Raw genomic sequence first — 72,089 nt, 5'->3', positions numbered from 1 at the left:
CGGCCTGCACATGCGCAGACGAGCGCTGCTGGCTCGCATGCGCGCGCAAGTACTGGTGACTCGCACGCGCTGATGGCATGCTTGCGCAGGCGTGGGGCAGCGATGGAGGCGAGCTGATTGGCTGGACTGCCTTGGCGCCAGATCAGCCAGGCCCGCCTCTGGTTGCTAGGGTCCATATAACCTTAGCAACCATGCATTGATTTGAATAAGAGACTGGAATATGAATAGTAGAGGGTCTGGATAAAAAGATGAGTAATAAAAAGTAACAATACATGTGTAGCCTTAAAGAGCATTTGTTTTTTAGACAGGGTCAGTGTTCCACCATTTGAAAACTGGAAAGAGTCAGAAGAAGAAGGCAAATAATTTAAAAAAACAATAAAAAAATAAATATTGATGACCAATACCAGTTTGGTGTAGTAGCCGGCAAGGAGTGACCGGTGTATCGCGAGAGCAGCGATCAAGCAGGACGACATACTGTTTCGGGTGAGCTCCGCCATTATCGCATCGGTAATTGAAGTCTGAATGATGACCAATAGAAATGTTTCTTAAAACTGACAACTCTAAAATATACAAAAAGTTAATTTAAAGGTAAACCCTTTAATTTTTACTTCTAAAATAAATATCTGCTGTTTTCTGGTCTGGTTTGCCTTTTAATATGCTGTATACCTGCACATTTTAAAGCTGGTTAAACGTGGACACTGCAATTAAAATTCTTTATACTCAGGACATTTAGGGTAATCTCAAATATGCACCACTATTGCTGCAAAAATACCTGTAATTAAATCACACTTGGAGACAGCATTTTCTTATAAAGTGCCCGTTGATTCAGCAATGGATGTCAGTAGTAATGGCATAAAGTAAGAAAACAGCCCCCTAATCAGCTAGAACACAGTATGAAATGGCTAATATTTTTTTGTCTTCTTGACTTTCCAGATACTCGGAAAACGTCCAGTGCATATCCAGTACCAACTGTTGAAAGAAGACTGGCGTCTAACCAGAAACCTGAAACAATAGAGAAAGGCCAAACGAGCAAACAAGATTGGACGGCAAGACCTTCAGCATGGACCAGAGCACACACAGGGCGAATTCAACTGCAAAGTCATTTACACAATGAATCATATCAAGTATATCAATATACAATATAGCAGGGAGGAGCCTATACTCTTAGCTGACCGGATTAAGTCACCATAGGTGTATCAGAATAATTACAAACGTGATAATAATGTGCTCTTTAAAGGAGAATAAACCCTAGAAATGAATAGGGCTAAAAATGCCATATTTTATATACTGAACTTATTGCACCAGCCTAAATTTTCAGCTTGTCAATAGCAGCAATGATCCAGGACTTCAAACTTGTCACAGGGGGTCACCATCTTGGAAAGTGTCTGTGACACTCACATGCTCAGTGGGCTCTGATTGGCTGTTGAGAAGCTAAGCTTAGGGGTCGTTACTAATTATCCAGCAGAAAATGAGCTTCCCCTGTAATATAAGCTGATGCTACAGGGCTGATTATTAAATTCTGATGCTAATTGCACTGGTTTCTGTGCTGCCATGTAGTAATTATCTGTATTAATTACTAATCAGCCTTATATTGTGACATTTCTATTCTATGTGTACTGTATATTGTGAGTGGGTCCCTAAGTTCAGTAAGTGCCAGCAGCACAGAGCATGTGCAGTGACTCAGCAGAAAAGAAGATGGGGAGCTACTGGGGCATCTTTGGAGACACAGATCTTTACTGCTAAAGGGCTGTGGTTGCCTTGGGCTGGTACAGAAGCCCAAAACATAATGTACAACATTTCTAGCTACTTCTTTAGTTAGGTTTTAGTTATCCTTTAAAATAAATGCACATTTGCCAACATTTAAGCAACAATATAGTCAAGGAAATGCCTGGGGAGGAATAAACTGAAACTGACCTGTGGTGTATTACTGGGCCCACAGCAAATACATTTTCAGGCCCCCAAAATGTCTAGAGATTGACCTGTTTTACCAATATTTATTGAAATTGTATATGAACTAAGGCCTCATGGGACCCCTATACCTCGTGGGCCCCCAGCAGCTGCAGGGTCTGCTTCCTCTATAGTTACTCCACTGGAACAGACACAATATGAATAAAATGGAAGTACGAACTTATTGCCTATTGACATTTGTTTCATTTGTTTTATTATCAGGTAGTTGTTGTTGCCATACTGTTTGCATCTCCATTGCTCTCCAGACAACCACCCGTTAATATCTTTCAGCTCCACTGAACGTATCAGATACAATTAGTTTTTATGGCCAGATACGGCCACTCCTGGCATACCAACAGGTCGGCGATGAGATAAAATGAGCTTTTACTTAGAAAATGTGACCCTCGCACATCACTGCTGATTACAGTTATATAATGTGTACACATAACACACAGGAGGGGAACCTCATATTGTAATGCAGTAAGCACACTTTGTACAACGTAAATGCTAATTGGATTTATAAACTGGGAGCATTTGAGTCATGTTGTGTCTTGTGAGTGGCTATGATCACACAAAGCCAAAAAAAAAAGCCAATGACAGTAATTGCTCGCACAATGCTGAATTACAGACATTTTGGCTCAGATGTTGAAAGCTAAAAATGATCTTATTGCATGTGGCCCTGATGGGGTCACTTGTAGTTTAGCTTGTCTCATTTCTGGTCATCAGATTAATGCAATTCTACTAGGCAATAAGTAATAAAAAAAAAAAAAGCAGGGACAAATCTGGGGCAGATCAGTGACTTCAGCCATCTGCTGTGCTGTCAACTTAGGACCCCTTCACTCATGCCAGGCTAAATGTGAAGTGCGCCCCATGGTACCCACAGGGGAACAGGGGCTCCCCTCTCTGTTGTGCCTTAGGTTGTCGTATTTCCAGCCCTTCCCTCCACCACCCTTAATTTAGAGTTGTGCTGTATCGTCCTGTGAAATAGTTAAACAAAAATTCATAAAGTTTGATAATAGTTCCCTGCCCTAGGACAGCTGCTGTGTAGCCATGGGGGCAGCAATTCAAGCACAGGATACACAGTAGATAACAGATAAGTACTACTATAGTTTATATAAACAAACAGCTGTGTAGCCATGGGGACAGCCATTCAAGCACAGGATACACAGTAGATAACAGATAAGTACTATTATAGATTATATAAACAAGCTGCTGTGTAGCCATGGGGCAGCCATTCAAGCACAGGATACACAGTAGATAACAGATAAGTACTACTATAGTTTATATAAACAAGCTGCTGTGTAGCCATGGGGCAGCCATTCAAGCACAGGATACACAGTAGATAACAGATAAGTACTTCTATAGTTTATATAAACAAGCTGCTGTGTAGCCATGGGGGCAGCCATTCAAGCACAGGATACACAGTAGATAACAGATAAGTACTATTATAGTTTATATAAACAAGCTGCTGTGTAGCCATGGGGGCAGCCATTCAAGCACAGGATACACAGTAGATAACAGATAAGTACTACTATAGTTTATATAAACAAGTTGCTGTGTAGCCATGGAGGCAGCCATTCAAGCACAGGATACACAGTAGATAACAGATAAGTACTACTATAGTTTATATAAACAAGCTGCTGTGTAGCCATGGGGGCAGCCATTCAAGCACAGGATACACAGTAGATAACAGATAAGTACTACTATAGTTTATATAAACAAGCTGCTGTGTAGCCATGGGGGCAGCCATTCAAGGATACACAGTAGATAACAGATAAGTTCAGAAGAATCCCATTGTATACTAGAATTTATCTGTTATCTGCTCTTATCTTATCTGTGTATTTTCTCTTGTTTTAGCTTTGAATGGCTGCCCCCATGGCTACACAGCAGATTGTTTATATAAAGTATAGTAGTACTTATCTGTTATCTACTGTGTATCCTGTGCTCGAATGGCTGCCCCCATGGCTACACAGCAGATTGTTTATATAAAGTATAGTATAATAGTAGAGTTTCTGAAGCAAACACACCAGTTTTACCACTGCAGCTAAACACTATATTATGTTCATTGCTTTAAGCCAGTTTTGTTTTTGGCGTTACTGATCCTTTAACCTAGCACCTGCCTTGACCAGGTGTTAAGTATAGACATTATTAGATCATCATGAAACTGGAAATTGAGGGTCAAATCTTATAGGGTGGGGGGACACGCTGCTACTTGGAAAAATTAGTAGCCCAGAGACAAATCGACTCTTCTTTGGCAACTAATCTCCCAGAAATGCCTTTCCGCCGGCTAGAAAATCGCTGGCGGATGGCACTCGGAACAATTCGTTTTCTGAAGTCGCCGGAAGTTGCCTCATGAGAAAATGTCGGGCGACTACAGAAAGCTAAATCGATCCGAGTGCCATCCGCCGGAAATTTACATTCTAGCCATCAGGAAGGCTTTTCGGGGAGATTAGAAGCCTGAAGAAGAGGCGATTTGTCACTGGGCGACTAATCTCCCCAAGTAGAAGCATGTGCCACCACCCTTAGATGTAGCCAGTGCTATATCTATTTGGTATAATACAGTATATGGTGGAAATAAGAAACAGCTGATGGAAATTATCCTCGGCTGGGGCCCACTAGTGACCAGGATCCACTGGGGAAAGCCTCTGGTACTCTGGTGGCCAGTCCTCCCTTTAGTTCAGCACTTTCTTCCAATGCTGAAAGTTGTAGTTACTGTTGTGCAACTGTGGGCGAGTCAGCTAACACAAACAGTGAACACCTACAAGAGATACAAGACAAAAAGGTATTAGGTGCAGTATTGAAGTATCCCATTGAAATGACTTGAGGATCTCATCCAAACTCCAGTATCTCAGTCCCTTTCATATTAATATTTAATATTTTCAGTTTATGATCAAAAAGTCCCATCCCCACTTGTTCTTTATTGTGTTCTCCTGCCACCTACATTCTAGCTGACTCATCTAACTCTTTCTAATTGGACCTGTCTTCCAACAAAATGGCGCCAGGGATGCCCCCACGTTCTGAAGACACTGCGATAGTGCCAGTAGCCATAAATGAGTTGGTTTCTAAAACATGTAACACAACAGCTTCAATAAGACTGATGATATTCCCATCAGCAGACGTAAGTATGGGCGTTGGAATGGAGATGGAAGAGATGAGTTCAGTAGCCAAATCATTTGTGAATTCATAGCTTTTGTGGGTAGCATTGCAGCACAGCATGTCCAGAGCCAGCTCATTATAATAAATCACTTTTTAGTGGATTAACAAAGTAGTGCTCCACACACAAAGAAATGCTTTCACGGGCCTATAGGTCTCGGAGTAACACTTATATAATACTCCTGTTATTAGCATGGGCTGACTAAAGGCAGCATCTCATCAACGGGCCCATTCATCCAACTCTTTGTTTAACAACACTGAAACATTTAGCCTGGTCCATTCCTCTAGCTGTGGAAAATGTGTCACTTTCAATGTGTGGTCAAACCAGGGTATGGTTTTTGTATGGGTACGTGTGTGTTGAGCATTTGTTTCCCTATGCCCATGGCTAGAACCATTAATCACTGCCTTTTCCCATCTCCATCTCACTGACTGTTGCCAAGACGTCCCTCGTTGTGCTGACGTCACAACGAGGGAGTGACGCATTGTTCGGATATAGATAATACATTGTGTGTGTGTGTAGCTGATGGGGCCAGTGATATATAAAGCAAGGACATGGAAGTCGGATTCATGTGACTGCACTCTCTCTCTCTCTCTCTCTCTCTCACTGTCTCTCTCTTTCGTCATTATAGAAGGAGGGAGGAATTACATAGGCTCAGGCTGATTGCACTCCTCAAATTCCTTCCATGGTGTAATCAGTCCTCCCTGCCCGTTAGCATACATCATCTACACAGTAACTTTTTGTCATATCCCAGAATGGTCCTGGTGGGATTGAGTCAGCCCCCAGTGATTACTTAATAATGCCCACGAGTCTCTGCTTAATGTTCTTAGTCTGCGCGGGGGGGGGGGAATGTTGGTAATGTTTCATTTTTTTAAGGCCAAAATTATATTTATTATGTCTTTACTAAGAAAAAAACTGTAATTATTTGCTTAGACCCCAGAGCTGCCTTAGTCATCGTTGCTTACACTATACGAGGGTGCTGATGGCAAAATGGCTAAGAGTTCTTAATCGGCTTACACTGGGCTTCCATTAATAAGTGGGCTGGGGCTTCCATTATTAAGTGTTTGCACAGAGGTAGAACTTTCCACTAATGGTGGCCACATGCTGATATCTTCAGGGCTGTGACACAAAGTACTTTCCATCAGAATGAGCCTAACACTTGGCATATACTGTGAGATCTGCCCAACTGACTAGATCTTTACCAGATTTGGAACCAATGAGCTTGGCCAAATCAGGATCCCCTCCCAGGTCTGGAGTGGCTGAGTAGCAGCTGTTATGGGCCTGTGTATTGAGTGTTTTGCATCTTTGTGCCAGTTGCACCTATGTTAGCATATCTAAAGCCTTTTCTTTGCACTTCTTACCACCCCCAGGTTGCAGGAGAGGATGTGCTCCCAAAATGGTGTGGAAATGGAAACAGTTGTGCCCTTCAGTGATCCCCAACCAGTAGCTCCTGGGCAACATGTTGCTCTCCAACCTCTTGGATGTTGCTCCCAGTGGTCTCAAAGCAGGTGCTTATTTTTGAATTCCAGGCTTGGAGGCATGTTTTGGTTTTATTTAAAACCAGGTGTACTGCCAAACAGAGACTCAATGTAGGTTGACAATCCACATAGGGGCTACCAAAATGCCAATCACAGCCCTTATTTGGCACCCCAAGAACATTTTTCATGCTATTGTTGCTCCCCCAACTCCTTTTACTTCTGAATGTTGCTCACAGGTTCAAAAAGTTGGTGATCCCTGGAGTAGAGTATAGCACTGCTTGCATTTATTTGGGCACAGAAGGTGTAGGCAACAGCGTTGGGCACAGGTCACAAGCACTCAAGAACTCTACTTTCTGCACCTCATGCCAAAGGGTTGTACCAGGGCCAGATTTTAACCCTAAGCACCCTTAGGTTGTTATACCCCCTGCCCCCACCATTCGCCCACTACCATCTGATCAAACCGCCCCACACCCCGGCTCACACCCCTGTTGCTTGTGCCAATAGCCAGCACTGGGGCTGGTGCCGGGAGAGAGAATCAAATGCCGAGTTCCCATCTCTCATGTGGCCAGCAGGCAGCATTCAGCCCCCAAATCTTTGCCCCCCTAGGCCTGGACCTTTGTGGCCTGCTTACAAATTCAGGCCTAGGCTGAATGCAATTGCCACCAGAAATATGAAATGCTCAAGTCTTCCACACAGTATTGCACAGTCTTGTGTCTCTATGACACTAAAAAGCCCTTCAGTACAAGGTACAAAGGGCACCATTCTGGGCACAAGGGAGCCATGTCATAAAAAACGGCATTAACTCAAGGGATGAAAACATAATTATGCCTCTTTATAGGTCCCTGGTGAGGCCTCATCTGGAGTATGGGGGCAGTTTTGGACTCCAGTCCTTAAGAGGGATATAAATGAGCTGGAGAGAGTGCAGGGACTAAGTGCAACTAAATTGGTTAGAGGGACGGAAGACTTAAATTATGAGGGTAGACTGTCAAGGTTGGGGTTGTTTTCTCTGGAAAAAAGGCGCTTGCGAGGGGACATGATTACACTTTACAAGTACATTAGAGGACATTATAGACAAATGGCAGGGGACCTTTTTACCCATAAAGTGGATCACGTACCAGAGGCCTCCCCTTCAGACTAGAAGAAATGAACTTTCATTTGAAGCAACGTAGGTGGTTCTTCACAGTCAGGACAGTGAGGTTGTGGAATGCACTGCCGGGTGATGTTGTGATGCTGATTCAGTTAATGACTATAAGAATGACTTGGATGATTTTTTGGACAGACATAATATCAAAGGCTATTGTGATACTAAACTCTATAGTTAGTATAGGTATGGGTATATAGAATTTATGTAAAAGTAGGGAGGGGTGTGTGTATGGATGCTGGGTTTTCATTTGGAGGGGTTGAACTTGATGGACTTTGTCTTTTTTCAACCCAATTTAATTTAACTATGTAATTAATACTTTCCTTAGGCAGCTACTATGTACAGGGCACTCATTGTAAAACAGCCTTGAATTTGCAGGGGCACGATAATGCTCTTGCTCCCAGGTATACATAAATGATCCCAATAAGCATATTAAACCCTTGGTAATCACCGCCTGAGTGTTGGCTTTACTGGTGCACTCGCACTATGAAGATTTGACACTAGTGTATGACTACTGGGCACCAGCACCTGGCATATCCCACGGAGTTGTCCCAATATTGCCCAGGTGTTAAATACTGGCTCTTTTACTGACCCAGTTTTAATTTGGTGGTTGCTGCCATTTGTACACAAGAAGGCTGCATGGGTAAAATATATTTTTTGCAGTGCACTAAGGCACCAGAAGAATAGAAACATTTTTTTTCCTCTAAACGACTACAGAGTGACATTTCTCAGCCAATTCAACAGTGAATAAGCCTCCGGGCCTCACTATTTTTTTTAAAAGAATTTTACATTTAATTTCTAATGTCTGGCTGATGCCAACTTTTCAGAAGACAGAGCATCATATTTTTTTCTCTCTTGTCAAGCTCAATCCTTCATATTTACTGAGCTCTACGGGGTGTGCTGCTCGGAGTGTTCTGGCACTTGACGATTAAATGCATTAGTACATGGAGTTCCTTTGATGAGTGTACAGTCACCGTGTTCTGGGGATACCAGAGTCCCTTGGATGCCAAGTACACCCACCCTCCTACAAAGCTGCTCTGAAAATGCCAAGCCCGAAGTAAACAAAGTCACTGATTTATCATATTATTTTGTGCTCTGAATAAGCAGTTCCTTGCCCACATGTCTTACAGGCTTCTGGCGGTGCTGGAGAAATGGAGAAAAACATGCCGAGAATCTTCTGTTCCTACAATAGTAACAATAACAGAAACCCTTTCCTGTGTACTATTCTTATCTGTCCCCTATCATTCCATCTCTCTGGGGGTTTCTCTGGCTATAAACAGTACAGGGGGGAGTCATAGCTAACTGGTTTGTCATTGGATTTTTTTTTTTAGAAGGGATGATTCAAGGACGTTGTGGCATTTTGTTTGAAATTTGGTGGCTAGACTTTGTTTTGGTGCATATTTAAGGGGCCATTTATCATGACCTGGAAAACAAGTTCTATATCACCAAGGGAAGCTAAATCAAGAATAAGTAAATTGCATCTGAATGACATGCAAGTTGAGGGACAAGTTGGGGAAACACCTAAATGCCTTCTCCTACCAATGGAGTATTTATGTTGGGACACAGGTCCTTGATTTATAGCCAGAAGCAATAAAAGTGGGGCAGGGTGCAAAGTACAAAACACATGGTGGCTTGCAGTGGCTAAACTACCAGGGGTGCACCAAGGACCTGCACCCCCTTGACAGACTCAGGTGCGTGCAAATCCGGTGCAAACCCTGCATCAGGCAGATAATTATTTATTCCCTTTAACAGCAACTTTCAGAAATCATCAACAGCCAATGGAGTTGATCTTCAACAACAAATACAGGGCTGCAATTTGGGCAGAAAGTTAAAGGGTAAATCTTTTAATACCGAACCATAACAAAAGTGGTGTAAAGGTTTTTTTTTATTGACATACTCATTTGGGCAGAACCAATATAAAATATTTTCTTGCCATAAAGCCCTTGCAGAGAAGCCCTTGCAGCTTATTACCATCCAACTTTCACATGTAGAAGTTGCCCACACTTCTAGATTGTAAGCTCTACTATACAGGAACCTCCTTCATCCTGTGTTTCTTAAAGGGATACTGTCATGGGAAATGAATCAGTTAATAGTGCTGCTCCAGCAGAATTCTGCACTGAAATCCATTTCTCAAAAGAGCAAACAGATTTTTTTATATTCAATTTTGAAATCTGACATGGGGCTAGACATATTGTCAATTTCCCAGCTGCTCTTGGTCATGTGACTTGTGCCTGCACTTTAGGAGAGAAATGCTTTCTGGCAGGCTGCTGTTTTTCCTTCTCAATGTAACTGAATGTGTCTCAGTGGGACATGGGTTTTTACTATTGAGTGTTGTTCTTAGATCTACCAGGCAGCTGTTATCTTGTGTTAGGGAGCTGTTATCTGGTTACCTTCCCATTGTTCTTTTGTTTGGCTGCTGGGGGGAAAAGGGAGGGGGATGATATCACTCCAACTTGCAGTACAGCAGTAAAGAGTGGTTGAAGTTTATCAGAGCACAAGTCACATGACTTGGGGCAGCAGGGAAATTGACAATATGTCTATCCCCATGTCAGATTTCAAAATTGAATATAAAAAAATCTGTTGGCTCTTTTGAGAAATGGATTTGAGTGCAGAATTCTGCTGGAGCAGCACTATTAACTGATTCATTTTGAATTTTTTTTTTCCCATGACAGTATCCCTTTAAGTCTGTTTCCCTCATAAATAATTGCAAGAAAATTGCCAGAGCCACAGAATCTGTAATTGGTTCTGTACTGTGTGTTTTTAAAGGGTTATTAGGGCCAGAAATGTTGCCAAGCCATGCCATGCCAAAAATTCATGCCAATTTCTATTGTTACCCAGAGAGTGATAAAAATGCCACAACATTATGGGAAATGTGATGCCAGGTTTTAATATGAGCAGAGAACAATTAGCTAGTCTAAATGAGGAATAAATAGATTTATATCTAATACAGGTATGGGATAATTTATCTGGAAACCCATTACACTGAAAGCTCCAAATTATGTAAAGGTAGACTCCATTTTATCCAACTAATGATTTCCTTTTTCTCTCTGTAACAATAAAACAGTTCCTTGTACTTGATACCAACTAAGATATAATTAATCCTTAATGGAAGCAAAACCAGCCTATTGGGTTTATTTATGTTTCCATGATTTTCTAGAAGACAAGGTATAAAGATCCAAATGATGGAAAGATCCGTTATCCAGAAAACCCCAGGTCTTGAGTATTCTGGATAACAGGTTCCATACCTGTATTAGTGATGTAATGGCAATAAGCAATATTAAATGAAAATGACTGACATCAACCGGCTATAATTAAATTTTCTATTAACTTTATACAATTTTGTAATTATTCATCTTGTGCTGTCTATTGCAATAGCTCTAAAAAAAACACCCTGCAAAATGGATATTTAAGAATATGTTATTGACCCCAAGGGGCGCAACCCCCCCCCCCCCGAAATTAGGGCAAAGAGTAATAGTCTGTTTTAATGAACTATAATGTATATATATATATATATATATATATATATATATATATATATATATATATATATATATATATATATATATACATACATACACCTTCATCTTTATAAATGTAGAACATCTTTTTTCTTTTAATTTTTTGCATTGTTTGTTGCCCTTGACTGTACTATGCATGTATGGTATGAAGGTAGAGTGTTGCATATAAAAGTATACATATACATAGCTGTGAGTACAGGCATGGGATCCGTTATTTGGAAACCCAGTATCCAGAAAGCTCCGAATTACGGAAAGGCCCTTAAAATTCTCTTAGTTTAGCAGGTGGTGGGCTGCAGTTTGGAATTCCCTGACATAAATACAGAAATACTTACAATTATTACTTCATTGAATAAAATATGTATAAGTATGGGATTATCCGGAAACCCATTATCCAGAAAGTTCAGAATTTCGGAAAGGCTGTCTCCCATAGACTCCATTTTATCCAAATAATCCACATTTTTAAAATGATTTCCTTTTTCTCTGTAATAATAAAACAGTAGCTTGTACTTGATCCCAACTGAGATATAATTAATCCTTATTGGGGCATATTCTGTTTTTTTATTTTTACATGATCTTCTAGTAGACTTAAAGGAAAACTATACCCCCAAAATGAATACTTAAGCAACAGATAGTTTATCGCAAATTAAGTGGCATATTAAAGAATCTTACCAAACTGGAATATATATTTAAGCAAATATTGCCGTTTTACATCTCATGCCTTGAATCAACATTTCATGAAGGTCTGTGTGCTGCCTCAAAGATCACCTGACCAGAAATACTGCAGATCTAACTGTAACAGGAAGCAAAAGACACAACTCTGTCTGTTAATTGGCTCATGTGACTAAGGTTGCCACCTTTATCCCCAAAAAATTCCGGCTGGTGGGGGCGGGTACAAAAGGGGGCGTGGCGTGATGTCAAAGGGGGCAGGGTTATGCCGTAAAGGGGCGGGCCACAGCGCGAGCAGGAGAAGAACCGAAGGACAAGGAAAGTTTAAAGGGGATTGGGGGCTGGCCGATGGGGTCTTTTTAAGGGTATTACAAATTTACCGGCAGCTACATTGCCGGTAAATTTGTAATACCGGCCCCGGCCTTGGCAGGTGTTTTACCGGTGTGACCTAACATGTATGGTTTGTTTGGTTTGTGTGGGTGCACCGTGAATCCTAGGATCCCAGGGGGGCGGCACTTATTTTTTAAAATGGCAATTTTCTATTTATGATTACCCAATGGCACATGCTTCTGAAAAAGTATATTATTATGAAAATTGTTTATTTACATGAAGCAGGGTTTTAAATATGAGCTGTTTTATGCAATATCTTTTCATAGAGACCTACATTGATCGGGTGGGGTATAGTTTTCCTTTAAGGTATGAAGATCCAAATTATGCAAAGATCCATTATCCGGAAAACCGCAGGTCCCGAGCATTCTGGATAACATTCCCATACCTGTAGTACATTGTAACATGGGGGCCCTGTTTAGTAATTCCTCCCCAGTGCCTGCAGACAGGTATAATTAAGAGAATTAATTAGAAGTAGTGCTGCGCTGCCTGCATCATTTTTCTACTGAGAACTCTGGGAATTGAGACAAAGGTTGGAGTGTGTACGCTGGGAATCCACAATCCAGCGTTGCCTTCAATGTAACCTTTTGTCTGAATAATTATGTCTGTGAGTCACAATTCTTCAGGAATGAAAGACAAACACTTGAAGTGTTTGTTTGTGCAGTGAAGGGTCCAGGGGAAGAGGGGAAGGTCCTGTTTGAGTAGAGAACCTCTCACCCCCAAGCAACGCACAGACACAGTTAAGATGGCAATGTGGAAAGGCAATGGGGGGAAAGGCATTCTCTATTGACTGCTGATGGATATTACTTGCATTTACTAAAGGTGGCCATAGACATAACAATTATGATCTTTCTTGGAAAAGATCTTTCCAAGAAAGATAGTTTGCTCTAATACACACGTGGAGAACTGAATGGTCCGATATACATATAGAAACAATAGAATTCTACCTCTATCTGACGATTCAGCACTAACAATGGCCAATGTCTGGCACCCGATCAAAATATTTCAACCAGCCCGACCAACGAGCCGACCGATTTCTAAGTTTTCTGCCGATATTGCTCGACTAGTTTCCCACAATACACGCACCGAATAAAGTACGAAAATTAATTTCGTACAATATTATCTGTGCGTCTATGGCCGCCTTAACTGACCAAGTATTCGCTCATTTCTAGGCCCAGTGCATTAATCAGGGCAGGATTTACACATACCTCCCAACATTTTGGAAATAGAAAGAGGGACAAAAAGATTTGCAGGGAAATTTTTTTGACCACACCCTTTTTTTGTGTTCACAAAAAGTTTTGCGGGACAAAAAGGTCTGCTGCGCTGTACTTTGCTAAAAATTTTTTGCCATGACCACACCTCTAATTACCATGTTAATTTTACAAAATGTGGCAGGTTTTGAAAGTCTAAACTAGGTATGCACCGAATCCACTATTTTGGATTCGGCCAAACCCCCGAATCCTTCGCGAAAGATTTGGCTGAATACCGAACCGAATCGGAATCCTAATTTGCATATGCAAATTATGGGTGGGAAGGGGAAAACATTTTTTTGTTTCCTTGTTTTTTGACAAAATATCACGTGATTTCCCTCTCCACCCCTAATTTGCGTATGCAAATTAGGATTCGGATTCGTTTTGGCCAGGCAGAAGGATTCGCCAAATCCTGGCCGAATCCCAAACCGAATCCTGGATTCGGTGCATCCCTAGTCTGAACACATTTCTGGGGCTTTTAAGGCCATGTTTTATGCATTTTAACAGTTTTGCTAATGAAGATGAAATTGCCCTTTTAAGCTGTGACTTTCAGTTCCCCAAGAGACCTGCTTATACAATAGTTACAATTGTATCTTTGCTTACCTTAAATTGTTACAAATGTTTCTAATTGCAGGTGCTGTGTGTTCTGGGCTCTCTGCCAAAAATCCTCTTTTTAATTACGTTTCAGAAACATTGTATCTTTTTCTGGCGTGCAGGAGATCAAAGAGAAACTCTTTTTAATAAAAATAACCCTCAATATTCGACCCATAGTAAATGTGCCCCTAAGAGTCACTGGAGTGTCCGATCATCCCATAATAACGATGGAATTTGGAGATTACTTCCAATACCCTTAGAATTTAGCATGGGGGGACTATAAAGTTTTATATATACATACATACATTTTTATCTGCAAATCAGTGTTCCGATTGGGTTCAGTCTTTTTGACAATGAATTGATATTAAGCCATTTTTGAAAATTCTGGATGACTTGGACTTAAAGACACAGAACCAGAGGAGTATATCCATACAGGAACTCCAAGGAGGGGTCATTAATTCTTATTTCAGGGGTTCGGTAACAATTATTACTGCTGACATCACTGTCAAATAATCATATGTTTTACTTTTACCATTATATATATACAATATGACATAAACCCATAAACCAGAACATGGATAACTTAATGCTACTGTTATTTATATTCCAATAGGTGACCTTATTGGAGGTTGGTCGCCTATGAGTTAAATTTTAGTATGATTCTGAGACAATTTGCATTTGGTTTTTATTTTTTATTATTTGTGGTTTTTGAGTTATTTAGCTTTTTATTCAGCAGCTCTCTAGTTTGCAATTTCTGCAATCTGATCGCTAGGGCCCAAGTTACCCTAGCAACCATGCATTGATTTAAACAAGAGACTGGAATATAAATAGGAGAGGGCCTGAATAGAAAGGTAAGGAATAAAAAGTACCAATAACAATACATGTGTAGCCTTACAGAGCATTTGTTTTTCGATGGGTTCAGTAAACCCCATTTGAATGCTGGAATGAGTCAGAAGAAGAAGGCAAATATTTCAAAAACTATAAAAAATAAAAAAATAATGAACGCCAATTAGAAAGTTGATTAGAATGGGCCATCCTATAACATACTAAAAGTCAACGTACAGGTGAACCATCATTTAAAGTGTATTTTATGCACAATAAGCTCACATGTCTACACCTGGAAAATAAACTCCAATAGAATCATACTGTAGTTTGTATTCCTTTAAAACCTAGAGAAGTCAGAGGTGGGTTTTGGTTCTAATCAATGCTATAAGATCTTTGCTGTGAAGGGCACGCTGGAGAAGGACATCACCCTGCCTTAAGAAGTGTTCTGACTTCTAGAGAATCCCTGCTCCAACACTGAGCAAATGCTAAGAATTTTGCACGTTTCTTCAATGCATTCCACATCAGAATGATTTACAGCACCAGGCTGAGACATTGAAGCAGGGAAACCTGATTTCAGTGGTGTGGCACCTGTTTCCCCCTGGTGCCACTTCCCTTATCTCATTGTATTGACAACAATTAGAGTGCCAGCTCTGGGCACAACTGTGTAGACGTAATGACACAAGGTTAGCAGTTTAGAGGCAGGAAATCTCTGAAGGCATATATCTATAAAGAGATAATTCACTGCAGGACTACAAGGTTCTACACATCATGCATATATATATATATATATATATATATATATGGAACTGTGTACACGCATGTGATCAATAGAAGTCATTTGTGTATAATTACCATCAGCTACTTACTGATTTGTTTCAGGAGAGTGCATCTTATTATATTGCTCCCCAAACAAGCTTGGTTGCTTCAATAGATCACGAAGGGCATGTGAGCATGTATGTTTAAAGTCCAAGAGGTCAACTTCAGCTTGGGGCATCATAAAGCATGCAAATGGCCAATTTCTAAGTACAAGCCTAATCCATAGTGCTGGAGGCAGAAGATCACAAATGAAGCACAAACAAAAGGTTCCTGGGCCAGCTGTTTACAGTCTGCCCAACTAACTTATTTACCCCAGAGATGAATGAAAATTAAATCCCACCTCTTGCAGGTTCAACTCAAGCAAGTCACAAGGTCCTAAATTGCTAGATAGTTGCTGGCCATACACACTCATATTTGATCAGATAGTCAGTTGTGTCCATACTTTCCAACCATCTGGGCCCATGGGCCAGGTCGGCAGTGAGTTTCAAAAGGCCATCTGCAATCCATGTATATCACAAATAGTATGTCCAGTTTTTGGGAAATATCTCATAATGTACCAGTGTACATGACATTACTGGCTGCTTGTTTTCTAAATTTGATGACATGGTTCATTGGCCTCCCACAGAGACTGAAGACCCATGGAACATGCAAGAGAACTGTGCCTTTCTGTTTTATTTTTTGTTACAAAAAGCGGTACATTCGTAGCCCTTTAAGAGTCCCTAATGACAATATTAAAGAGATGGGCCAGCAACCCTCCTTTTATAAATGGCAGCTGTGCCACCTGTCCTCCTGCAATAAGTAGCTGCTTCTTGCTTAGAAGTCTGAACACCCCCACCAGCCTATCAACCATAAATCAGACCTTACTCTTTGTTCCATAATGAGCATGAGGAACTGAGAAATCATTACACCACGATTGTTTCTTTATGTCTAATTGCTACTAATCCTCTGGTGCAAGACCTCCATAGTCATTTATCACTTGACCACCAGGCTAACTTACCTACAGCCATAAAGTCACACAGTAGCCTGTGCTGCACACTATAAATTTTTATGACGCCTGTGGAGCTACCAGGATGAAGTCAGTTCTACAGAAAGCTATATATTTCATTTGTTTTACATGATTATTTAACTGTACATGAGGCAACTGCAAACATTGTTTTTTTCTTCCATTCCAGAACAGCAGGAACTCTCTGTGTGGTTTCTGATCCTCCCGATTCCTCTGTACTGAGGATGATTCATCCACACAGGTCGGACGCTCCTCGCTGAAATTCTTTCTCAGTGAATCTTCAGGGTCTTGAACTTGTTCTAAAATCCCCTCTAATCCTCATTTGCTTTGTTACAAGTCTGGTAATTCAGTGGCTAAGGTACTGGAATGGAGCACTGGCCCTTTTACATATAGTTTCAACCCTGTGTCACCTCTGTGAGATTTTGCAAGTCTCCCCAAAATAGACCATAAGATTTATGAGGTAGACAGTCAGTAAATGTCACACAGAAGTAAAGCCTAACTTACTCTTTGGCTGATTTTACAGTTGGCTTTAAAATAAGAAGCCGTACAATGTACATTGCTCTACAATTTAGTGCATCCAAACAGCTGACTGGTGCCCGAATTGATGGATACCTCAACAACTGGCCAAACACCAAATGCTATTGTTTCGATTATTCAGAAAGTAAAGAGGAACTGCTTCTTTACTAGTCATTGCCCTAAGCAGCCTCGTGGTAAATGGCTTCCTTACCATCATAAAGTGCAGCTTATGATGCTTAAACTTTTACAATATATAATGCAGAGAAGGCAAAAACTAACTCACAGAAAGAAATCAGTAACATTTGTGGGGTCTGTGATCTTCTCTTATTGTAATTTTGAATCCACTCTATATACTTGATCCAATCCCTTATTGTTCTCTCTCCATATAATGTGAGCTCTCTGGGACAACGACTCCATTCCATTCGAGTATTGCATTATATAGTAGTTATATAACATCCTCTGCTATTCGGGGAAGGTGTCCACTATATTTTGGAACATTGTTGCTGGGTTTTTTCTTCCATTTGGCAACAAGAGAATGAGTGAGGTCGGACAGAGATGTTGGGGAATTAAGTTTGGATTGCAGTAGGCATAACCATCCATCTCACAGGTTTTTAACTTGGTTTGAGGTTGCTTCTTGTATGGGGGCATTATTGTACTGATATAGGGAAGAGCTTTCCCCCAAGGAAAGAAGCATGGAACTGTCATGTCATTGAGGTTTGCTTTCAGTGGAACAAAGGGTCCTAGCACAAACCATGGATAACAACCCCAGAACATTATTCCTCCAACACCAATCTTTCCCGTTAACATTTCACAGGTTGTGCTCTCCTACCATCTTCAAAACCCAGACTTTTCTACCAGACTGGAGTGATACAGACATTTCACCATCTTGCACTGCTCCAGAGTCCAACTGTGGCAATCATAAACCACTCCACCCAATTCTTAGCATTAATCATGGTAAATGTAGGCAGATAAACCATAAAAACCCCATGGTGCCTACAAATATTCTTGCCCTGATGTGGCTTCCAGGGACAGTTTGGAACTCTGTGTTCCAGCCAAGGACATGTCATTTTAAACAGAGTGTCTGGCTAATTTTGGCCAACTATGTGTCTGGATACTTTGGGGATTATAGTGTTCCTTGGTTTTTCAGGGTCTTCTGTTGGTTTGTGATTAACTATGTCATTTTGTTTTTTCTTAGAAAGTGGGGATAATGAACTTAATCAAAATAAAGCTTCATGATGCAAGCTGGAAAAAAAAGTGATTTATCTGTTGTAATCAAAACTAGACTAGCAGTTTTTATGAGTACATCTGTTAGCATGATGTTTGTTGCTGTTAATAGAAGCTTTACTTGGTCCATGCCCAAACCCACACTTACTCATAGGCATCACACGCCATTTATTTGGTAATCACTAACAATTTCCCTTGTGTAAATAGGCTTCTTGTTTTGAGAAAGTCAGGGGTAGATAAAGAATACTCTGGGCCCTGAGCATATTTGGCATTGGCTCCTGACACTTGTCATCCCTTACCCCCAATTTTATATTTTACCATGTTCTCAGGAAAAACCCATGATGGGTCACTGGGAAGAGAGTTCATCTGTGATACTTGCCTGCCCTTATACAGAAATAAACACATACATACACTAAGGGGAAGATTTATCAAGGATCAAATTTCGAAGTAGAAAAAGCTTCGAAATTCGACCATCGAATAGAATCCTCCAACATTCGAAGTCAAAGGATTTTATACATCCTACGATCGTATTACGATCGTATGATCGTACTTTCGAATTGAACGATTCAAACGATTTTATTGTACGATCGTACGATTTTCCCAAAAAATCCTTAGACTTAAAAAACACACAGAATTTCCCCCATAGGCTAAACAGCAATTCGGCAAGTTTAAGTTGGCGAAGTATTGAAGTCAAAGTTTTTTTAAAAAAAACAGTACTTTGATTATCGAATGGTCGAATAGTCGAACGATTTTTACTTCGAATCGAATTCGAAGTAAATTCTAAGTCGTAGTATCCTATTCGATGGTTGAAGTATCCAAAAAATTACTTTGAATTTCGAATTTTTTTACTTCGAAAATTCCCTCGAATTTACATTGATAAATCTGCCCCTCTTTACTTTTGTAATGTGCATTGGCAAAATTGTATTGGGGTTGTGCCCCTTAAAGAAGCATTTCCCAAAATAAATAGAATTCAAGATAAGATTGGGGGCAACCTTGCTGTCCTGCCAATATTTTACATATCTTTAACCTTGACTTGTCATAAGTAAAGCAGTGGAATGAGATATGTGTGAGCTTATGAATTTTTCTGTTCCTTAAAGGGCAAAGTAACCCACATTTTACATGTAGAGCATCCTCTTTCTGTTCTCCACAGTATCAGGTCAGAGCTACCTTTGGAGCACTCTTTGTATGTTGTGCTGAACTTTAACAAGTAGGCGGACAATAGTGATGAGTTGGTTGACTCCAAACCGGTGGGTTTACCACCATTTGAGCGGGTTTGGGTTGAAATTTGGGTGACCATTGTAAGTTAGACTGGGGAAGCACACTCCTCCTCTGCTCCCAAAGGTTCCATGACTTGCCATGGAACCTTTGGGAGCAGTTGTAGGACTTCCATGTCCTACAATTGCAACATTTTGAAGGCTTGGGTCGAGTGCAGGTTAACGTTTAGGAGGATGCATTTTTCCTGACCCACAAATCATTAGAGGACAGAGCTCACAGACAGTGCCCTAAAAACACTCCTAAAATACATTTTTATTTATTTATTACTGCACCTGTATGGGCACACTATTTGATGTCATAAGTCTTAGCAGAAGATCCTCCTGGGATAACATTGACATCTGTAAATCATCTGCACCAGGTATCAAATATTCTACTATTTATATTACATTGTATTTCCCATTCCTGTTTCCTTGTTCGTTTCAAGCACATTCATCTGGATGCTTATGTTACCGCTATAAACCACCTACGGTCTGGACATAACAAATTGGTATCTATAGGTGTTCACTAAAGGAAAATGTGATGGAGATTTTCCATAAACAGCTCAGATACTGTGGAAGTGCAAGAGAATGCCGGACGACACAGGAATCCCAATAGAACCGATTTATTGTGCAGCCATGAGCCAGTGCTTTGATTTTGACACTTCTTAGTTTAGCAACTAAACAACCTACTTGCTTATAGCAAATGTCTCATACTCAAAATTTTAAAGGAGACATTTTGTGTAAAAAATAAGAATGTACCAGTGCATTATACTCATTTAAATATAAAAGAATTGTACTTAAAAAAAGTAGTGTTTCAGACTGATTTATTCAATATTTCTGCAAAATCCCTAATAGTCCCTCCCTTCACTTCCACTTGCTGAATTCCCATGCTGTGCAGGGGAGCAGTGGCTCTCAGCACACTGTACTGTAGGACAGGAACCAATCAGCAGCTAGCAGGACCTGATAGGGAACTGAAGCCTGTCAGTGCTTGCGTGACTGCAGGGCTGTGATTGGTTGTCCCCTTCCTACTGTGCTTTTGGCAGGGACCGTTAGGAAACTCCCACCCCTCATTTGAAACTCGGACAGAGACCACAGAGCTCCAATAAAGGGGCGATTTTTAAAGATAATATTAATTTGTAAAAGCAACATCATATATTACTTATAACTGCCTACAAAATTAGTTTTTTTTATCCTATATGTCTCTGTAACGACCACGTTATCAGGAACCATGTTCGGTGACTGTACCTTGCAGACACACTGGTGAACCGTGGGTTCCGGGGGTTTACCGACGCCCCGGCTTTCTGCAGCAGAATCCAATAAGGAAGTGCATAGTAAAACCATAAAAAAAGGTACTGGCAGGGTTGAAGAGAAGACTTAGTTGAAGTCGGGCAAAAGGCTCAAGGTAGGCGGCAGAAATCATAGTCAAGAGTCAGGCAAAAACCGGGAGGTAAGAAGCTGGGACAATCTCCTGGCGCGTCTTACAGTCTTCTTTAAGGAGCTCTAAACAGGGTCGGACTGGAACTTTGGGGGCTGCAAAACAAAGAGCCCTCCTTGCAGTCCCCGGGTGCCCCCTCCCGACCTCCAAAGTCTAGCCCAGATGAGCACATGTGCAAATGTCTCGTAACGTGTATGATAGATCACCGCAGCAGCACAAGAGCGGGTGTATATGGAGTATACAGTATGGAGCAGTCGGGGGAGCAGGTATGGGCCAGCGGGGGGCCAGCGGGTTTTTTCCCCAGTGTCCCGCCAACCCAATCTAACCCTGGCTCTAAAATGTTTTCGCTGTAGGGCCCAGTAACATTTTTGGTAAGACTCCATGAATAGCTGTTGTATTAGGGGCCAGGAAATACAAGCATGGATTTTTTTTAACAATTTTTGCCATTTAATTGGTTAGCCAAATAAAAATTACTTGTTTGGTCCTTGGAGCATGAAAGACATGTATCTTGGTCTTTCCCAAAAGATATGTGACCAAACCTGCTCATAAACCAGTTAGGCGTGCCATGATTTTAGCCACATACAGGGACTAGTAGGCTGCTGATATTGTTCAGGAATAGTCAATATTGGCCTATGCATGGCCAGAAGTAGTGCCTTATGGTATTGTTTTCTTGAAGTGTATATAAATAAACTACAATTCGGTAATATATTTGTCTATATATTTAATATATACACACAAATTACATTCTAATATATATATATATATATATATATATATATATATATATATATATATATATATATATATATATATATATATATATATATATATAGACACTACAGTATTTTTTCCTCCATTAGTTTGTTCACGGTGTCCGCTCTCCCTTACAGATGATTTATGGATGGAACTGCATCCAGCTGGCGGGGCATATGCTGCCTTGAAATACTATCCTACATAGACAAGCTTTTATAACAGTTCAGCTGAATTCTGGGCCGGAGTTGGGTTCTGAATTGGCACGTGCCCTAGAAAGATATTAAACCATATTTGTTATGGCACTGATTTACACAATATCCATGATTCACCTGCTAATACTGCTAGCTGGATGAACTGGGGCTTTTTAAGACTGCCCATGCCACATCTTTTTGCCCTCATCAACACCGATTTCTTTCCGTTTCAGTTCCTTAAACTGGAGCTGTCCAACGAAAAATGGCAGTTTTCATATTTTTGTTTTTGTGGAAGATTCAAGGTAGAAGTTAAAACTTTAGGGTGCTCATAAATATACACTTTATATCATTGTATTATGAATCATCTAACATGCAGACAAAAACCACATACCTGCCAAAATTTAAGATTGGTGGCCTTTCCACAAATCCGGGGCTGTTTGAGACGGGAAGATGGGACGACGACAATGGGACAGTTTTTCAGGAACAATGGTGTTATTGCTTTTGAACATGGTGATAGCATTGATTTCTTTGCTAAAAGCTAGGGCCACACTGGGGCCGTAATCAGCTAACTGAAATACCCTACTGTACACAGTAGCCTCCTCTCTTTCAAAAGGGTTTAATAAGCGTAAACACATACAGACTCTTCGGATTTTGACAAAAAAACCGAAGTCTGATCATCTGAATGCAGAAAAGAGAGGAGGCTACTGCCCACAGCAGGTGCTGAAATAAAGCCAATGTATTTTATGTAGCTGATTTTGGCCCCAATGTGGCCCTAGCCTAACAGTTTGGTATGTATATCTGGGTAAGTGCAGGTGAAAATGAATGTGTTAAGCATCAGGCTTAACTCTGCTGGCTTTGTAACACATGCTCAGATTTGGTCGGACAGTTTGGCTGATTTTACTATACGTTTCAAATATATGTACAATACATGAAAGCCAGGTCAGGGAGACACTGGAACAGATAAACAGATAATCTTGAAGTCTTGTTAAATTATTGATAAATGGATGAATGAACAAAACAATAGAAAATCGCCATACACGTGTAAGGTGGCTCTACGTGTTCCCTATTAAGCTTGGCCATGCACCCACAAGGAACTGAAGCAGATTTTGGCATATCACCTCCCAGTGATTATGCTTTCTTGTTCTTTAAATGGATCAATAATCTCTTAAAATAATGGATATCACTCAAACATCTCTTTTAAGGGCAGGGGCACACAGGAAGATTTGGGAGATTTAGTCACCTGGCGACTAATCGCCTCTTCTTCGGGGCGACAATTTCCCCGAACTGCCTTCCACCTGCTAAAATGAAAAATCGCCTGCGGCAATGCACTCGCGTTGCTTCGATTTCTGAAGTTGCCCGAAGTTTACCCATGAGGCAACTTTGGGCATCTTTGGAAATGAAGTGCCGCAAGTGCCATTGCCCTGGTGTTTTCTCATTATAGCAGGCGGAAAGGCAGTTCGGGGAGATTGTCGCCCCGAAGAAGAGGTGATTAGTCCCCCTGAATCTGCCCGTATGCCCTAAGGGTCTGGCCACACGGGCAGATTAGTGGAAATTAGTCGCTAAGTGACAAATCTCCTTTTCTTCGTGGCAACTAATCTCCCCGATCTGCCTACCCCTGCCTTCTGCTCACGGAGCGCTTTGTATTCTGAAGTCACCTGAAGTTTCCTTGTGAGGCAATTACGGGCAACTTCGGAAAACGAAGCATTCTGTGTGCCTGCCCCCAGGCGATTTACATTTTAGCAGGACGGAAGGCAGATCGGGGAGATTAGACGCCGCGACGAAGAGGAGATTTGTCGCCTAGCGACTAATCTCCCTGAATCTGCCCGTGTGGCCAGACGCTAAAGGAATGTTCCCATGTGAGCCTCCCTCGTTGCTGTAATTCTTTCCTGCATCTGATAACTCTTGCATTTGTCTGTTTATGAGTTTATAAGTCCAACCGTGCCTTTTCTTTAACCTTTGACCAAGCATCAAAAAACGAAACTTAAAGAGATCTCTTTAAAAATAAAGTATATTACAAAATTCCAATGGCAAAAAAAATCTAATGAGGCCAAACTTTATATGAAGTTTCGCAGAAATCCTTTGCAGGAGAGAATAATAAACCTGCCATAATTGCTCTCATTCCTGTCCAATAAGGTCATTCTCATGCTAATCATTCAATTTACTGGAAAATAAACGGATGGTAAAGATCCAAATTAGTTTATGATTTAACAGCAGGTTATAAAAATACCAAAAAATTCCTCTTATTGGCATTTTTATAACCATCAGCAGAAATGTGGCCAAATCTCACCTTATTTTCTCTAGTAGAGCAAATAAGCATTCACCCCAATTCACCCTACTTGTCCTTCTACCTGATATCACTCCATCCATTGCATTAGAGCCCCTCAAAGTTTGGAATCTACATTTTAAAGGATGGAGGAGTCTCTAACTAAGAGCAAACATTTGTACCTGGGCACCTGCAATTCAGACACCTGTATCCCACCCGAGAACACTCCATACCTAAAACCCAGGAAAAAAATCTAAAAAGCTATAATATTTGACTTAAATGATTAGATGGAATTCCCATCAAGTAACTCCCCTTGTTCATTGCTTTCTAATCTTTCACAACTTTACAAGCTTAATATATCTGAACTTTGACTCTGAGATGCCTTTGTTCCATTCACATGTGCTCCACGTGTCATCCAGGGAAGCAGCAGACACATGTACCCCGTTTGTTCAGATAAAGGAAAAGAGAGTTATCTTTGTTCCTTATATGATGTTATGGCTAACTGGTTTATGGAAAAAGGAGCAAGCCATCAAGATTCTAATTTTCGTCTCTTCATCTGGGTACAATATTAAGCATTGTAAACCAGAAACATTGCCTCCCTGAACCTGCAAGAGATGCAAGTCATGTAGAGGCCATTTCAGACCAAAATATAAAACTGATCCTGACCAATGTGTAAGTTTATCTGGCCAAACATGGTAAAGCAGGGGTCCCCAACCTTCTTTTACCCGTGAGCAACATTCAGATTTAAAAGCAATTGGGGAGCAAAGCAAGCATGAAAAATGTTCCTGGGGTGCTGAATAAGGGCTGTGATTGGCCATTTGGACTCTATATGGACTGTCAGTCTATAAGAGGCTCATTTTGGTAGTACAAAACTTGGCTACAAGCCAGTAATTAAAAAATAAGTACCTGCTTTTAGGCCACGGGGAGCAACATTCAAGGGGTTAAAGAGCAACATGTTACTCATGAGCTACTGGTTGGGGACCACTGTGGTAAAGGCTGCCTACTCGCCACTGCAGGGTCGGATTTAATGCTGGTGCACCCCTAGGCTACAAGTACCCATATTGCCTCCCCACCCCCCTCGCACCCTTCCCCCTGATCGAACACCCCACTCCCAGCTTACACATCAGTACCCGAATACTCTCCGCTGCTATTCCAGTGCTGTTCCCAAGGCCATATTTTTTGATAGGCATACAAGGGCCAGTGCCTAAGCCAGCAGCTTCTAGGAGGTGTTCCTCAAAAATACATTTGATTGAGAAACATTATTTAAAATCCCCCCCCTTACTGCCATGGGTGACTTTAAATCTGACAGAGGTGCTGGGGGGTGAGGGTCATAGGGCCTGCTGCTCTATGTGGCCAGATGTGACTTATTCCGGAAGTGACATTACGCAAAGCCGCATATGTGACATCACTTCCATATGTCGGGGATAGGGTTGCCACCTTTTCTAGAAAAAAATACCGGCATTCCTATATATTTAGATTTTTTCCCTATTAATAACATTGGGATCAACCATCATTTACCGGCCAGGCCGGTAAAATACTAGCCAGATGGCAAACCTAGTTGGGGAGCTGCTAGGCCCGGTGCCGCACTTTTCGCTATTTCAGATGTGCCTAGTGGGCGACATGCCACCCCCTAAACTTTGCTGACCTAGGCCCAGGCCTTTGTGACCTTCCCACCCTTTTAGACCAATTTGGCAGCTGCTTGGCCTGTATATAGGTCTTCCCGACAGTCTGCCCGACCAGTATCTGGCTGATAAAATACTGTTGCACCAATAGCATCATTGGCATGAGACGGCATCTTTCACCTACACAGCAATCAAACTGGGCAAACTGGGCTGTATTGAGAAGCTCACTGGTGGACTTTGGAAGGCAAGTGGAGGCCTATTCAGAGCTACTACTATATTTTATACTTGCCTTTCTTTCTCCTCAAAACATCCTCTGTGCACCCAGCTGAAATCTTTATTTCAATACAGTAAAGTAACTACGTAAGCAAGCATTCAGTCTGGAGCACTTGAAACAAGGAGCAAAACACCTGAAATTACCCCAAAAGTGAGGAGATGTGACGAATTTTTTCTGCACCTGTGTTTAACCACTGAAGTACCAGAGAGAATGAGCAATGCATCCTGCACGCTGAAGATTCCCCTGTAGCGCAATGAAATCCGGTGATTTATTATAGAAGAATTTACCTCATTTTGCCTTTGAATATGTTATTACTCACTCATGGGGCCAAGCCAAAAACAGAAGATCTTACGCTTCCATCCTCCTCCCCCTGCTTCCTTTCCAGCCAGCTGCCCCTGTAGGAACACAAGACTTATGATAACAAGAGATAAAAACAAATGACTAGTATCCATGAGCAAACAGTGGAATATCAGTTCCTAGGAAATCTCCCCCTCTGCAATAACAAAGATGTGTTTTGTTCCGAGCCTCTGGTATGAGGCTATTTCAGCACTTGAAGCCCATGCTGATTGCCTCTGCTTTGTGTTCCGTCTTGGGATCAAGCATAAAAAATATGTAATCATGGTGGCAGGGTTCTACACCAGCAACTCAACAAGTGTCACATAAATAAACATCATGCCACATGGCTGAGATTTTTTGCAAAAAGTGGCCATACACAGTCTCTATCAGCCTCTCCAGGCCAAGCCAACAGCTTATTGGTCCTTGAATGAAGCCAAGCCAACCAAAATCAGCCAGATACCTATTGGGCAGTTTGAAGTGCTGATGAAGTCCTTTCCTAACAGGTCTCCCTAGGCTTCAAATTATAATCATCCTGATTTGCCCAGCACATTTGTGGGCTCCTGGGATAAGTTTCTCCCTGGGGCCCAGCTACACCAGTCCTACACTAGCCACACAAGCATTCTGACTGGCCATCACTGCTGCCTGATCCAACGTGGCCATTCAATGTGCATAATTGCACTCGAACACCCTGGGATTAGTAGCAGCCTTGACCTAACGGTAATCCCATACGGATGTGCCACCATAAATCCAACTGATTTGTGCCAAATAAATCAGATTCTAACTCAATTTGATGTGCCAGACCTGTATCCATCACAACAATGAAAATGTGAAAGTTGTGGGCATGCACTATTATGCTGGAATTCTGGTGGAAAATACCACATTGTATGCAAATACATTGCACTGCTTTGGTTACTAAGCATTATAGTTTTTCATTATTATAGGTGTGGCCCCAGCCAAAAGTGGTTGGTTACGGAATACTTCATTTATAACCCATTATGCTTGCTCTTAAGCTGTAAAAATATTACTGCATGAGCACAGGTATTTCCCTGCCCTGAGTACAGATTTGGGACCTGTTATTCACAATGCTTGTGACCTGATGTTTTCTGGATAAGGGATCTTTCCATTGGATCTTTATACTTTAAGAGGGTGATTTATTAAAGTCCGAATGCCAAAAACATGGAAAAAAATTGTGTTTTTTTTAACTATAAAATCCGAATTTTAAGTGGGGGGAAAAAAACTCGTTTTTTTTCGGGATTTATTATACCCCAAGGATGAAAAAAGTCTGAATCTGAAAATCGGGCATCTCAGACCTGCCGAGGTTGCATAAGTCAATCGGTGAAGTACCGAAGATATCTAAAATCTGAAGATTTTGTGGTTTTTCGAGTGGAAAATCCAAAAAATTCACTCGATTCTTTTTTTTCACAATTTTTTTCGGGTTTTTTTTCCCCATATAGAAAATTTTCTGGAACATATATCAATAAATAAAGGGAAAAACCCTGTTCGGAGATAAATTCAGACTTGGATTAATGAGCCACCCCCTAAAAAAACATTTAAACATTAAACCCAATCGTATGCTCTGTATCCAATAAGGATTAATTATATCTTAGTTGGGATCCAGTACAAGGTACTGTTTTATTATCACAGAGAAAAAGGAAATCATTTTAAAACATTTGAATTATTTGATTAGAATGGAAGTCTATGGGGCAAATTTACTAAAGGGTGAAGTGACTAACGTTAGCGAAAATTCTTCAGCGTGATGTCATTTAGTTACTTCGCTGATTTACTATGGTCGCTGGTGTAACTTAGCTAGCGAAGGAGATAGACTCTAGCGGTAATTCGCTCCCTTGCGCCTGTCGAAGGTACGCTCTGGCGAATGGACGTAACTACGCAAATTCACTAAGATGCGTATTTCACTGAACATTACCTCTTGCGCCAGACTTGCCTTCCCCACCTCAGACCAGGCGAAGTGCAATAGAGTAGATAGGACTTCCTCAAAAAATAGTTGAAAATTTTTCTAAGTCACAAAAAACGCTAACGACTTTTAATTTTTCAGGTTGATAGGCTGCAAAAGATCGTAATTTTTTTTCTGGGGTACCCGGCTTCCCCCCTACATTTCCTAACATATGGCACTTAAACTATACACTGGCCTCATGTGTAGGGCAATATAACAACTTTATTTTCTTTTATTAAGGTTTCCCAGGCTTGTGTAGTGTAATGTATTGGCTGCAACATATACCTGTACGTACATTCAACTTTAACTTCCCGTCGTATGCAAATTAGCCAACGCTTGCCGCAGTAATGCTAGCGCTACTTCGCCAACGTTCGGCGCTATGGACGCAACTTCAGATTTTAGTGAATTAGTGTTGTCCTGGCGAATCTACGCCTGGCAAAGTGTTGCGATGTGAGCGAAGTGGATGCTAGCGCAAATTCAGCGCTTAGTGAATCTGCCCCTAAGGGAGATGTCATTCCCATAATTCACAGCTTTCTGGATAAAAAGTTTCCGGATAATGGACCCCACATCTGCCCAATTCACCTGTAGCATTTCAGCCTGCAGTGGCCCTTTTGCTGTGTACGTTGACATGTTGACTGGAAAACTTTCTATTGGATAGCAACGGGATGTAAACAATAACAGTGTAAACAATGCAAAGCTGTGTGTCACTCCGACTCCAAGTCTATTACCGGTCACAGGAGACACGACAGCTTTCAGTGGTGAGTCAGCCGTCGCTGAGCAATAAACAGCCCTCGAGCTTTCAAGGGAGACTATTTTCAAAACAAAAGGTGTTATTAAATGGAGCAGCCTCGGCAGCATGAATGGAGCGCTGATACTGGTGACAATACAGCGTGCCAGTCATCTCCAAGGGCCAATGCCCCGGAAAAGGCACATTTTGGGTTTAAACAGTTTTCAGACCTGGCACCCAGTGGGATGTATTTAATTTAATAGTATAGGAGCAATGACAGACATACAGGTGCATTTCTTCCGCTGCTGGTTGCTTGAGCACAAAATACCCCATGTGCCAAAGCCAGGGGCAAAGAGTAATGGCACACAGGGTCATTTTGAAGCTCCAAATCAATCCACTGATAATGTTGATCTAAAATTTCTTTAATTGTGCATTTTCCCCCAGCTCCAGGGGGGGGGGCTTAAAAATTAAAGGTCCATATGATAGGAACCAATAAAAACTGGCAACTATGTTCATAGGTTATTGGCTTCTGTATGGGGCCTACAGATGGGCACACACAACCAACATCAAACTGAATATTAGGCAGATATCAATCAGATAGGCTTGATTTTTCCATAGGGCAAGGACCACATTGCAGGTGGTATGGTTCTCTCATGATTGCTTCCATTCACCTTTATTATGGGCCGATTGGTGGCCCAAAGGTCTAATGATTGGATCAGCCTGATATCACTCAGCTAAAAGGTGTATGGTCAGCTTCAGTGCAAACACAACGGGGCAAATTTACTAAAGGGCAAAGTGACTAACGCTGGCATCATTTCGGTACTTCGCCGATTTACTAACGGGCGGAGGTGCAACTACACTAGCGAAAAAGACTGACGCTGGTGCTCATTGCGCTCTGGAGAAGGGACGTAACTGCGCAAATTCACTAAGATGTGGATTTTACTGAACGTTACCTCTTGCGCCAGACTTGCCACCTCAGACCAGGCGAAGTGCAATAGAGTACATAGGACTTTCTAAAAATGTAGTTGAAAATCTAAATCCCAAAAAACGCTGATGATAGGCTGAAAAAGAGCGTAAATTCTTTTGGGGTACCCGGCTTCCCACCTACATTTCCTAACATATGGCACATAAACTATACAGTGGGCTCATGTGTAGGGCAATATAACAACTCTATTTTATTTTATTAAGCTTCCCTGGGCTTGTGTAGTGTAATGTATTTGCTGCAACATATACGTCCATTGTACTTTAACTTCCTGCCGTATGCAAATTAGCCAACGCTAGCGCAACTTTGCTCTGCTTGCCAATTTAACGCTAGCGCAACCTCGCCAGCGTTCGGCGCCCTGGACGCAACTTTGCATGATAGTGAATTAGCCTTGTCTGAGCGAATTTTCGCCTGACAAAGTGTTGCGCTGCCTGCGAAGCCGTCACTGGCGAATTGTTGCTGCTTAATAAATTTGCCCGATGCATTAAAGTAGTGATCCCCAACCAGTGGCATGCGAGCAACATGTTGCTCACCTACTCTTAGTAGCTTCAAAGCAGGTGCTTCATTTTAACTCTTGGCTTGGAGGAAAGTTTTGGTTCTTTTTACATTTGAAAATGGCTCAAAGGTAGAAAAAAGTTGGAGACCCCTGCCTTTAAGAATATGCCCACTTGTACTTTGCACTCTGAGGTAGATCAAGAGGAGAAAGACAACCATACTAAAGAAACCAGGAAGGTAAGAAAGCTGTCTGGGGGACTAAAAGATCTGGCATAGGGCCCCTGACTGTGGCCTTATACCATAAAGTCAACTGATCAGCACATAAAGTATCATGGGGCTTCTTCATCTTTAAGTTATTGGTAGTATGATGTAGGAAGCAGAATTATCAGACAATTTGCAGTTGGGTTTTTTAATAATTTTTGTATTATTTTTTACTTATTATTTAGCAGCTCTCCAGTTTGCAATTTCAGCAATCTGGTGGCTAGGGCCCAAATTACCTTAGCAACCATGCACTGATTTAAACAAGAGACTGGAATTTGAATAGGAGAGGGCCTGACTAGAAATTTGAGTAACAAAAGGTAGCAATAACAGCACATTTGAAGCCCTATGCAGCATTTGTTTTTTTAGATGGGGTCAGTGACCCCCATTTGAAAGCTGGAAAGAGTCAGAAGGAAAATTTAAAAACTATTAAAAAAAGTAATGAAGAACAATTGAAAGGTTGCTGAGAATGGCCTATAACATACTAAAAGTTAGCTTAAAGGAGAAGCATACTCTTTATATTAAAATCCCCTACCCTACATAGACCCCCTCCCTGCTCCCCCCCAGCCTAGGTGTTACCCTCTGTAAATGCCCCTAACTCTTTACTTACCCCTCGTTGCAGAATCAGCGCATCAGAATTCACGAGCACCATCTTCTTCTCTTCGGTATTCTTCCTGAAGTAAGCGCCATATTGGTGCATGTGCAGTTGGAGCAGTCTGCTGGTTTTTTAATAACCGCACATGAGCCGAAAGTCAGGGAAATTGCTGAAGCGTAGGAAGAAGACTGAAGATTACCGAAGAGAAGAAGATGGCGTCCGATGGGCTGAATCTGCAATTAGGGGTAAGTAAAGAGTTAGGGGCATTTACCGAGAGTAACACCTAGGCTGGGGGGAGCAGGGAGGGGGTCTATGTAGGGTAGGAGGTTAGGGGATTTAAATATAAAAGGTTTGGTTCTCCTTTAAAGGTGAATAAATACTTGATCAGTTGATTAGGGAGAGCAGAGAATTTGGGGATAAGGTTGGTTTTGAAGGTATGTTCTGAGAGGAGGCAGAGAAATCACAAGTATTCCCCAGCATGCACTCTGTCAGTCCCAGCAGCACTGGCTCTACATTGCGGGGAGACAATGCCTGGAATGTGACAATTAGACACCACAGAATTGTCACTGTGAATTCTTTCCGACATTGCACTCAATGGAACGTCTCTCCTCTGCAGCCTCCCAATGACGTCGCATGTAAATAAACACAGCTCGGGTTTCCATGCCATCTTTCTCTCGCTCTTCAGCTGGGGGGGTTTTAGGAACCTCTTCCATTTATGGGCACGTGGGGTTCACTTGCCAGAACACGCTCTGCGTATATATGAGATTATTATAATGACAAGGCGGCGTGCACCAGCAAAGGGGTTTCACAGCAAAGTTAAATCATTAGCTTAGTGTATACAGGAGAGAAAACGTGAACACCCGACATATCCCATTCACTGACATTCATTAACCCTGGCAGGACTACTGGGTCCACCTAGAATAACAGAATAACTTGTATATGGCCAAGGCAGACAATATGTAACCTGCTGTATCCATCTAGATTGCAAGCTCTTTGGGTAGGGACCCAGGAAGGAGTAAAACTAGAGACCTCCAGCCACAACCAACACCCACAGGCTCCATACCTCTGCCTCCTCTCTGCACCAACACTATGGTGCCGGGTCAAGTCATCAGTGTGCCTAAGGCAAGACTCCCTCATTACACCAAACAAAGGGTGAAACACAAGGGAACTAGTCTATTGACTAGTGAATGCCAGGCAGAAGAGGTATGTGCCTGGCATCCCCTCACCTTTGCACCCTAGGCACCTGCCTCTTCTGTCTACCCCTAGTTCCAGCCCTGCCACCACCCCATCACCCACAGGCCCCACGCATTTAGGACATGCATTGAATGAGGGCCGGTGGTCATGGGTCTGCTCCCCATATAGTTACAGCACTGGACAAAGTAGTGCCAATTAGTAGTCGCAGCCAATAGTGATGGGCGAATTTGTCCCGTTTTGCAGAAAATTTACAACGAAATTCGCGAAACGGTGGAAAATTCGCAAGACGAATTGAAATCAAAATGATTGTAACGCCTATTTTGTCCAAATGCATTAGACTCAATGGGCGTCCGAATAATTTTGATGCGCAACAATCTTGACTATTCTGACACGAGCCAAAACCCGGCAAATTTTTGCTGCAGCTTTGCAAATTTATTTGCTGGCGGCGAAACGTGGAAATTTGCTGCAACTTCTCGCCCGCCAAATTTATTCACCCCTCACTAGCAATATTACTTAACCTACCTACTACCAATCTCACACCCCTGTGCACTCAACTACCCTCCCCCCACTCCATCGGAATTGCACCCCACCCACAGTTGTGCCCTGGGCATATGCCTCTCCTGCATAATGCCAGTGAAGGCTTGTGAAGGGCACAAAATTGCCACAATTTGCACATTTTACCCACAATGCAAGGTTTTTTTACCCCCCAGAATTTCAGTGTCTTTGCAACACACTAATCTGCTTGCATTTCTTCCACCTGTTTGTAAATCTCTTGTGTTCACTGGCATGCCCTTCATTTGCACTGTTCAGTGTGAACAAAAAAGGAGTGTACAAGTGCATTGTACAAAAGGCTGAACAAGTGTTATTTGCTAAACTGCAAGATATGTACTGTATATAACTGCAACTTTCTCTCCATCGGCTAACTCACACTCAAATTAGTATCCAGTCTGGTAAGCTGAACAGAAGTCACGATAGTTCTAGTTGTTATTATTTCGTATGCAGATTGAATCGTACTAATAACATTATAAGTATACAAATTCACTAGATGTGTAGACACAACATGCTAAGGAACCCCTGGATGTAACACCTTCTCAATGCAAGGATGTGCTGCACTTTGCACAATACATTACAGCATTCCTAACCCGTTGAAATTTTAAGTACGCAAGTGCATGATTTTGTTCTCTGAACTTGCACTTGTGTTGGTAAACGACCCACAGCATCTGCACCTAGCATAAGCACCCTGATTCTTTAGTACTTGATTCTGAGGGCGAACAGCCTTTACACAGATACTACATGTGCCTGAGATGAGATGGGATGCATTCCAAATGCTTACAAATGCCATTTATACACAGGCAGAGAGCAATGTGTTGGGGCAGTGCCTTAAACTGGCCATAGGATTTCACCCTTGTATTGGATGAACGATCAGACGTCCCAATCTTCCGACCTGCCGCTAACCATTCAGATGAAATAAAGTAGTAAAAGAACAAATCAGATGATGTTCTGGCAATCGACAAATAGCAGTGACAGTCACCCATTGATATCGTCAGATAGGCAATACATGCAGAGAAATTATCATTAGCCAACAGAAATCTTGTCCGATCCACAAAAAATGTCAGTACAATCCACACACTGTTCGAAAATCCCATGAAACTTCAATTCGTATGACTAAATCTTTGGGTCTATGGCCTGATTTAGTAGCATTCAGCTTAGGAGGCAGCGTGCTACTCCGAAACTAGGGCATTGTTTTGTAACAGTATTAAGGAATTAAGTGAGTGAGACACAATACTATCTGCTGTCACACTGAAACTCAGCTTTATTGTTCTGCATGAATTAGAGCCAAAGGGGAAGTGCTGGGGATTTTACATTATCCCAACCAGGTATCCAATTTGTTTGGCAGAGAAAACTCACTTGTTCTTGGGAAAACATGTCTATTCTCACTTATACACTTCCGCTTCATAAGCTTCGTGTAACGGCTAACATCACAGAGAAGTTTCTCACCATACATAGCTCATGGGCTTGTTTCTGTGTGCCCTAATTCTCTTTCTCCCACCCCAAATTCTTCTACATTTTAAAGGAGAAGGAAAGGCTTTGTGCACTTGGGGGTGCCAAATGTTAGGCACCCCCAAGTGATTGTATTGACTTACCTGAAATCACAGGCCGGTGCTCCTATCAGCAGAAAACTGCACCAGCCTGGGGTTATACCAGTGAGCACCACGGAGTGATCCTCTTCTGGCTTCTGCTTTCTTCAAATTTCCCGGGGCAGATGCATGTGCTGTTGAATGAAATAGCTGAATTTTTAGTGAAATTTCGGCCTTTCGTTCTACTGCGCATGCGCAGCCTTGTGAAGAAAGAGTAAGACGGAAGAGGATAGCTTTGTGGTGCTCACCGGCAGGCCCGGATTTGTGGCAAGGCCACATAGGCCCGGGCCTAGGGCAGCAAAAAATAGGGGCGGCAAGCTGCCCAGCCGCATTATGGGGACGTGTGCGTCCCCATTCAATTACACCAGCTGCGCCGGCGTTTTTTCGCCGGCGCGCTGGGAAGGGGAAGTGTAGGCGGGCGCTAGGACCTCGCGGCCTAGGGGTGGCCGGCAAAGAAATCCGGCGCTGCTCACCGGTATAACCCCATTTTCTGCTGATAGGAGCACCGGCCCGGGATTTCAGGTAAGTCAATACAATCACTTGGGGGTGCCTAACATTTGGCACCCCCGAGTGCTTGAAGCCTTTCCTTTTCCTCTAATGTGATAAATCACAATAATAACATGGGTGAAAGGCGTTTTATACTGAGGTGTGTGGTTCAGGCAGAAAATAAGGCTAATGGCACACAGGGAGATTGTGTTTACTGAGTTACACTGGGCGACAAATTTCCCCAAAATGTTTCCCTACAGCAATAAACTGTAGATGACTTCAGAAGCTCCACAAATGTTTCCACATCAGCGATTTATGCTGTGCGCGGTAGGATAATAGGGGCCCCACCAGTTGGCTGTTTGCCCAGGGTCCACCAAGGCTTTAAAATGGCTCAGTCCATCTGCCATGGCCATTTTTTATATATATATATATATATATATATTTATTTATTTAAGGAAGCTTAGCCTCACCAAAAAAGAGCTCAACTAGTACAAGGAAAGCCTTCAATTAATAGCCTCCCTAATGGTGGCCATACACGGGCAGATAAAGCTGCCGATATCGGTCTTATCTGCCTGTGTACGGGGGCTTCCGACGGGTCTTCCCGATCGATATCTGGCCACGATATCGATCGGGAAGGTTTGATTTTTAACCGAGCCCCTTGGCGCATCGTAATTCGATCGTTCGGCCATAAGGCCGAACGTTAGAATTACCCCCGATATAGCCATGCTGTTAGTGGCATATCGGGGAAAGATCGGCTCGTTTGGCGATGTCGCCAAACGAGCGGATCTTTGAGTCTATGGCCACCTTAAATAAAAATGTCAATCTCCTCCCCGGTGCATTTGAGCAGTTCAGTAAATAACAATATGAATATCTACCCCGGCACCAGGAGCATTTTTACTAGGATGTCAGGTTTTGAACACGGACTTAGGTGGCCCTCCTTCAGGGGTAGCACAAAGTGTATAAACACCCGTTGTTCCCCCTAGGACAAATCCTCAGAGCACTTGTGCCAAGGCATTTTGCACCTTGCAGAGAACTATGGACGTATGGCAGCCTATCGTCCTTTATCTCTTCTACTGTATAAATTTACTGTATCTTCATAATGAAAATAACATCAGCTTCTAAAGTAAAAAGGAATGATGAATAATTATAGTAAAAAGCAGGTATGTGTGAATTTTTTTGGGCCGCCAGCTCTTTTTGGCAGCTGGGGAGTTAATATGCAGATTGAGTCCTGAGAAGCACTGGCTGTTCTCAATTTAGCCGGGATACAGGTCTCCTCATTACCATAATCACACATTAGGAGCCCGCTGTACGAACAGTTTGAGAAGGTGAGATTTCACAAATAGAACACTGGCATCTCTCAGGGAATAACCAGAACGATATTCCACCCTTGCTAGATTGTTTGGTCCCCTGAAGCAGAATACAGCTTTTCAGTGCTTTGTACAAGGGGGTGATATGTACGATTCAATGACAAGCGGTTTTCTAGGCTCAAGTCCACTCTCGGGCTGGTCAGCACCCCTTTAGCTTATATAAATATTAGTGTACCAGGAGTATCTATAATGGCTCATAAGCATTCACCCCAGTTGTCGCAATAAGCAGCCTTTAGATTAAACCCCTAATCTTTTGCCTCCCGCCCTTAGAGGACAAGACATGATCCAAAATTTGGGTACCTCTGCATGTAGCTGGCCATAAAAAGAACATTTTGGTGACTTGACCCAGTGCGCACTGCAATCCCTGTCCACCCTCCCACTCCACACCCCATGTCCACCCTCCCACTCCACGCCCCATGTCCACCCTCCCACTCCACCCCCCATGTCCACCCAATACCTGCCCCCTCCCTGCGCTAGAGTCTCCCAATCGGCTGCATCCCCCTCCCCAGGCCTAAAGGGGAGAGGGGTTCCATGTAACTTTAGAGCAAGTAGACCATGGGGTCCAGGCCCTCCTATTCATCTAGTTATGTTACCGACCTGACTAATAATACACACTTAATGTTTACCGAGTTAAGCCACAATAGCAAAGAACAGTATCTGGTTGATCTACTTTTGAGGTCCTTTATTAGAGGGAATCATAGTAACACAACCCAACCGTCATGGTAGTGCATTTGTAGGAAGCAGTCTGTGACCCCTATGTTATGAACACATAAGGCTTTCCTCTACTGTCGAACTTTTGGAGGTTTGGTCAAAGGGGTGCCCTATCCAGTCTTGTACTTTTTTCTCAGACTTCCAAAATCTGACCTCAATAAAGAGGTGCATATATGTCTTTTCTACTTAAATAATAATTAGGATTGCGGAATCGTGGTCTTGCAGTGCTGGGGGTCCTAGGTTCAATTCAAGGAGTTTCTATGCATGTTCTGTTTCTGTGAGTTTCCTCCCACCCTCCTGATATGTGTGTGTGAATGTGATGGGGACCTTAGATTGTAAACTCCACTGGGGCTGGGATTGATGTGAATGATGTACAGACTGTGCTGGAATATGTCTACAGTAAATAAATAGGCTAATTATGTAGCTCAAGTTTAGAACATATTCATTTTCCTGATCCCCCTTGCACATAATCTGCAGCTCGGAACCAGCTGTAAAATGACTTTAAAAAGCCAAAAGGGGAATAAATAGCTTATTTGCCGGCGCTGAGCATTATATAAACAGTCCTATCCTCACTATCCTTGCTGACCTCTCGTGGCTGCTTCATTCATGTTGTGAGGTCAATGTGGTCACTAGGAGAAACTGTTTATATTGCAGCTTTGCCCTAGCAGTACTTTCAGTCCATTAGAAGTAAATGTTACTATGTCTGACTTGTAAACCAAAGAGAGAAACAGTTCCCTGAACCTCATATTTAAACCTTTAAACAAACAGGAACATTTTTTTTATATGTTAACTCTTATTCTGCCAAGGCATATCAAACTGATAAACAAACAAACAAAAAAAATAAAAATCAGCAACTTTTTTCGGGAGTTGTCCCCATTCTGTATCCCTTTTTTTCTAGATCCCCATTTTTAATACATACTTTGCAACTTACATTGTGGGGGAAATAATAAATGGATGCCTCTGCATTCTGAAATATATGAATAATATAAAGGGCAAGGATTGGTTGGCCCATGGTTAAAGGAACAGTATCTTCAAAAAATGAAAGTGTTTTTAAGTAATACAAATATAATGTGGTATTGCCCTGCATTGGTAAAACTGCTGCGTTTGCTTCAGAAACACTACTATTATGTATATAAATAAGCTGCTGTGTAGCCATGGGGGCAGCCAATCAAAAGAGAAAAGGCTCAAGTTACACAGCTGATAGCAGATAAGCTCTGTAGAACATAATGTTATCTGTAAGCCACTATTTATCCTGTGCCATATAGCCTTTTTTCAATTTCCACCATTGCTACTCAGCTGCTTGTTTATATGAAATACAGTAGAGTTTCTGAAGCAAAGAAATCAGTTTTACTAGTGCAGGGCAACAGTACATTATATTTTATTTACTTTGGAAATAATTTCATTTTTTGGTGTTACTGCTCCTTTGAGAAGCACAGAACTGCTCTACTGCCTTCTGAGAGGTTTGTGGGACTCAAGAAAGCCATGGGTTAAAGGAGAACTAAAGGTTAACTAAAGAAGTAAGGTAGATATATTGTACATTATGTTTTGGGCTTCTGTACCAGCCCAAGGCAACCACAGCCCTTTAGCAGTAAAGATCTGTGTCTCCAAAGATGCCCCAGTAGCTCCCCATCTTCTTTTCTGCCGATTCACTGCACATGCTCTGTGCTGCTGTCACTTACTGAGCTAAGGGACCCACTCACAATATACAGTACACATAGAATAGAAATGTCACAATATAAGGCTGATTAGTAATTAATACAGATAATTACTACATGGCAGCACAGAAACCAGTGCAATTAGCATCAGAATTTAATAATCAGCCCTGTAGCATCAGTTTATATTACAGACCAACCTCATTTTCTGCTTGATAATTAGAGACGACCCCTAAGCTTAGCTTCTCAACAGCTGCTCAGAGCCCACTGAGCATGTGAGTGTCCCAGACACTTTCCAAGATGGCGACCCCCTGTGACAAGTTTGAATTCCTGAATCGTTGCTGCTATTGAGAAGCTGGAACTTTAGCCTCGTGCAATAAGTTCAGTATATAAAATATGGCATTTTAGCCACATACATTTATAGGGTTTAGTTCTCCTCTAAGCACACCGATCCAGCTGAATGGTGGAAAACTGATTGTGTACCTCAGGGGCAGCGTCGAGGGTGGGGCAAGAAAAGCACTGATTCTAGTTTATACTGGGGTATATGTTGTATGTACTGCAGCAAAAAAATCTTCAGAGGGGCCCGGCACACTCCGATCCCCATCCTCCCAACCCTCCTGCCCACTTTCCTCCTCTGCCCACTTGTGCCCCCTTCCGCACCGCAGGTAAAAAAGCAGCCGAGGAGGGTTTTTTTCTTGTTAGCTATAGAGGAGGCAGACCCCACAGTCCGGGACCCCCCTTTTTCTAGGGTCCCCCTATGACTGCAAGGTCTGCTTCCTCTATACTTACACCACTGATGTACTGTGACCAAATGTTGGTGGGTGTAATGTTTAATCATGCAGATTTACAGGAAGGAACTGCCCAGTGTCGGACTGGGGTGTCCAGGCCCTTCCGGGGATGCCAATTTAGGGGCACCTCACCCCAGTCGTGGGCCCCCCACCTCAGTCACTCCCTTCTCCACCTAGTTGCAACCCCTGTTTCAGTCGTGATCTTGTACATCTGCCCCCTGTGTACCCTTTGCGGCTGCAACAAGTGGAGCAAGGGGATCACTCAAAGTTCCCATTCGGGATCAGGCCTGGGTCGCCGGGCCAATGGGGTTTTTTCTTAGTGTCCAGCTGGCCCAGTCCAACACTAGAACTGCAACAACCAGCGGTTTTAGAAGGAACTGACCAATTACCCACTTTCAATGGATTAAAAAAAAACCTATTTTTTCGGCACCACAACTCTATACCGTTTTAATCATTATATACACTGGAAGGCGTATGAACTAAAAATATATTATAATGTGATTTCCTTTCCTTGAATATGACACTAGTAACATTACACTGCACAGATAGTATAAGATAGTATAAGATCTAGCACAAACCACTTAGTATGTGGCATTCTCTGCACCTATCTGGACACTGCTGATCTCTGTATAAGCACAACGATAAGCTTTCTGGCACACTCCGCTACCTGGATTGAGGTGGAGTCAAACTGTGACATCACACGGGTTGCACGAGGTCACAGTTTGGGATAGGCAGGTCTTCAACCTGTTTGTAGACATTGGAGGCCTTCCCAGCCTACACTGCACAAATGGTATAAGATAGTATAAGATCTGGCACAAACCTCTTAGTATGTTGCATTCTCTGCACCTATCTGGACACTGCTGATCTCTATCTGTCCTTGGAGTATAAGCAAAAGCGATAAGCTTTCTGGCACACTCCGCTACCTGGATTGAGGTGGAGTCAAACTGTGACATCACACGGGTTTGCACGAGGTCACAGTTTTGGGATAGGCAGGTCTTCAACCCATTTGTAGACATTGGAGGCCTTCCCAGCCTTAGAGCCTAGAATGCACCTGTCCTGCTGCCAATACACATGCTCTCTTCAGTAATAGCATAGGTACTCCTTGCTAGGGTTCCAGTGAAATATACATGGATTCTGACCTTGCAGCCTGGTGCAAATCCTAGATCTTTCTTTAGAATCCAATTTAGCCAGGCTCTTGTGTGGCCCTGGGTTAAAATCGAAGGTGATCCTTTAACTGATGAATCATTCTTCAATCCCCCTTCGTAAAGCATGTTTTTTAGATATGGAGAATCTCTACAAAGGTACCCCCACCCTATATCTCCTTGAATAGTAGTCATTTTTGGTACCTGTGTCTCAGGCAGATGGCTGCACGAGGAGCTGAATCAGATTCCAGTAACTTACACACATGGCCACTCCTTCCCTGTGCCTGAAAACAGATATGGGTCAAGTGCTATGTAATAGTGCCAGCACTTTATGAGAATAAATATAGCCCACACGCTATTAAAGCAGGACCATCATTAGCTCCTGTGTCTGCCAGGCACAGGCATTGTTATTTGTTATTTATATCATCAGGTTTTTAGCATGGCGTGCCGTTCTTACTGCATACTCCTGTACTACAGGGACAAACCCAAACTGCTGGTGCCAGGCTGAAGGGAAGCCCAATGAAAGAGAGCTGGGACATTGGGTTTGGATTGATAAATATGCATTGTTTGACCTACAGGGGGCACTGTTTTAGGAGTGCAAGTGAGCGAGGTCGCCTCATCAGAGCAATCATGGCTGCTTGTGCTGATTTCATTGAACATAAATATACAGATAAAATAATAGGCTTCTACCGAATCACCTATTGCGATATACTTTATGGATGATTTATAGGAAAATAATACATTAAGAATGAATTTTACTATAACTTTGATTGCTAAAGAATAGTTTTATTTGTAACCCCTTGCACACCTCTCTTGGTGCTGTGAATCCTTTGTGTTATAAGGCTGCATATATATATATATATATATATATATATATATATATATATATATATATATATATTTATTTATTTTTTGTGTGTGTTATGATGACATCACTAAGCACATTTCCCAGTTTCGGCATGGTTTTTGTGTATATTTAATTAATATACCGCTTGCCTGCCAGCCATGGTGTATTCTTTGCAAACTGTGCATTGCAAAGCAACTCAAACTCACACGAGCATCACATAACCCAGAAGGGAACCGTAAAATGTACTACGACCGACTGCAGCAGTCGTCGATTTCATCATCGATAGCAGGTAAAGGGTTAAACTTGAAGTTCTTGGGTAACATCATCAGATCAGTCTCTGGCTGTTGCTGAACAACACGTTTCATGGTGGGAAAAGTAGTTCAGCTGTTGCTGGAAAGCAAGTGGTTGAAGAGTACCGTTTAGATTGTAAGCTCTAGCGAACAGAGCATAATGTTTACATTGCATTGTATTTTATCCTATTATACAATAACAAAGGCTTGGCTCTTATAATAAGCAAATGACAGTAAACGCCCTGTATGCAGCCTACAATCTAATCGCGCCCCCAGGGCAAAATAAGGAGGGTTGTAATTTCCCGGTGCATAGTAAGTCATTGCCCTTAAATCAGCCCCCAGCTCCCTGAACAGCCTGAGGTTTGTTGTAGAATTAGGCAGTTCCATACTTAGTCATTGATGGGTGGGTAGGTGTGTTCTCACAGGGGGGAGGGTAAAGTAGGAGGGAACCAGCGCCCCTCCTCTGCCTCCCTAGGCAGTGTCATGTTGCAGAGTCCTTGAGCTCCACTCAATGTGAACGTTGCTATCTTAGAGGACTGATCTCTGCTTGGACTTCAGCAGCTCCGGACTGTACCAGTGCTTGGAGGTAGGGGGGAATCTCCTGCAGCCACTGCACCGAAACTGCTCTGAAATCCTCTTTCGCCTACCGCTTCTCGTCCATCTCCCATCAAAAATGTCAACGGTACAAGTTATTTACCACCAGAAGATCCACAATTATCATCTGAATTCCGTCTTCCCCAAGGATGACCTGCCAGCTGGTAAGTGACAGTTTTTTTGCATGGCCTGTCAGTCTTATTACTTTCTATCATTTATTGATACAGTTTTGAGAATGTTGCATGTATAATAACCTGGGAAATAGATAGATAGATAGATACAAACCGAAGAAGCTGCTGTGATGAGTGGGGAAATGTTTCCAAGATTACTCAGCATGTCCAGTTGCTTTAGACTTATCACTGCCAGATACATGTAGGCTTTTGAGCCTTGGGCTTAAGGTTGCCACCTGGCCGGTGAAAATGATTGTTGATCCCGATGTTATTAATAGGGAAAAAAGATAAATATATTGGAAGCCTGGGTGGGGGATCTACATAATAAAGCAAATAAATACAGCAAACCCGCTACGGTGAAGCGGCAACACTCCGCTGAGCCCAGAACCGCAAACATGCATTTGGGCAATATAAATATTTGTTGGCCAATGACTCATAATAAACTCGGATTCCGGCATCATATGCACAAGGAATGATTCGAGTGGCAGAGTTGGCTCACGGGACTGATATGATCAGCCCCCCCCCACTGGATGACTCGAATTCTGGAATATCATCATCATGTGATATCCATAACAGCGGCTTTCCAGCAGCTGAGGGGTGTGTGTTGGATTCTCCCATCAATAAGGCACTGAGTAGGTGGGGGCGTTTGGTAACCAGCAAGGGGGAATCCACGCACTTATATATTTAGCCTGCTGAGGGGAGGGGGTTGTAAAATAACAACAAACAGCGACTTCAACCCATTGGAAAGTCCAATGGTTTCAATTTCAAACAGGAACCTTGCTTATTATGTTTATTGGGGGAAATTGTGAAGGCAGTAAAGGGGAAATTATTATTTTAATGCCTTACTTGAAGGCATTAAAGGGGAAATCTGCCAATGTGTGATTTTGTGAGCCTGGCATGCAGGGGTGTTGTTTAATTTAATTTTGTTGATAAAAAAAAAAAAATCACCAGGAGATGTTTGTAGCATTTCAAGGGGCAATGTAACAAGGCCAGGACCCCGTGTGAATTGGGGAATAGTTGTTGTTGTTGTTGTTGTTGTAGTACAAATCCCAGTGGCCCCTGTTATTTTAGGGCTACCCTGAAACTGACCCTGGCCTTTGATTAACTTGTATAACTGTAAATATAAAAAAATACCTATACAGTGTTGGTGACAATGCAAATGTGCGTGTTGTTTCTGTTGGCTGGGTGGGAGTGTGAGGAACACCCTAGATATGAGGGCGCGTAAAACACTCCTTGCGATTAAAATATACGCCGTAACAATTAAAGACTTTGCCCGCTGGCAGCCTGCCCTCAGCCCAAAGCAAATACATCTAGGTGGTTTGTTTTGTAAAATGGATCATGTCAAACCTTGGGACCTCTGATATATAAATAACACAGGACAGACCACTGAGGCCAGTTTAGGTGTATTTTAAGTTCTGGTCTGTCCTGTCCAAATACCTCCCTTTGGCAGGGGAAATGCTGCAAGCAGTCAATTACATAGGAGACTGTAAGCTCATAGGGACTGGATTTTTTATAAGCTCAATTCGGAGCAAATGCTGAATAAATACGGTTGCTGTTGTTTTGGTGTGCATCTGGGCAGAGAGGCGTGCAATCGGATAGCGTCTCACATCGGAGCTGCATTATTAAATGATGTTTATAAGATTAAATCAGTAGTGCAGCTTCCACTGGGAATCACTGCGTACGCTTGGTGATGCCTAGTTACATAACAGTGGCTCTTCCAGAGTTGCAGACAGTTCTTATTTGTACCTGCAGAGTCCAGTTCTGGCGCTGGGGTGGAAAAGGCATTTTTACCTATAGTAATGGAAATTGTTTGACTTTTCTTACTGTATTTTATGAGCTAAATGTGTCGATTTCTCCGTTGAGGGTGGGTAGTGCCATTGCTGGGCAAAGAAGGCTGGTTTTGTCTTTTCTGACAACATTCAAACTGTCGTATGTATAAAAAAAAATAGTGCACCATAAACGGTTAAAAACAAGAGGTTAAACCGATTCCTGTGAAATGTAGTGCTGGCAAGAAAAATGTCAACATTGGGCTCATGCCTGACGCCTAGTGGCCGCTCCTGGAACTGCCCAAAAGAGCCTTTATCACAAGTGTAAACACATGGGCAGGGCACCCCTCATTAGCACCTGAAATAGATGTTGGGGCAGTTCCCTTCTAAGATGAACTTGTTTATTTTGTGTAATACAATGCAAGTGCAAAGGCCTTTGTGTACACTCATATATTTATGGACATAGGTGGATTTTTAAAAGAAGGCTTGGGGGGATGCTAAGAGCATTGGAACTACAATTAATCTGCCATGGTATTTCTCTTAACGAGGCGTTGTATTAATTCTATTGTGATTTGTGTTTATAATATAATGCATTTACCTGCATTCTGGTAGCAATTTCTTTATACTGTCATGCATTCTGGAAGTATTATACCTGAAACAACTGACTTACCTTGTGTCCTGGGGCATTACATCAAGTTGCCATTGTATTCTGCCCTGTTCTATGAAGGGCAATGCAGGCTGCAGATTTAATTTCATAGGGCAGATTCTTCTTTTTTTGTATTCTGCTGCTAATGAAAAAAATAATAATAATAATTAGGGTTTGCTGAAATATATTGTATGCTATAGGAGCGTTGGGCAGCAAGGAGTTAATGCAGTCTCTGGGACTGTGTAAGCAGAGGATCAGAGAGTGAAGCACCTGTCGGCAAATTTAAACTGAGTGTCAGTAACAAATGCGAGCGTGCCAACAGTTTATTTTGTATCTAACACACTAAATCAGTAACCCCTAGGCCCCCTTTATCATAGGCACACCATTCATCTCTGCAGAGGGACATTGATCTAATACACCCAGGAGAGTTTGATTTATCTGGTTTCCTTGCAAACCTTAGGCTCCCATAATGGAAATCAAAGTACATATGAAGACTCTCGCAACCTGGGGGGGGTCAGACATAGCTGAATTGTAATTCCCAGCCTCCTCCTTGTAATATAAAGTACATCTGAATCAATGACAATTAAAGGGGATCTTTGCTCAAAAACTGCATAATGAAGACGCGTCGGGTTTTCCATAGCCATTTTCAGTGGTTTGTCAAATAATAAGCAGTGAAAGCAGCATCTGCCTTAGCACTGCTGGTTCTGACTGCTGATACAGTTAGACAGACCGTCACGGCAGCTGAATCGCAGGACCTTCTGCTATCTTGTTTCAAGAGTCAGCCCCAGGGAACAGATGCTGCTTTCAGTTGCAAAAGACATTTTCTGGGTGGAGATCCCCTTTTATCATTAGCAGAGATGCATATAGCAGATATGTATATACCAAGGGTATCTGTTATTATGCTCTTATTACAAGTACTACAAACCCCTCCAAAAAAGTCTCAATGAGGGCAGAGACACACGCTGAGATTCGGGGAGATTGTCGCCCGGCGATAAAACGCTTCTACTTTGGGGGCGACTAATCTCCCCGAACTGCCTTCCCGCCAGCTAGAATCTAGCTTCGTTTTCCGAAATTGCCCTGAAGTTTCCTCATGAGCCGATTTCGGGAAAACAAAGCGTTCCGAGTGCCATCCCGCCGGCATTTCGATTCTAGCGGGCGGGAAGGCAGTTCAGGGAGATTAGTCGCCCCAAAGAAGAGGTGATTTGTCGCCAGGCGACTAATCCCCCCTGAATCTCTATCGGTGTCTCTGCCCTTAAAGACATTTTTGGGGTGGAGATCCCCTTTAATCATTAGCAGATATGTATATACCAAGAGTATCTGTTATACTTGATTACAAGTGCTTTGTACTACAAACCCCTCCAAAAAGTCTCAGTGACGCTCACAGCCCATAGTAGACCAACCCCTCCCCTTTATTATAGAAATAATCAGTGAATTTTATATATTTGCATATTTTAGTATATAAATTCATTTATAGAAAGTAAGTTAAAGGCTTATTTATAGCAATTTAGTGACCTGAGTCTGTAGAGATGTAATGCTTAAAAAAAAATCTGAGGCATCATAAACCAAACACTTGAGGACAATTTCTGCAGAATTTATTCCCCCCCCCCCTTCCCTTGATGGTTTCACCCTCATGCAGCTTTGGCGTCTTAACTGGAATTTACTTTAGGAATGTGCCAAATGAGGAGGGGGGTGGTTAAACCCCACTGTTTGTTCAAAGGCCTATACAATGAAGACTCTCCCAGCCCTAAGGGTCAAACATAGAGACCGATGGGAGCGCGCCAAGGAGCAGCTCCATTCACTATCAATGGGCGCGTTTGTATTTATAGGCGGCGCAAAGAAAACGAAATTGTATAACGAGCGCGGGTGTTTGGAGCAACTAGAAAAGGCGGGTCCTGAATTAAAAGAATACAAAAACACCACAATAGATTTGTATTATTAGTCACCGACAATCTCCCCGCCCTCACTCCTCTTCATTTAAAGGCTTTGTCCCGCGTCGCGAAGTGATTGGCTGCATCGGGGCACCCTGCCCCTCCAAGGCGCGGGAATAGAATTCGCGTTTCAATTGGCCGGGTCTTTGTACCGCCCCATAACACGGCGCTGCGCGCTGATTGGTTCAGCTATAGAAAAAAAAAAAAAAGATACATTCTCTAGTCGTCCTGCCCACACGTGGAGCTCGTTGTTCTACCGGCCGGCGAGTCACGTTGTGTTGTGGGAGATCGATCGCACGCGGATTTTCTTTTGCTATCGCCGTGAATCGGGAGCATGCTGCTTGCTACTCACAGCCGTTTCCCGGAGCCGCTCCAGTGTTATTATCATTCTCCTGCGGCTCCATCGTCCGTCTTTTCAGCGGCTGCAGATCAGGAGTCTCTGTGTGAAGGTAATTAGGGGCTGATACACGTGGGAAGGAGCTGCTGCTGCTATAGGTGGACTTGTATTAAATATAGGGGGTCTTTGCCTCAATACTGCATAATGAAAAACGTATTGGAAACCAATTTTCAGTGGATTGTCCATATAATTGTTACTGAAAGCAGCATCTGTCTTGGCACTGCCGGTTCTGACTCATGATCCTTTGTAGCTGCTGAATCACAGACTTTCTGCTTTTCTTGTTTCTAGAGTCAGACCCAGGGGACAGATTAGTTGCCTTAAAAACGTTTTTTTTTTTTCTGGGTGGATATCCCCTTTAATCACTGATTGAGATGCATAGAAGTATTTGTGTGTGGCATGTGCCTGTTCCACCTGCTGCCATTGGGGTGCAGTTTAATTGGACATGGTTTTTATATATGAATTGTATTCCAAATGCAGAGAGTTTCCTTGTATGGAGCTCTGTATTGGGCTGTTGGCCCTAAGGGTGCTGGGAGTTGCAACAGTAGTAAATTCATGGATCTGCACACACACTGTTCTCTGCAGTCAGGGACGTGGCCCCTTTTTTATTATTGTATGGGACCTGTTATCCAGAATGCTCATGACCTGGGGTTTTCCGGAGAACGGATCTTTCTGTTATTTGGGTCTTCATGCCTTAAGTCTACTAGAAATTCATTTAAACATGAAATAAACCCAAATAGGCTGGTTTTGCTTCCAATGAGGATTAATTATAACCTAGTTGGGATCAAGTACAAGCTACTGTTTTATTATTACAGAGAAAAAGGAAATCCTTTTTAAAAATTTGGATAAAATGGAGTCTATGGGAGACATTCATTAATTTGGAGCTTTCTGGATATCGGGTTTCCGGATAAGGGACCCTGTACCACCAACACGATCTTGTTGGTGGTATAATAATAAAACGAGGGGCCACATCCCCCACTAGTGTGTGTGTGTGTGTGGATCGGTGAATTTACTACTGTTGCTAAGGGACCTTGCCGAGTCGATGTAGGACCAGCACCACCATTGCAGTACAAGTGTATTTGCGGTAGATATAACATTACTTTGAATTTGCTGGGAGTTGCAGCCGTACGCACGGGTTGTACCTGCTGCAGCCATTGATTTACACAGACAGGGTGCAGTGCTTTGCAGATGAGCAGCAGGCTGCAGCATTGATTGGGGACGGGAGGTGGTGTGAGCTGATGGGGTGGTCTCCTCCTGAGGGAGGGGTTTCCCTGGGATGCCCGCATAGCTGTGTTAGGGAGGGCTGCCCGCATGCTTGCAAATAGGACTTTCCTTCTTTTGCTGGGAGTCTCTTTAACTAGGGTTCCCACCTGACTGGCATTTTACTGGTTCAGCTACCTAATGCCAATAGTATAAGCAACAGGTATAGGAAGGCCCCTATTTCCCCCCCCCCCCCCCCAGAACAGGTGGCAATTTTATCCCTACCTCCCATGCTGCATTTTCTGGAATTCATCACCTTGCAGTAGATGAGAGTCACGGGGGTTTTTATTTATTCATCTTTTTTTCCCCCTGCATCATGAGTCACAAATTCAGCTCATTTGGTAAAAGCGAGCAGGATGAGTAATACCCTTCTGAGATCATGCGTCCGTCTCAGAAATAACAGGACGGGGGTCCGCTCGGACCTCACACATTGAGTCATTGTGCTGGAGCAGTAAACATGGATCTGCTTCAATTCCCTCTTTGTAGTAATCCTAATCTTGCCGGTATTGTATTGTTATCTGTATTGTGACTTTTCTGTCCCGTGTATTGAGCATCTGACTTATCTTTTTTTATTTGATTTGATTTCAGTGAAAGAACCTTTTGAAAATTGCTACCAAGTTGGTCCTGTCATTGGTACCGGGGGATTCGGTACGGTCTACTCTGGTGTTCGGATCTCCGATAAACTACCTGTAAGTAAACAAAACCTCTGTTCTTTTATTTATAACTGGGGAGGGGGGGGTCCAGATTCAGGGATATTCAGCTACAAAGCCAAATAGTGTCTGAGTTCTAGTTCAGTAATGTTGTGATTAATATATATTTTTTAATGGTAAAACATAAGGTTCTGATAAATGTATAAGTACAATCTGTAGTTCCTTTAAATAATGGCCAGCTGACCCTAGCAATAAACCAGCAATGGCGTACTTGTTGTTCAGTACTGTATAGATTGTGGGGAAAGTAAACAACTCTTCTTTTATTTCAGGTCGCAATCAAGCATGTATCTAGGGATCGTATCGGAGAGATGAAGCATATGGTAAGTACAGTCGCTGCTTTCTCTTCTGCTGAGATTAATATAACAACCAAGAGGCCAGATAAAGTAAAGAAGAGGGTGACATGGGTTTCATACTTGGGAATACCCAGCTGAGAAGTTACAGAAATTGTAAATAGATAGCAGCCTTAGGCCCTGGGGTGTTTGGCAAAAGCATCCGGAGTCCTTCAGTCAGTCATCAATGGGAGAAGGTGGCTCTAGCATCTGGAGTCCCTTCAGTCAGTCATCAATGGGAGAAGGTGGCTCTAGCATCTGGAGTCCTTCAGTCAGTCATCAATGGGAGAAGGTGGCTCTAGTAGATCAACCTAGATGTATTTCTAACCATTCCCTCTTTTTATTTAACAGAACGGAACATTGGTTCCCCTTGAAATATATCTTCTCAAGAAAGTGTCAAGCGGCTGCCGCGGCGTCATCCGGCTGCTGGACTGGTACGAGAGACCGGACGGCTTCATCATCATCATGGAACGGCCAGAGCCTGTTCAGGATTTGTTTGACTTCATCACAGAAAGGGGAGCTTTGGGAGAAGAACTAGCCGCCAATTTCTTCCGGCAAGTGGTGGAAGCCGTGCGACACTGCCACTCTTGCGATGTTGTCCACCGTGACATCAAAGATGAGAATATCTTGGTGGATCTCAGGACGGCTGAGCTGAAGCTGATAGACTTTGGGTCCGGTGCTCTTCTCCGGGATGCTGTGTACACAGACTTTGACGGTAAGTTTAAGGCTTTGACACTGTAGCGCTCAGCATCTAGATTAATAAATGCTGCCTGTTCCTATTCTAGAGGCACCAAGCTATGTATTTAGAAAAAAAAATGTATCTAATTCCCCATCTTGTGTTCTTCCTACAGGTACACGCGTTTACAGCCCTCCAGAGTGGATCAGGTTCCATAAGTACCACGGAAAGTCTGCCACAGTGTGGTCCCTGGGCATTTTGCTTTATGACATGGTCTGCGGAGACATACCCTTTGAACATGACGATGAAATCCTGAAGGGCAAGATCCAGTATCGCTGCAGGGTGTCTAGAGGTAAGACAAATACTCCCTTAGTGGCAGTGGCATTGATTCTCGGGTGGGGCAGAACTGCAGTGTAAAAGAAGCGTCCCTGATTCCTGCAAGGTGCTTACTGGCTGACGCTCTGTACATATTGCTGAGGTGGTTAGAAAAGTACATTTCCCTGCAGTCTCCTTAAGGCTAGCATTGACCTTGTCCTTCAGGAAAACTGCAGATAAGGAGAAGAGCTTCTTGACCCGAGAGAGCATATTAAGTACAAGATATTCCATGCACTCTCTGGCCATTTGTCTTAAGGCTGAGGCCGGATGTAAATGAACAGTTTAGAGTAGGAATAATTTGATGTAAATCCTGCATTTTTTATGTGCAGAGAAACACGAGTGCTCATTGTATATGTGCTTTCTTGCAGAGTGCCAACATTTAATCGAGTGGTGTTTATCCAAGAGACCCTCAGACAGACCATCATTGGAACAAGTCCTGGCTCATCCCTGGATGTCCCAAGATAAATTCCTTGACAAAAAAGAGAACGGCAAAGTGTCACGAAAGCTTGACCAAGAGGCCACCACCACAAGCAAGGACAGTCTCTGATCACCTAAAGAGACACTCCCTGAGTGAAACGGGATGGATCTGAGATGCAGTCCCTTAAAAAGGATGGGCTGGCGTGGATCTGTGCACCCAGTCTGCAAGCTGGGATTCCCAGAGGGACAGAAGGAGCTGTCCCACCAGAGCGAGATACCTCATGGGATCCCAGAAAGGGACTTCTGCCTAGACATATGGTGACCTCAGACTGTGATACTTTCCATTAGAGGCTCCTCCTCCTTTCTTAAAGATGGACTCTGAAGGTGTGAGGAGATGAGAGGTTTGGGGCCCTATGTGGCCCTTGTCAGGGTTGAAAGAGCAATCATACAATGCATTTTGCTTAACTACTTATACCTGTAACATCATGGGGTTTTTTTAATCTGCCGACGGTGCAGGTTTTCTTTTAAATTTTTTTTTTTTTTTTTTTTAACCATCCCTAAAGTATTTGCTCATTTTGATTGTGCATTTACCTCCAATAGACATTGGAGGGGGGGTAGTTGATTTCTCTGTTGGCGAAAGCTATCCGCTAGTAACCCCACCATCCTACAGAGAAAACCAATAGATATATTCTTTATATTGATATTTTGGCACTTCCTGCTTATTGCGGAAGCTGCCATTTACGACCCCCAAGTTAATACCGGCTTCGATAATAACCTTGAATGCACCTTTCAAAATCACTGGGGTGATGTGGAAAATTGCAAGTTTTGCGCTGCCGTTGCCCTCGCTAGATTTAGAGCCAGTTCTGATGAGAGGGAAAGAGAGCAGTCATTGGCTTTGGGAGTGCGCAGAACTTGTTTCAATTTTATTTTTTTCATATCCATTGTGCAGTATGGAGAGACTCCTCTGCACCAGTTCTACTGGGCTGGAAATGTCTTAACAAGCAGTGAAACATACAATGCTGAACACAATCTTATTGTGGAGTTGCAATTCTTTTTTTTTTTTTCTTGTGTGTGTGTATTAACTCTCCGTGTGCAACCTTGCTGCTCGTGAGGGTTAATTTAACTCTTCCTCAGGGAATCGTATGCCTGACAGGTTTTACTGGCTAAACCTGACTTTTCCTAGTCTTGTCAGGGAATCGATGACTCTTCCACAAAAAAAAAAAACTATTCCACGCCTTGAGTGAGGATGTGTGTAATTTATTTAGTGCTGCAGAAAGCCATTTTACGACTAGTGCTATAGACTTCATTTTCTCCTAGCTTATTGGGCTTTTCCCTCCCATTGCCTTAGATTATATGTCTGTCAAAAAACATTTGTTTTAAATTGCGCTGACCCACATTTTTTTTTTTTTTTTTTTTTTTTTTTTTTTTTTTTTTAATACTTCTGGGAATTGTAGTAACAGCTAGAGAGCCTTTAAAATTATTATTTTTTTTTAATTCCTACAGTCCAATGCCTTTCTATTGTGTTTATATGGATCAGTTCATCCTTGTAATAGGACAAGCATTAAACGTGAAAGCACTCCTTATTGCAAAATTCAGTGCAAGGGGATTGCCTTGTGCATGTGGAGTAAAGGTGGCCATAGACGTAGAGATCCGCTTGCTTGCCAAACGAGCGGATCTCTCCCCGATATGCCCACATTGAGGCGGGCCCAGCGATCGGATCATTATGCATCTGATACGGGAGGTCGGATCGTGGGACCGCATACACGCACAGATGCGGCAGAGATTCAATGGGATTTTTTTTAACCTGCCCGATCGAGATCTTGCCGACTTTCGGCCAGATATTGACCGGGGAAGCCCAAATGGGATGGCCCAAGACAAGGGCCAATATTCTGCCGACTCGGTCTGTCGGCAGCTTTTATTGGCCCGTGTTTGGGAGCCTTTAGTCTCCCTGCACAGCAAGGAATGAAACGGATCAATCTGACGTTAAAGCACAGCCATGCATCTTCCGGATTATGCACATTGCCCCCATGCAGACATCTGGCCAAACTTGGACAGAGAAAATGTCAAAATGATTTAAGTGCATTCTTCAATGTAATGTTATGCTACTTTTGTTTTCTGCAGCATTTGCAGATATGGATTGGGGGAGGGGGGGAGATAAATGCTGAAAAGTGAGACCTTGTTTACATCAGGGTTGGGCAGATGCAGCTCAACTGGCATCCTACAACAGGCTGTTGGGAGAATGTTGTAGTTCTGCTACATCTGAAGAGCTGCTGGCTCCTGGTTTACATTGTGGCATCTCGGGTTGGGGGGCAGATAAAGGTATCGTTGGTCAGTATCTACTGACAGGGTCTCCATCTTCAGTGCTGCAGCTTCTTTGCAGCCATAGCTTCAGGATATCCAGGGCTTTGAGTAGCAGAACAGCTGAAGGATACATATCCTTATTATTGACTTTAGTTACAAATGGGGTAAAAACAAAAAGCTTGCACACCTGTGTGATCTGGTTGGCAAAGCCGATTCCTGTAGTTCTGAAAGGGAAAAGCCTTTCCTAATCAATCATTCCCACGTCTGCTAAGAAAACAAAAAATAACCCTTTGCTGTCCAAAGACCAACGGTCCACCAGACGAAAGGGTTAAGAAATTTTCTTTTGGGTATATCCTGTACCTTTTATGCAGTGTTCACTGGTTATGTCCTAATTTATTTAATTTAATCTGTGTAAAACTCATGCCTTTTCATTAGTATCTATTTTGTTTAAAGAAAACAACTTTATTTATGATAGAGACCTTTTTTTTGGGGTTTCCATTTGAAATATGAACTGAACGGTATTTATAAAAAGACAACATTTGTTATATTCTGGAGATCAGATTTTTTTTTTGTCTTTGGTCAGTTTTATTTAAGTGTTAATTTTATCTATTTCTTTTAATAAAAAATTTTTTACGAAGTACTTTGCTTGTATGGTTATTATTTGGATGAGGTGCGAATTATACATGGTATTTTTATTGTAAAGTCCAAACATTAACTAAGTCCATCCCAGGGGTTTTCAGCAGCTGCATATTTGTTGCAATTCAATTGAAAATAGTTCTGGTGATGTTCAAAAAAGTGTTATTTTTGACCCATATCTACATAATAAAAGGTTGTGTTCATTTAGCCAGTTTTAGGGTAACGAGGGGGACATTGGCAATACCTCAAATAGGGGGGGATAAGAAAAGATGTTGGAAAGTGTATTTAATTGCTGGATAAATGTCTGCAAGTTCATCAAAGGCACCCCACTGTTAATTATGCTTTATTTTAAAGCACCAACATATTTCACAGCAATTATTCAATAATAGTTCTTCAAGAATTATTCAAAAATAGTCCATGCCCCAGGGCAATGGAGTTCAGTCTATAAGGTACTATAAAACATATACACTATGGTCCCATTTTTATCTGGGGTAACCTGTCTTTAAGTTTCTGGAATAAGAAAAGAAATCCATACAAACACAGGAAGAGCATAAATGGCCTTGCACTTGCTGCCTAGCTGAAATGCTACCAGCTATGCCATCAGCATCAGTCATAGAAGCTTTAATTTGTTGTGTAGTTGCAACTTTAGTAGGCACCATTTTGCAGACCATATCAGATCCATCCATATCTGTACCTTAAAATCTAGGACTGGAAATCTCTGAATTCCGGAAAAAAATACTCTCTCGGACCACATTATAATCAAATAATAAACATTTTTTAAAAAAAAGTCTTTTTCTCTATAATAATAAAACAGAACTAAGCTATAATTAATCCTTATTGGAAGCAAAACCATCTTATTGGGTTTATTTAATGTTTACATGATTTTCTAGTAGACCTAAGGCAGTGGTCCCCAACCAGTAGCTCGTGAGCAACATGTTGCTCTCCAACCCCTTGGATGTTGCTCTCAGTGGCCTCAAAGCAGGTGCCTATTTTTGAATTCAAGACTTGGTTTTGGTTGTATAAAAAACAGGTGCACTGTCAAACAAAGCCTCAATGTAGGTTGACAATCCACATAAGGGCTACTAAATGGCCAATCAGAGCCCTTATTTGGGACCCCAAGAACATTTTTCATGCTAGTGTTGCTCCCCAACTCCTTTTACTTCTGAATGTTGCTCACGGGTTCAAAAGGTTGGGGATCCCTGACCTAAGGTATGAAGATCCAAATTACTGATATAGCTATTCTCCGGAAAACCCCATTCCTGAGCATTCGGGATAACAGGTCCCATATCAGTATCCCTATCATAGATGCTCACACTAGGTTAAATATTGTCAGCCAATGAAACTACTAATCTGTTCGCAAAGGAACCCCATGTAAATAACATAGAAACAACGTGCAGCTAGTGACATTGTTGCAACTGAGCCTAAGATCCCAATACTGCAAGGTGTGTCATGACTTATTACGCCCACTGGGGTAACAAAGGACTTCCACTTCTATCTTTGGTAAGTTTTGTGCTCCATGTTTATTGCAAGTTGTTAGGTTCTGCCTCAACAGTACATTGTCATGGACACTCTTCCGCTTCCCTTCTGGTGCCCAGTGAAGAGCAATGTTGGTGGTTGAGTCTGTGTTATACCTTAGTACAATCCACTTTCTTCACATTATGATGGTGGCCATGTCCTCCAGGTGACATGAGTTAGAAGGTCATAGTTTGAAATCTTCTGTAAGCTGAAGATACACAGAATCCTTCTAAAGATTTGTGGTATGGAAGACTGACCGCTTGGCTAAGTCACAATGTCATACGCCAGTACTTAAACCATACAGGTGTAGTTTGAGTAGTAAAGGGTAGATTTCCAAAATTGTTCAAAGATCTCATGATGTTTCCAGGTTTGTTGATCCTCTCTAATGTAAGGATGGTCTAACCCAGTGATCCCCAACCAGTAGCTTGTGAGCAACATGTTGCTCTCCAACCCCTTGGATGTTGCTCCCAGTGGCCTTAAAACAGGTGCTTATTTTTGAATTCAAGGCTTGGAGGCAAGTTTTGGTTGCATAAAAACCAGGTGCACTGACAAATAGAGCCTCCTGTAGTCTGCCAGTCCACATAGGAGACAACCAAATAGCGAATAACAGCCCTTATGTGGCACTCAGGAAGTTTTTGCATGCCTGTGTTGCTCCCCAACTCTTTTTATTTTTAAATGTGGCTCATGGGTAAAAAAGGTTGGGGACCCCTGTTCTAACCAGTGCCTATTGGTACCTAATCAGTTGTCTGTTGTATAACCCAGTTATGCTGAATCGCGCTGAATAGTCAAATATACAGGTAGACACAATAAAATTCTAGTTTGTGGTTAGTTCTGGTTAGTGGCAGGTCAGAATATTGCAACATCCAATTGTTTGTCGTACACAAGGCTAAAATCTGCACGTCTATGGCCACCTTTAGAATAGATGAGTGATACTTACAGTTCCCTGTATAACTCAACCTGTAAATGGCCACAGAACTCCTCAGTGACTTATAATATCCTTATAAATTACAGTAGGAGTACTTTATCCCTTTTGATATGTAAGTGCATAACTCAGCCTGCAGCCTTGTGCCTTTATATGGTCACAGAGCCCCTAAGTGACTTCTAATATCCTTATCATTTACAGTAGGGGGTACATTATCCCTTATAATACATGAGTGATACTCAGAGTTCCCTGTATAACTCAGCCTGCAGCCTTGTGCCTTTATATGGTAAAGCACTGCGTATCTTGACAGCGCTATATAAATAAATGATGATGATGGTCACATAACCCCTCAGTGACTACTAATATACTTATCATTTACAGTAGGGGTACATTAGTCCCTTATATTACAGTACATGAATGATATTTGGAGTTCCCTGTAAAACTCAGCCTGCAGCCTTGTGCCTTTATATGGTCACAGAACCCCTCAGTGACTTCTAATATCCTTATCATTTACAGTAGGGAGTACATTATCACTTATAATACATGAGTGACACTCAGAGTTCCCTGTACAGGTATGGGATCCGTTATCCGGAAACCCATTATCCAGAAAACTCTGAATTACAGAGTCTCCCATAGACTCCATTATAACCAAATAATACACATTTTTATAATGATTTCCTTTTTCTCTGTAATAATAAAACAGTACCTTGTACTTGATCCAAACTAAGATATAATTAATCCTTATGGGAACTTAGCAAAATCAGCTTATTGGGTTTATTTAATGTTTACATGATTTTCTAGTAGACTTAAGGGATGAAGACCCAAATTACGTTATCCAGAAAACCCAAGCATTCTGGATAACAGGTTCCATACCTGTATAACTCAGCCTGCAGCCTTGTGCCTTTATATGGTCACAGAACCCATTAGTGACTTCTAATAACCTTATCATTTACAGTAGGGGTACAGTATCCATTATAATACATGAGTGATACTCATATTTCCCTGTATAACTCAGCCTGTAGCCTTGTGCCTTTATATGGTCAGAAAACCCCTCAGTGACTTATATATCCTTATAATTTACAATAGGGGTACATTATCCCTTAGAATACATGAGTAGTAGCCTGCAGCCTTGCGCCTTTATGTGGTCACAGAGCCCCTCAATTAATTTTTACTGTATATTTTTATATTTTACTGCAAAGAGTATATTGATTCCTATACATCCATCACACAAACACAAAGGTAGAATTTAAAAAATGAATACATTGTGAACCTCTAAGTCGTTCTATTAAATCCCTGATGCAGTGTTTGGGAACATTACATTAATTTAGGTGGTGGTGCTCTGGTAATTTCCCCTTTTTTCTATATACTTTAATCCCTGAGGCAGCTCCTGATTGAGAGACGCGTATGGGTTAGAAGGGGATATGGAGATCCTGAGTGGTTGGGTCAATTAGTAGCGTTGCACATTACAAACGGAAGGAATGAATCAAGTGCAGTGGTGCTAAGAGCCTTATAAACCGCTGTCAGTTTATTAAACGACTTTTCTTGGTCTGTAAAAAAACATCAACTCCCAGTCAATATTAACTAAAGTGTATACTTTCTCCTTCATCTGCAAATTAGGATTTTGGTCCCACGGGGGCATGTTAAAAACTGCTATTTGTGGCCATGGCAATAAAAGATATTTCAGATATCCTGTCCCTAGGCAATGTTTTAGTACCTACATAGGAATCAATAAAAACTGGTAATTACATAAATACATTGGGTTGTTTGTTTTTTTTGCAAACATGATATAGAGTCACATACTTAACATTTACACTATTGGACATTATGTACAATGGGGAAAAGAAAAGAAACAGCAGTACTAGATGAAGCAGCATTTTAAATGTCAGAAAATGAGTACAATTTTAGTCAAAATCACAAGGAGCATTTTTAGACGTATTTTGGAATTTATGTATAGGCCCTCTGAAAATTACAATTAGGGCAAAATATGGCGATCAATAGAGTTTATATTATAAATCATAGAGTTTCCCCAGGAGACAGGAGCCTGATGATGGGCTGGGATTAACTAGGCAATAATGCACCATAAAGAGGAATTTATGGATCTGGTTGGGTAGGAGCACAAAGACCGACACACACATAACAGAATTGCATGCAGGAGGAGTGAAGCTTGGGAGCCTAGATGTTTTTATCTATGGTACATAACCTTCCAATGGTGTCAGGAACAATTTATAGTCAGCTTTGATCAGATTGGATTCTGATTGGTCAAAATGACCTTCATGGGACCTACATCTGGCCCATGGTCCTTTAGCCAGCAATATTCTGGCTTATTTTATCTAGCTGTTACACAGCCAATTTATAAGACACACACACCATAGATCACAGCAGAGGAATATGCTTTCACAGTCCCAGGCAGGGCAGTTACAGGGGGTATTGCAGTCGGTGGTTCTATAGCAGGATGTGAAAAAAAAATGATTTACAGTATATGAAAGGGACAAGGCTAATGGGGGAGTGGGGTTTGGGTGGATTGAGAGTTTTGTCATAATAAGGAGTGGCCAGGCAAATCAGTGGTGTGATTTTTTTTTCTTTCATTGGGGCCCCATTTTTTCAGGGGGCCCAGGTGACCAGGTGGCTAATAGTTGGGGGGAAGGCATGATACCAACCTGGATCCAAAGGGAGCATCTTGGCCCTGCCCCCCATTGTCAAACTGGGATGCCAGGGGCCCACCAGAAAAATTTAGACCATGGGCCCACCTTCCAAACTATTATTCCTCCTCTACTCACTTAACCTCTTTATTCTCCAAGTCTTGTATATCTACTTACTATACTCTATTGTTCCATTATTAAGCCTCTTTTTTCCTAAAAAGAAATAGGAAATGACTATGATATATCATACAAAGAGTTCACAGCACTCCCTATTATAATACTTACATACTTTGTCAGCTTGAAAAAGGACCATTGCAGGTCTGAAATGTTGCTGCTGAGCCATATGTAAGAAAATAAAGGCGGTTTTATTATAATTGGGAGTGCTGTAAAATAAATGGTCTTTTAAGTTGATGGGCAAATCGTACATTTAAACCAGTGCTGTCCAATTTCTGTGGTCCCGAGGGCCGAAATTTAAATAGCGGAGGGCCGTTAATGGAAGCCAGTGCTGACCACTCCCTGTTTTTTAAACCACACCCACTTTAAACCACACCCATGTTACCACAAGATCATGTCCACATTAATTGTGCTAGCACACCAAAAAACCAAATGGTTGGTGCTCACTATCAGTTATGTGAAAAAAGTTGTCATATTAAAATATACCCTTAAATCCATATGCCTCCTCTTCTCCTAGGATAACACAGCACCCCCAGCACATAATTAAACACCTTAGGGGCCCCTAACAATAATTTATTTTCAAACGCTAACAACCCCCAGAACAAATACCAGGCTTATGTTCCACAGTCAGAGTAGGTCACACACGGGCAGAGTATGGCACACACGGACAGAGCAGGGCACACACAGACAGAGCAGGGCACACTGGGAGCATATGGAAGGGAGAACAGAGCAAGAGACAGGGAAACCCATCAGGACCATTCTAATATGTACTACATACAGTGACACAGTGCTGGTGCCCCATTAGCATTTTGTAAAAAGTGTGAACAGGTGAACAATGTGGGCAGTTTCAGTCTGGGTCTCAGGTGTAAACAGTACAGGCCTTTAGGATATAAAAAATAGAGGTGTCACAAGTGTGAACAATGCAGGGGGATCACAGGTGTGAACAATACAGGGGATCAGTCTGAATTTGAGGTGTAAACAATGCAGGGGCCAGTTAATCTCTGTAGTGATACTTTTTAAAGATTACACATGGTAAGCAAACACAGCAGGTAGGTGGGGGGCCAAAGAAGGGGGGGCCACGGGCTGCCAGTTGGACAGCCCTGATTTAAACAATCGTTTCAAGACAATATTGGTCTCACGATAACGATAAGATCTTTTAAAAATCTTTACATCTATGGCCAGCTTTAGGAGTATGGGACCCAAAGATTGGTGATAGTGACCCTGGTTCCAGGCCTCTACCCGCAGCACAGAAGAGATTATAGGGCTGCCCAAAACCAGCCAGTATGACCACATAAATCAGTATAACCTCATAAATTGTAATAATAACAATAGCGCTTTGTTATTTTCAATACAAAATAGGATATAAGTAGTAATAAATGGCATATGATTGGAGGTTCAGCATGTCCTACTCTTTATTAAAGGTCATGAAGATAATTTGAATAAATTAGATTTCGGCTATGAGAACAATAATCTTAGCAGTCAGGACAATATCTGATTATTTTCTATGTTCCAGTGGCCCACATAAACTGAAGGTACGCCCCCAATCCATCTCACACTTTCTCTCAGCTGCCATTTATATGTGTGCAACACACTCACGCTACCTATCTCCCTTGTCAAATTGCATTTCCCCAGTTATCTCCTGTGGCACAGTTTCACACGCACAGGGACAGCCTCTTCCAACCTGAGCAATTAACAGAGCACAATCCAAGGACCTGGTGTTCCTGTACATTTCAAGGAAATAATTACTGTTACTTAGAGGCAGTCAGATGGATTAGAAAGGACAGAGCTGAATACAACTGTAGTACGCTTTCACTTGCAATAGGGATGCCTACCTTCCACTCCCTTCAACTGAAAATATCTTAAAAATGTTACACTTTGTAACTTTGAGCTTTATCAACATTTTTCCACAATGAACTACTGATATACTGTCTGTGTAACCAGGAGAAATCCACTCTCTGCCTTATCCTAAGTACAGTTCTGGCTGTAAGGAAATGAGAAGTCACTGAGGGGTTGTTCTGTGACCATATAAAGACACAAGGCTGCAGGCTGAGTTATACAGGGAACTCCGAGTATCACTCATGTATTATAAGGGATAATGTACTCCCTACTGTAAATGATAAGGATATTAGAAGTCACTGAGGGGTTCTGTGACCATATAAAGGCACAAGGCTGCAGGTTGAGTTATAGAGGGAACTCTGAGTATCACTCATGTATTATAAGGGATAATGTACCCCCTACTGTAAATGATAAGGATATTAGAAGTCACTGAGGGGTTCTGTGACCATATAAAGGCACAAGGCTGCAGGCTGCGTTATACAGGGAACTCTGAGTATCACTCATGTATTATATGGGATAATGTACCCCCTACTGTAAATGATAAGGATATTAGAAGTCACTGAGGGGTTCTGTGACCATATAAAGGCTCAAGGCTGCAGGTTGAGTTATACAGAGTGTCATTTATGTACCACTAGAGTAACTATTTAGGTCTTTGTGGAAAATTATAATTACCCACAATAAAGGATTAATTGTCCCAATAAGAGAGGGATTATATACAAATCTATACACTATGCCTACAGATATATGTGCGTGTTTCTCTCTGGTTTTTCAACGCATGGAAAGCTGACACATCCTGCAACCTTTAGAGAGAACAGTCTGTGCTAAGTGGTCCAGGAGGGAAGCAAATCAATAATTCAGCTGAAATTAGTCAACACTTCCTGAGTAGCCGAAAGAGAAAAACAAATTGCCCTGGGAGAGTGGTTTGTGGAGGAGTTTGGGCTGAATCGTGTGTTGTGAGGTTTAGACCTTTGGGAAACTTTGCTAGAAGGGTTGTCTTTAGGGGGGGGTGCAACCATCCAGGGTCATACACAAAACATCAGTTATGTTCTGCACATAGAGGCAAAATAAAAAATCCCCGCTTTTGGGTAGCTGTTGGACTGTGTGTGTGTAGTAAGACAAGATTCTGATTGAAGGGGCTGGAATTCAGTGTGTAAAGTGTTGGACTAGTGTTGCCACCCGGCCTAGCCAGTAAAACACCAGCCAAGGCCGGGGCCGGTATTACAAATTTACCGGCAATGTAGCTGCCGGTAAATTTGTAATACACCTAAAAAAAAGCCTGTGGCCTGGCCCCAGCCTGCTCAAACTTACCTTTTTTTGCTGGGCTTCGTGTCACATGCGCCCGCTTGGCTCCGCCCCCTTTGACGCCACAACCCGGCCAGCCAATATTGCGTCACGGTCCCACCCCCTTTATCGTCACGGCCCCGCCCTTTTAACCCCATCCCCTCCACCTGCCGGTAAAGATCATTTTAAAAGGTGGCAACCCTATGTTGGACTGGTCCACCAGGATACCAGGAAAACTACCGGTGGGCCCAGGTGTCAGTGGGCCTTTCCTTTTAACCATTTAGCCTATTTCATGGTCATTCCTTATTTCTTTATGGGAAAAAAATGCTTAATAATGTAAGAATATAGTAAGTAGATATAAAAGACTAGGAGAATAAAGAGGTTGAGAGGAGGAATAAAAGTTTGGAAAGTGGGCCCAAGGTCTAAAGTTTTATGGTGGGCCCCTGGCATCCTATTGCAACACTGATTGTAAGGTAAGTAGGGTTCATTTTATAGTGGGTATATAAAGGCAGGATAGAATCAAGGGTTCTTTTGCACAAATAGAAATCAAGCTTGTAGCTACAGCCAGAGGGTTTCAGTTATTTCCTATATGAACAACCAAATAGTCATTGTAGTTCTGTGAAAATGAAGGAGATTTCTAAGAAAGATAAGTCAAGGGACGCAAGCAGAGTGCCTGGAAGGAACGCCTTTACTTATAGATAGGCCTGGGCTCAGGGAGAGGGAGATGCTAAGAGGTTCAGACCAGAGAGCCACAAGTAGGCTGTTCTGATCCAGATAAGGTCTAGCCATTGGGGTGTGTGGCTTGTGCACCAGCAAAATATGGAAGGGGGATTGGACTGGCTATATTACTTTGTATACAGCCAGTAGGTCCTGAAGTCTTGCCCAGTGTTAAAGGAACTGAAACATCAAAAAATGAAAGCATTTTATAGGAATGACAGTATAATGTACTGTTGCCCTGCACAAACTGTACCATAGTTTATATAAACTAGCTGCTGTGTAGTCATGGGGGGAACCATATGCATAGGATATATAGTAGATAACAGATAAGTTCTGAAGAATCCCATTGTATACCACAGAGCTTATCTGTTATCTTCTGAGTATCCTGTGCCTTTTTTCACCGTGGAATGGCTGCCCCCATGGTCACACAGCAGCTTGTTTATATCACCTTTTGTAGAGTTTCTGAAGCAAATACCCCAGTTTTATCAGTGCAGCCAATAGTATACTTTATGTTTATTTCTTTAAAAGATTTCTTTAAAATACTATATGGTGTTACTGTTCCTTTTTCATGGAGATTCGCTCATTTAGTGAAATCGTCAAACGAGTGAATCTGTACCCAGTGTGCCCACCTTGGTCCTAGGGACAAACGATTGAATTATATCAACAGGGATATAGTCCATTGAGTAGAGGACTGCATCACTGAGTGGATGTGGTCCTCTCCCCAATGAGATTTTGAAACTTGCCCTGATTTTGAGCCACTTATATTCGTCAGACAGGCCTCCCTTGGGCTTCATACTAGGGCAGATAAGCAGCCGACTCAGTCTCAGTGGCGTTACTACCGGGGGAGCAGGGGGTGCGATTGGGCCAGGGCCCGCACCCCCTCAGGGCCTCCCGGCAGCTCACGCGCCACAATTCCCGGCGGTTCCGGGTGTATGGAGGGGGGTAGGGGGCCCGGCAGCACGTCCTGCGCCAGGGCCCGCCCCCTCTAGTTACGTTACTGCTCAGTCTGAATGAGCAGGGCCAGATTTCCTAGGCAGGCACACCTAAGCTACGTGGTCCTAGAGTTTGGCCACCCCCCCTCCCCCGTGCGCATGTGCTCATGCCCTGGAGCACTTGGGGAGCTGTGCATTTCCAAGGCTCCTTAGAAAGCAGCTGGTACAGCATTCTGCCCCTAATATTTTGCCTTTGTGGCCTTGTCACAAATCTGGGCCTGTGAATGAGCCAAATATGCCTTAAATCTTAAATTGGCCCATGTACAATCACCATTACACAATAAAGGGGGCCCTACAGAAGCCAATGAAAACAGCAGATCTGGCCCCTGTAAACCAAGATGGCAGCTAATTGGCCTGTGTATAGGGCCTTCATGACTGTCATCCCAATTGATATCTAACTTAAAATCAACCATATATTTATCAGGTTAGGAAATCCCATTGGCCAACCTCACCACACTAGTGGATGTCATTGTGTGTATGAGGTTCCAGAAGTGGAAAGACAAACAGGACATGGGAATTGGGATGATCACACATTTTCATAATTTGATCTTGTATGTTGTGCTACATTTCCCAGCATCCCACCAAAAGCTGAAGATGAGATGCTTAGAACTGTTAAATCATATTTCCATATTATCTGTACGCACTACTAGATTAATTAGTGCCACCGGACAGTGTTTTGTTGCTTCATATATCAAGTTTTCTTAAAAATGGCACTGGCATGCTGGCGTGAGCCATAACACACATTAATATATGATCCTGCTGGTGGGGATTAAGGGTAGTGAAATGCATGACTGTGCACCTGATAACTCAATGGTAGGAGAAACAGCAGAGATACAGAAGTTGCTGAGTCACTCATGGTTATGATACTGCAACTTTAGTCCTTGCAGTCACACCGCTCAGTTGGCATAGAGACATAGCATTACATTGACTCAGCAATATTAGTCCTCTCTACAGTACAGTTAAACTCTGATCTCTCCTAAATAATGCATCAGGGGATTCTCAGACATCAGTGCCCCTTTTATTCAAACCACACTTGTTTTTTCCAACCAAACCACAGTAAAATATCTATACATTTATGCTTTTTATACAAAGCAGGACACTATATTTTCTTCCTTGCTACTATTATCCTGATCTTGCCACTTTTTCTTGGTTTCCCATTTTGCTTTCCTTTTCTCTCTTTATTTTCTTTTTTCCATCCCTCTGAACATTTTTTCCTCCCCTCGTCCACTTATGAACCCGACTCCTCTCCCCAAACGCTAAGTTCTTCCCCTTTTTATGTTCTTCAACTTTTTTTCTCTCCCCCATTCCTCTCTGGCTTTTGATCAAACCTGCCTTTTTCTCTATTGTTATCTCTTTTCACTCCTTCCCTTTTTTTGCACTGACTTATTCTCTCTTTATTGCTCTACTTTTGTCTCCCTGTTCTCTTTAAGTGCCAGATATTAAACAATATTAAATATCAAGCAGGGCTGTATATAGGTCTGGTGCTGCCAGGCACTGAACCTCAGCCACCACCCTAATCTTGGTGATTGGTCCATGCACAGACAATCCTTTTGTTCTGCTCATGCCCGGTTTGCAAAGGAACAAGGTACCTCCCAGCTATTCCACTGGATTTAGTCATCTGTGTACTCAAGGACCACCCCAATGCTGCCACTCTGCCTTGTCTATTTGATAAATACAGCCCTGGTAACAAAGGCAGCTTTTTGTCTTATACCTGCCAGTGGTACCTGCCTGTAAAACTTTGGGGTTCAAGGACGTCACTCTTGCCCTTTTTGAACCTTTGTTATGCCCCTAGTCATACTCTATCCCCCCTCTTTGTCCAGTTGTCTGTACTTTTGCATGTTCCGTGTGTCCTGTCTGTCTGTTGGATTGACTGCCAGACGATTGACCCTTAATCTGGTTTTTCTAGTTGTTCTCTGCCTACTTTTGACCTTTGCCTGTTCTCTAAAATATTCTCTTGGATTTTTCCAGTGGCACATGTTCATTGTACTAAAAAAAAAAAGCTTTGGACGGTGAACAACTCCTTTAAATGTGTTGCATGTAAAGTGATAAAAATAGGAATAAAGTGATAGGGTTATTTCAAACATTTTGACAGCATTGGATTCCTGGTGTAAAGTTACCTCTATGCTACATAGCAAATATGCAAAACGTGTTTTTTTTAGTTCATCACATACTCTACACCTACCAGCAGTAGTTTCTTCACCTTGTTCTTCAGGTTGTCGGGAAGAAGGCCTTTATATTTTTGTGCTTCCTGTGGGTAGGGCTCATTTCATTCATTATCTGGACATAGCAATGTCTCTGCGCTGACACATGATGCTTTTGATCACTGCTAAGAATCAAGTTGATTAGTTTCAGTGACATAAATGCATTGGTTTCCAAACCGTAATGCTGCCCCCCCCTCCCCCAGGGTGGCTTGAATCAGTGTCGGGAGTTAATGTGAAGGCCAGTTAGGGTGAGCCTTAAGGGAATGGACATTTTATCTCCTAAATACTATCCAATTTCATGTTCTAAAGGTGGCCCTGACCAAATGTTGGACAAGGGGGCTTTGACCAAAGGCTGGGCCTTCAGTGGGGGCTTGAACTGAAAAAAGTTTGATAACCACTGCATCAATGGGACACACTGTGTGTAGCTCTGTGGTTATTGATTGGAAATGCACCATTCTTCTAGGTCAACTTGCACTACTTCCCTAGGAAAAGAACAGTTGGGAAAAAATTGGGGGGAAAAAACAAGTGAAATAAATAACTAAAAGATAGGAAGAGAACAATGCTTGAAAGAATGAAAAGAAAGATTAGGGGAAGACAGAATAACATGAGAAAATGTGAGTGGCTATAATAAGTAAAGAATCTTATAAATAGAAAGTAGCTTTGTTAATAGGCCCCTTTTGTCTCCTGGTGCACCTTGAAGATTTGGATCCTATTTGGAAACTGATTTTAAATTGCCTTAAAATGTAATACAAGTAATACAGGGGAATGTAATACAAGTCTGTTAAGGAAAAACTGTTAGGGACCCCAACTTATCCAGAGGTTGAAGTGTTTTACCAATATATGTCGAAATTGCTCATTAATTAGGGGCTCATAGGCCACCCTTATATGTAGTTATGTCAACAGTCTAAAGAAGACATTGCTACATTTTTATTATTTGTGCTGATTTTTATTCTCTTTGCAACTTTTATTACATTTCCTCCTAAAAGTTAATTTAAAGGTGAACAATGCCTTTAATATGGACAGCATCAGTTTCTGTTCCTTTTTGTATTTGGTGAACTTAACTGGGGTATGAGTGCCTTTTTAAATGACTGTTTTGCGCAATGACTGTATTTTGAAGTTTAAAAGGATGGGACAAATCTGTAGCCAGTCAAAGAATTAGAATGTTTCAAAGGCTACACCGACATATGGCCAATAAAAACATTCCCACAGAACCTGTTTAACACAAAAGTCAACAGAACCAACTGCAATAGAAATGGTAAAAGTAAAATGTGTGAGAAACATAATCTGGAATGTACTTACGACACACAAAGTAATCTATAACTCTTCCCTATCCCCTGACTGGAAGCCACATTGTTGCAAATCACAAGAGAACAAGTATTATCTAGTTGCGTAGTATGTGAGAAATGAGTGGAATGCTCAGGAGAGAATTGCTTGCGTTCCTTTCTTGCTCCCCATTGAATCTACTGTTAGTCAAAATTAATAAGATGTGCAGATTTATAATTATAGTGTTACAGAATCTTATGGTTTGGGAATGATTGCTTTTTTAGGCTTAGGGCTCATTTACCAAGTGCAAGGCAAGGTGCAAAGTGAAAAAATTGGACCGTTTTTAATCTGCTGTGAGATGTGGAACTTAGATTTACCCCTGCCACAAGTGATTTGAGAACAGTGTCAGACTGGGGTTCCATGACCCACCAGGGGTCCAACCTCAAGGCCCTCCTTTGCGACATGAAGGGCCCCTATCAACATACACCCCTTCTCCGTCCCTCGCCGTTGGTGTGAGGCCAGTTCTAGGTATTTGCATAGACAGAGTATTTGACACAGTACATAAAAAGTATGCAAGGAAATTTTTAAAGGCAGCAGTCACATTTTTTTACTCCAGTTTGTGCATACTTTAGTACAAGATAATAACGGTTTCCTTTCAACAGATGATTAGCAACCTTTCTGCTTCCTAATAGGGAAGTGTTTTTTCTTTTTTCACCTTTGGGTGCATTTTTTGAATTATATAGATGTGTTTGAGTTCTCTGCACTAAGATCCAATTTGTCAAGTTTTATTTTGCTGATGGAAAGTATATATTTATGCAGAGGATAGAGTAGCTACTCTATAGCCATCCCGTCATCCTTACTGAAGGGTCTATAGCTGTCAGTTTAACTGGTTGTAATCCACCTTTACTGAAATATTCTATTGAACTCAATTACTGGCTGAATGGCCACAAGCAGACGCTTCTCTGCTGTCTGGAAAGTGCCAGTGAAGAATATACTCCCATATACCATGGAACTTGCGTCACTTTCAGTTGTTTTAATGGGTGGACAGACCATGTCTGAACTAACCTTTTGTCAGGTTCGTCCCGCTTGCGTTCCAGCATGCGCGTCAATGACGTCTAGGAAGGCGCGCGGTGACGCAGGCGCGAATGCGCCGCAGCGTGGTGACGCAGGCGCAAGTGCGCCGTTGGGCGCTGCGTGGTGACGCAGGCGCCGGTATTTCTGCCCACGCTGGAAGTCTCTCAGTGCTCGGACATCATTTTACCTACTCTAAGTAAGTGATTCCCTGCTCCTATTTGAACTTTGCTTATTTGATCTACCGTTGCTGACCCCTGCTTACTACTTGACTTCGCTTCTGTGTAACCCTTGGAACTTTGCCTTGCCTTCTGGACCTTCTGTTGCCGACCTCTGCCTGACTACTCACCTTGCCTTAAGTATTAACCCTCCTGAAACCTTGCTGGACTTGATTACTTGTTGCCGACCTCTGCCTGACTACTCACCTTGCCTTAAGTATTAACTCTCCTGAAACCTTGCTGGACTTGATTACTCGTTGCCGACCTCTGCCTGGCTACTCACCTTGCCTTAAGTATTAACCCTTCGTCCTTGCTACCTGTTTATTGTTACTGGACTTGTGTTTGTTCTGTCTAAAGAACCTCTGCCAATCAAGTTACTGAACTTTACTGCTACCTAGCTGTTGTTCTGGTTCTCACCTATCTCATTCTCTGGGAAGCCTGCTTGTGGTACAACTAGGCACCAACCGAACCTACTACGGAAGGAGTGAGCGGTTTCCTACCTTCAAGCTTACCATTCTACCAGCGGACTATTCCACCCAGTCCACGACTGACGTAGAGGTGACTGCTGTACCAACTTCCTTGTGAACAAATCCAGCTAAGCTCGTTCTCAGCTAATCCTACTCTTACTGTATTACAGCTGAAGCTCACCATCAACCCACTACTCCACAGACGGGTGCAAGCTACCAAGTACCATAGGCTCCCATACTACGTCCTCATTAGTCTCCCTTAGTACAAATCAAGGGTGTACTGGTGGGGAAGCTGTAGGGGTAGTCCTCTTGTTCATCTTGCTTCTACTTCCCTCATATTCGTGGTCCTACCTGGTTCGGTAAGTCTGACACCTTTCCTTTTACTCTTTTCAGATTTAGATGAGACCATGTTCTAAAGCTGGGCTGTTCAACTGGAGGCCAGACATGGCACTCAAGGGGATGTTTATGGCATCCATACCGCTCCAACTAACCTAGAGAGCACCATCAACCTCTTTGGATGATGATATTTTATTGTCTGACACCTGAATAAGTAAACACTTCCAGTCAAAACCGCACTTACTTTCTAGGCCCAATTTTCTTTGTGGGTGCAAGTCCTTAAGCCTGTTCACAAAGGCTTCTTCATTTCACGTAAATACATATCCATCGACAGCACTCCAATTTTCATTAAAACCGCCTTTATTGTTTGCAAAACTTTGCATAGCAGTACATAAAGATAAAGAGTGGAGTGCCACTCGAAACATTGCACATGAATAAGTAACTGAATTGCTGATGTGCAGGCAGTAGAGGGAAGCTGAATGCTGAATGGCTCATTGATGAGTGGACTCAACGAAAGTTGTCCTGGTAAGTTGGTTTGACCTTGGCCACATACTGTATGACCCACACACCATAAAAACATATAAGAACACAGAGTAAGGGTGACCTGGTGGCAGATTCAGTGCATATACTATAACTTGGGGTCTAGGAGGAGTTTTGTAGTGGAATAAGGTGTCTGGGCTGCATGTCCTCCAAATCATTCACCTTCCAGGGAAAGCACTTTGGCAGAATTGCCTTGGTTGTTTATAAAGGCTTCCTTTGGAGTCAGAGCAGCACTGAAAGCCAAGTAATATTTATTAAGGCATCTGCAGCTTCTTGATAAATAGTAAGAACCTGAGAAGTGTTAGGGAGCGGTTACAGAGATGTGTCAGCAATTTGCTAATCATTTGCTCAGCTATTTGCAGCCTAATGATAAATATGTCGGCGACTAGTCTCTCAGCCACAGATAGAACCATTGCCAACATATAGCTGAAGTGTTTACAAATGACAGCTCCACTTGGCAATCATTAAATGACAGCAACAAAAGGGTATTTTTATATTCTTAGGATGCCAGCAAATAATATAACGGTTGAGGGCAATACAGTTATGTATCAACACATACACAAACACACACACGTTGCACGGTTTAAGCATTAAGAAAGGTCCCAATACATGCTTCACTAAATAAACTTTTTCACTTCTACTAATAATCCGGTGTTACTGGTTACTGGTTCTTTTTGAGACTATAGAGATAGTATATATATATATATATATATATATATATATATATATATATATATATATATATATATATATATATATATATATATATATATATATATATATACCAACACACACTCACACATTTGGGTACCCTTGTCCCCCTCAACTCCACTGCCAAATTTAATCATGTATTTGGTAGCAGGGTGGGGGAATTTTGTTTTAAGCATTTTTTTCTATATAGGTACCCATGGGCTGCCCCCTAAAGCTGCTACCTTAGGTACAGCCCCTTAAATGGCTATATAGAAAATATGGTGCTGCCTACAGGGTAGGCACCTGCCTATTATGCAGATGGCAGGGGGAGCCACCTTGAATTTGCTCAGACCAATGAGGAGGATAAGTGATTGACAGCTCAGAGGGGGGTAGGTCTCTAGCCCCAGCAGCAAAGACTGGGGAGTGTTGGAGTTAATGATTCCTTAGGGAAACAGGTGGGTAAAGGCCAGGTCCGGACTGAGAATTAAAATAGGCCCTGGCATTTCAGGTAAACAGAGGCCCATTAAGCCCCCACCAGCTCACTAAATAGTGACTTTCTATGGCACCTTATAGCAGCCTCTCTGGCATTTGCCAGAACCCACAGATTTCCAGTCTGGGCCTGGTAAAGGCTGTGGTATCTGAGGGGTGGGAGGGTGGTCAAATTTTGTGACTGTGCAAGGGCTAGACTTATGGGGGGACACCAGGTCCTGGACAGCAATACTATTTGGCTTGTCTCTGCTCTGACCCACAGCCTTAAAT

General features: G+C 42.2%; 1 protein-coding gene across 2 annotated transcripts; it reads left to right on the top strand.

The window, feature by feature from the left end:
* The first annotated feature begins 42,757 nt into the window (after positions 1-42,757).
* pim1.S (Pim-1 proto-oncogene, serine/threonine kinase S homeolog) lies at positions 42,758-52,741 on the top strand. 2 transcript variants are annotated; one of them, XM_018261413.2, is made up of 6 exons: positions 42,758-43,024; positions 49,613-49,713; positions 50,004-50,054; positions 50,415-50,778; positions 50,915-51,091; positions 51,483-52,741. In XM_018261413.2, the coding sequence occupies exons 1-6, from the start codon at positions 42,940-42,942 to the stop codon at positions 51,659-51,661; spliced, it is 957 nt and encodes a 318-aa protein (XP_018116902.1). In that variant the 5' UTR covers positions 42,758-42,939; the 3' UTR covers positions 51,662-52,741. The 2 variants fall into 2 exon arrangements, with proteins under 2 accessions (XP_018116902.1, XP_018116900.1); XM_018261411.2 differs by lacking the exon at positions 42,758-43,024 and adding an exon at positions 46,706-47,819.
* The last annotated feature ends 19,348 nt before the right edge of the window (positions 52,742-72,089 follow it).

Source organism: Xenopus laevis, chromosome 4S, assembly GCF_017654675.1.
Source record: "Xenopus laevis strain J_2021 chromosome 4S, Xenopus_laevis_v10.1, whole genome shotgun sequence".
NCBI classification, from domain to species: Eukaryota; Metazoa; Chordata; class Amphibia; order Anura; family Pipidae; genus Xenopus; species Xenopus laevis.
This window is presented reverse-complemented; position numbering and strand designations above follow the sequence as displayed.

Coding starts and splice junctions, on each gene's coding strand:
- pim1.S (XM_018261411.2), top strand. CDS start 47,705: ATGCTGCTTGCTACTCACAGCCGTTTCCCGGAGCCGCTCCAGTGTTAT. Junction 49,714..50,003: donor GGATCTCCGATAAACTACCT/GTAAGTAAACAA, acceptor CTTTTATTTCAG/GTCGCAATCAAGCATGTATC. Junction 50,055..50,414: donor TCGGAGAGATGAAGCATATG/GTAAGTACAGTC, acceptor TTTATTTAACAG/AACGGAACATTGGTTCCCCT.